Source organism: Wolffia australiana, chromosome 8 (assembly GCF_029677425.1).
Source record: "Wolffia australiana isolate 7733 chromosome 8, ASM2967742v1".
Classification (NCBI taxonomy): Eukaryota; Viridiplantae; Streptophyta; class Magnoliopsida; order Alismatales; family Araceae; genus Wolffia; species Wolffia australiana.
Genome location: NC_135842.1, coordinates 12,115,771 through 12,186,307, shown reverse-complemented (window position 1 = coordinate 12,186,307; position 70,537 = coordinate 12,115,771). Strand labels below are relative to the sequence as shown.

General features: G+C 40.2%; 2 protein-coding genes across 6 annotated transcripts in view; both read right to left on the bottom strand.

Annotated features, from left to right (window-relative positions):
- Positions 1–6,925, bottom strand: part of LOC144706872 (thioredoxin domain-containing protein 9 homolog) — a 10,240-nt gene extending 3,315 nt beyond the window's left edge. The window contains exons 1-2 of one of the 2 annotated variants that reach the window (XM_078579938.1): positions 6,778–6,925; positions 4,858–5,130 (exon numbers count right to left, since the gene is read on the bottom strand). In XM_078579938.1, the coding sequence (XP_078436064.1) occupies positions 4,858–5,130; positions 6,778–6,801 (297 nt within the window). In that variant the 5' untranslated portion in view covers positions 6,802–6,925. The remainder of the gene's footprint in view (positions 1–4,857; positions 5,131–6,777) is intronic. The other variant, XM_078579939.1, reaches the window with a different exon arrangement.
- A 3,045-nt stretch (positions 6,926–9,970) lies between these two features.
- LOC144706815 (2-oxoglutarate (2OG) and Fe(II)-dependent oxygenase superfamily protein) lies at positions 9,971–37,763 on the bottom strand. 4 transcript variants are annotated; one of them, XM_078579878.1, is made up of 15 exons: positions 37,642–37,763; positions 37,446–37,523; positions 36,163–36,246; positions 35,936–36,073; positions 35,708–35,776; positions 35,481–35,607; positions 27,914–27,986; positions 27,618–27,734; positions 26,229–26,348; positions 26,100–26,118; positions 18,817–18,889; positions 16,361–16,653; positions 10,718–10,833; positions 10,544–10,637; positions 9,971–10,141 (listed from the first exon to the last, which is right to left on the bottom strand). In XM_078579878.1, exons 1-15 carry the CDS (start codon positions 37,744–37,746, stop codon positions 10,082–10,084), a joined length of 1,566 nt encoding a protein of 521 aa, XP_078436004.1. In that variant the 5' UTR covers positions 37,747–37,763; the 3' UTR covers positions 9,971–10,081. The 4 variants fall into 4 exon arrangements, with proteins under 4 accessions (XP_078436004.1, XP_078436005.1, XP_078436006.1 ...); XM_078579879.1 differs by having other exon boundaries at positions 27,914–27,965; XM_078579880.1 differs by having other exon boundaries at positions 27,914–27,962.
- Positions 37,764–70,537: the final 32,774 nt, after the last annotated feature.

Below are 70,537 nucleotides of genomic sequence, written 5' to 3'. Positions count from 1 at the left end.
AAATTGAGAAGCAGGGCAATGGATGAGAGTGTGATAGAGGAGACACTCGAGCCGGAGAGGGAGGCGGTGGTGACCGAGGTCGACAATGCGACACGAGACAGAATTGTGGGTGTGCTCGGAGGCTTCGTGGAGACTCAAAAGGCAGAAGGGGTCTGTGTCGATCTCCAAGAAATGCATATCATGGAATGTGCGGGGACTCCGGGATGCCAAGAGGAGAGGGATTGTGGGCAAATACTTAAGGGAGTGGGGTGCCACGGTGGTGTGCTTGCAGGAGTCGATGTTGGAGTGTGGAGCAGGGGAATGGCGTGGCTTTGGAGGAAGTCTGCCGGAGGGGTTCGTGTCGGTGAATGCAATCGGGCGATCAGGGGGGGTGCTGGTTGCTTGGAACGAGGCGGTCTTAAAGAAGGAGGCGGCATGGCATGGCCAATTCACGGCGGCAGTAAGATTGACACGAAATGATCCTTTGGGGATGGCTATAGCTTCAGTTTATGGACCTGTGAACGTCAGTCTGAGGGAGGGGCTATGGTTGGAGCTGGCGGAACTTGTGGAAAAATTTCGAAGGATGCCATTGTTGATCGGGGGGGATTTTAATGTGACCCTGAGGGCAGATGATAGGCCTAATGGAGGGGGGGACGAGACCAAGGGTCGGAAGAGTTTTGGGCTTTTTTGGCGGAAGCAGGGTTGCAGGAGATGGGGCCAAGCGACTGTTGTTTCACATGGAGGAGTTCGGGGAGAGCGGCTTATAAGTCTCGGCTGGATAGGTTCTTATGCTCAGTGGAGTTGATGGAGAGGTTCCCAAGGGCAGATGTAAGAGCCCTGCCTAGGCCTATATCAGACCATGCACCGATCATGTGGTAGTCCCATGAAGGCCATGGGCGGACCACATACTTTAAATTTGACAAGTCATGGTTACGAGAAGGGGGTTTCAAAGAGGAGGTAAAGGACATATGGCGGACACATTCGGAGCAGGAGCCAGGGCCGAGCAGATTGACATCTCGCATTGATGGGCTGAGAGATCACTTGAAAAGCTACAGAAGGAGGATAAGGGAGGCGAGATGTAAAGTGAGAGTCGAGGCCCTCACAAGAATTAGAGAACTGGATGAGTTGGAGGACGGTCGGACATTAATGGGTGTGGAGATTCAGGAGCGAAAGAAGTGGAGATGTGTCGTGGCAGAGGAGGATAGGAAGGAGGAAATGGATTGGAGACAAAGATCCCGGCAGCTATGGCTAAAGGAGGGGGATGCAAACACGAGGTTTTTCCACCTTGCAGCAAATGGCCGACGTTGAGTGAATCAGATATTATCAGTGCAGGTCGGATCGCAAAGGGTTACAGGGACACAGGCAGTGGGTCGAGCAATGGCGGAGCACTTTCGTTTGATGTCACGGCAGGGGGGTCGGAACAGTTGGCGGTGGACGGGACAAGGGGCGTCTTAGTTAACGCAAGGGCAGAGAGATGGTCTGGTGCAGCCTTTGATATGGAGGAGGTTCAGGCAGCTATGGCAGGGCTGAATGGCGAAGACGCCCCAGGACTGGATGGCATACCGGTGTTTTTCTACAAGAAGTTCTGGAGTGAAGTTAAAGATGATGTGTTCGCCACATTGGGGGAGCTCAGGAACCCTCAAGCTAATATGGAAAGGATAAACAAATCCTTCTTATTCTTACTACCGAAGCGGCAAGGAGCAGAGAATGTAGGCGATTACCGGCCCATATCGTTATCCAACTCCATATATCTTATTGTGGCAAAGGTACTGGCTAATCGATTATAAGGGGTACTTGGGGACTTGGTTGGGCCATTTTAGTCTGCTTTTGTTCCGGGGAGACAGCTTGTTGACTGTGCAGTCCTGGCAGGGGAGATTATTGCTTCGTGGAAGAAGAATGGGACCAAAGGGTTCATGTGGAAGGTTGATTTTGCGAAGGCATATGATTCTTTGGATTGGCGGTTCCTATGGGCAGCGTTACGAAGGAGAGGGGGTTCCCGGAGGAATGGATCAAATGGGTGAAGCGATGCGTGATGTCTCAGTCGTTTGCCGTGTTTTGTAAATGGACGCCCAGAAGGGGGGTGGATCAGACCGCAAAGAGGACTCAGACAAGGGTGTCCACTAGCGCCGATGCTTTTTGTTCTGGCAGCTGATGTACTAGCCATAAGTACTTTTTTGGTATGTGGAAGGGGTTGTATTAAAGGTTTTCAGACGTCGAGCCAGCCATGGGGCATCCCTCTGTTACAATATGCCGATGATACACTGTTCTTCTTCGAGGGATCGGTAGAGGAGGCCAAGAATTTGGCGGCACTCTTGTGGGTGTTCGCAGCTTGTTCGGGACTGCACATCAACAGAGGAAAATCAGAATTTGTGGGTTTCGGCCTCTCGACAGAGGAGGAGACCCAGTGTGCCAGTGCGCTTGAAACGCTGGTGGGTTCACTGCCTATGAGATACCTGGGGCTACCCCTGTCTGTTGATAGCCTACAACAAGCAGACTGAAAACCATTGGTGGAGAAGGTGGAGAGACGGTTGGAGGGGTGGAAGCAAAGAGTCTTATCGCGAGGGGGGAGATTAGTGCTGCTGCGATCGGTATTATCAGCAATTCCAACATTTTATCTATCCGCGTTTAAAATCCCGGTGGGTGTTGAGAAACGCCTGAGCGGGATCATGCGGAGATTTTTTTGGAAGGGGGCAAATGCAGGGGAAGGACATGTCATGGCGCTGATTTCATGGAATGACATCTGCACGCCAACTAAACAGGGAGGACTTGGGGTGCCTGACCTAAATACACTAAATGTGGCATTATTGATGAAATGGGTTAGACGGATTGTGGGACCGGAGGATGATTTGATTAAGGAGGTGGTGAGGGACAGATACGGATCCAATTTGGATTGGGAGAAGTTGATGCGTAATGTGAGAGGGGACTCGGCTTTTGGAGAGGGCTGAGGAAGGTATGGCCAGTGGTCAAGGAGTTTTTCCGGGCCCAATTGGGGAATGGCGCCAGCTTCAGGTTTTGGACAGACAATTGGTCGTCGCATGGACGACTCTGTGATCTGTTCCCTCGCCTTTATGCCCGTCACCGGCATGCCTTGGTGGAAGAGTGTTGGGATGGATTGTGGTGTCCAACTTTTGCGGCCATCTTATCTAGTCAACGGGTGGAGGATTTCTTAAGCCTTCAACAAACTTTGAGCAACTGGAGGCCAATGGAGGGGACGACAGATGGGTGGGTATGGGCATCGGGTCCGTTCTCCAGCCGAGGTGTTTACCAGATTTTGAGACCACACCACTATGAGGACCCAATCATCTTAAGGGCATGTCGCTCAATCTGGAGGCAAAAGATTCCCTTAAAGGTTAGGGTGTTTGTATGGTTGCTCGCCAGGAAGCGGACAATGACCCATGTGAGACGGCGAAGGTTCTTTCCGGCTGAATCCTCATCATGCCTTGTGTGTACGGAAGAGGAAGAGGAGTGCGAGCATCTGTTCTTCCATTGTCGGCTTGCTCGGGCGCTATGGGCTAGCAGAGGTCACGTCGAGCTCGCAGCTATGGGCCACACTGCCGCGGCGCAAGCAGGGAACTGACAAGGAGTGGGGGCTGAGATTCGCGGTGCTTTGGGCAATATGGTCTCACCGCAATGAGGTCGTTTTCAAGGGGGCGGCAATGTCGGTGGAAAGGGCAAAAAATGATGTAGAGAGACTGGTTTTTTGTTGGTTTGGTCCTGGATGAGGTGGTGGATAGGGGCGGAAGGATGGGCTTATGCTTTTTGGCCTAGACCCGTCCACGTCCATGTGTACGGAGGGTCACCAAGTTGGGTGATCTTCTAAATTTTTCAAAAAAAAAAAAAAGAAGAGATGAGGGTAAAGACTGCAGAGTCAAATGTAAACTATGCCTATGTCTCTGGAATAAATCTGACGAGAAGAAAAAATATTATTTTAGTTTAGCATTTTATTATATCTGATGAGCCCTAGTGCAGTGCAGGATGGCATTTCATGATATCCGATGCAATACCCTGTCTCTTTAGCCAATGTGCAAATAAATAGCCAAAGAATAATCTAATGAGAAATTTAATCTCAAATCCGCAAACTTTCTGCATAGAAATTTAACATCTACAAGAGCTGCCTCTCTGACACAGCATTAAGCTTTTTATTAGAGGGAATTTGATCCAAAAACTGACAATTCACTCCCAAACATTCGAATTAGATCCCTGCTTACAGATCAAGGCACTGATTTCATAATACCGTTACGATTGCGTCGTAATACTTTTAAACAGAAATGTTAAGCTTTTAACCTAAAGTTAATTTTTTTTAAGAAAGAGAGGGGGAAGTCACCCGAGATCAGCAATCCCTCTTAATTGGTAGAAAGTTATAATTACACCCTAGAATCAAGAGGTCCCCAAACCCATTCAGCTTCCTCGAAACCAAACAGAGACTAAATTATCCACATCATCATGGTGCAGCCTTATTACCCAGAGCACAGCAAAAAGCTGTCCCCATTCCTCTTGCCCCTGGATACCGCGTTCCCCAGAGAGTCCCAGAAGGTATTCATTATTTACTTTAAGAATACGATTATCTTCAAAACTAGTGAGGCGCATTACTTAAAACAATCAAAACAATATCAAACATGCAGAATAATCAAAGCTTTGATTTTCTGATTGCTCAATCTAGTTCAAAATATTAAAAATTCTGGATCCTTTTATCAGACAAGGTCATGAGTAAAAGAGCGTGAAGATCAACCAATCAATATATATTTCTTGGATAAATGTACTATAACATCCCCAGAAGATGCACATTCAGTTCCAATAGAGCCCTAAAAACAAAGAATCACATAACATGCAATATATTCTGCGCCTTTCCCAGCAAAAGATCGTAAGAACACAATTTACCTTGCATGGCCAATTCTCCCGGAAGAAATGGCAAACGACACGCTCACTGGCTTTGACAGCAGCAAAGAAATCCTTCTCCACAATGTCCATGTACTCCCCATGACCTAGCGCAGCCCAACGGCTCTTTCTCTCCGCTGTCTTCTTCAGCTGCTGTAGTCGTCGCTCTCGCAGCGCCTCAAGGTCGTCGGCATCAAGCCTTTCTAATGTGGCAATTTCCTCATCCAATTTATCCTCCACTGCCTTTACCACTGTCAGCACTGATTGCTCAATCACCTGCGACGAACAGGAAACAAAGATCAAAGTCATAAAAAATTCAACAAGAAAAATGAGAAATCCGTGGAAGAAATATGACCCTAATGCAGAAACGAGTGGAATTGCAACCTTTTGAACGCATGTGTCCACCTCGAGACTTCTTCAGAACTCATTTAAAATGTTCGATGGAAATCAAACAATGAAAATGAGAAATCCGTGAAAGAAATGCGACGCTAATGCCGAAACGAGCGGAATTACAACTGCCAAACGCGGATGTCGACCTCAAAACTTCATCAAAAATGATGTAAAACACACAATGGGACTGCGTGAAATGAGAAACACATAAAAGAATTGGGATCCTAACGCAGAAATGAGTGGAATTGCAACCTGATGAATGCGAGCGTCTACCTCTAAACTTCTTCAAAACTCTTTCTTTTTTGAAAAATGATTTAAGGGTGTCAACCAACAAATCGATAACCAACCGAAGGTACAGGCGAAGAGAGCTAAAGCTCTCCTCTTACATGGTCTACCCCACCCTTATCTGTTTACACCTCAAGGGAACCAGGATGCCATGAGGGCCTTGAACTCAGGGTAAGCCTGTTCTTGGAGACCTTACGCCCCCTAAATATTGCCTCATCGTGGTGTAACCATATTGCCCATAGCACTATCATCGAATGGCCCCCCTCTTCCCTCCCAAGACCCCCTCTCCTCATGAACTCCCAAAAAATCACCTCCGACATTGCATTCATTGCCAGCTGCACTCGGGTGGCCACTTGAAGAATAAATGGTTGCAGTCTTCATTGCCTGTTGTGCATAAAGTGCATGCCACAGATGTATCAGGATACATCATCTTGTGGAAGATGTGTGTCACCAGTCTCTTGCGCAGTAAGAGCCATCAAAAGATCTTAACCTTTACTAGAACTTTTATGTTCAAATTGCCCGACATGTCTGGATAGTTGATTCGACCTCATTTCCCTGACACACCCTCGTGTAGGCATTCCGAACAGAAAAGGGAGCACATGTCCAAACCCATCCGTCCTGTTCTCCATGGCTTGGCCCGCACTGAATCAACGCTTGTAGCATGCCCAAGAAGTCTGACCCCCTGGTCTATCACTGCATAGTCTACCCTCGGATTCCAAGTGTTGTCCCAGCACTCCCCCACTGTGGCATCGGGGCATCAGGCAAGCGCATAGAGCCAAGGGAATGCCTCCCTCAAAAGGCCACCCAATGACCAATGATCCTTCCAAAAGTGAAATACAGAGCGGTCGCCCAGTCCAGCGGAGAAGAAGTCTCAAACTTGCGGGAAAATCTTCAAAACTCATTTAAACACTCAATGGAAATCAACCAAGTGAGAAACCGGTGAAAGAAATGCGATCCTAATGCGGAAACGAATGGAATTGCAACCTGCTGAACGCAGATGTCTACCTCTAAACTTATTCAAAACTCATTTTAATTTCTCAGCGGAAATAAACCTAGCAAAATGAGAAATCCGTGAAATAATGTGATCCCCATGCGGAAACGAGCGGAACTGCGGTCTGCCGAAACGCCGGTGTCTACCTCAAAACTTCTTCGAAACTCGTGTAAACACTCAAATGGAAATCAACAAAAAAAAAGGAGAAACCAGTGAAATAACTACGATTCTATCGATAACACGAGTGAGATCGCAACCTGTTGAACACGGGTGTCTCCCATGGCGACAGATCTGACGAGGGTAGACTGCAGAAATCACCAGGAAAGATGAAAGCTTCGCGCTTTGTCGAATTCTTGGGTGGGTATTTATATTTCCGACGAATGCTCGTGGACGGACGACGAACGGTTCGGGACGGGGAAGTAACGAGACAAGCCGGGCTTCCGTTCCGTTCCGACGGTTAGCTTGCACGAAACGGATGACGGACGGAGGCGGAGGACGAAAGGGACGGATAACGGACGGGAATTGATGTGTCATCCGTAATGGGGCTTATTGTTGTGTTACATTCCCGTCCATTGGTTTGGACAGACCTTAACAGGACGGATGATAGTTTAGTATAATTGAGCAGAATTCGATGACAGAACTTAACAGAACGGGACGAGATGGGTTTCATTCCATAATCCGATAGGGGGCTTGTTTTTCACTTACAGATGGGAAAATACAAAATTAGACTATTTGAGCAGGAGAGATGACAGATGAGAAAATACAAAATTAGACTAATTTAACAGAAGGGATGACAGATGGGAAAATACAAAATTAGACTAATTGAGTAGCGTTTGATGACAGAATGTACAGGAATGGGCCTGAACGGGCTTCTGTTCAGTCATCCCTTACAGGGCTTGTTGTTCCGTTATATTCCCGCCAGGGGGTTGGACGTATGGAAGAAGAATCAGTGATAAGATGATTAAAAAATTAGACTTATTGAGCGATTTTTGAGGATGGATCATCAAGTGACAGGACGTAACGGGTGCCATACCGTTCCCACTTTGAGGTCAGGACGGATGACTGGTGACTGATTGGATTTCATCCCATTCCGTTTGTCATCCGTCCTCGAGTCTTCATTCGGACCTTCGCTGACTAAAAAAATTGGGAATTTTTTTTAGACTAAAATTCAAATCAAAATAATTCATTGTATCTCAATTTCTCATAATCTCCATAAAACCCCAGTCCAGTTCCAATATCAACTTAAAGTTACTTTTACCATTTTTAATTGGAAAATTACTTCAATCCATAAAACTATTTTTAATCTCTATCACGAAAGTGGACTTGAAATTCAAATCTTCTCAAAAGAAAAAACTATAGTTGGATGTTTTCTTCCATTCTTTTCATCTCTCTTAACCCTGTTCATCCTTTTCATTTTCCAGATGCATTTTCAAGTTGGAATTCAGTTAAAGACGAATTAATGTATCTCAATAAAACTCATTCTAAAAGTAACAATATCTTAACTATAGTATTTTTTCTGAATTCAGTCCCAGCTAAATTACAAAAGTATACATATCTTTCTAAGGGTCTACATATCTCAATTAACCCTATCTGTCTCAATATTTCCATTCTTTCACAATGTACTGGAAGTTGGCTGATATATTCCAAATGTTTTATTCTAAAAATTGACTGATGTATTCATTAATTCTGAACCCTTATTACCAAATTGGTGGATTAATGAGGATAATGACTAATACTTGAGTTTTCTATTGACTCAAACACAGTTGGATGGGTCCAAAAAAAGTCCTAAACTATCTTTGGACGCTTGTTAACAATTTAGTGACATAAGAAAAACTCAGAAACGAAAAGTATGTTTTTCTTATGTCATTAAATTGTTTACAGAATCTTTAAATTCATCTATTTTATGTAAACATTTATTTGTACTGTAATTTTATTTTATTACATCTCAAGTTATGCTCTCTTCTCTTAACACATAAACGACAGTAAGAGAAGGGAGTAAAAACGTCATTTGAGAAGATGAAGAAGAATATGTAATATAACTTATGTAAAGTCTGCATGTATTTTTATGTGAGACACAAATGGTTCAATTAAATGATACACAAGTTTGTGATCAACAAATATAGGAACAATAATCCATTATACAGATAAATAAAACATCCTAACTCCTAGAAAATAAATATCCACATGCATGCTAAAGTTAATATAGGTCAGCATATTTTGCCCAATCTATTATTGGGTAGAAGGGCTTCTTGTGCAGGTAAAAACAGGACAATGGCAAATAGTAGTCCTGAAGTTTAATTTGGCAATACATCTTTTCATCCACCTGAAACTAATCCTTTTCAAAAATAGATGTTGCATTCGGCATTCTATTCATGGACGATGAAAGCATCTTAATTAGTGCTCTCCCCATTAAAAACATGAATGGGAATTCAAAGAATGGGATAGATTTAAAAGCATTCCATTTTCTAAGATCCGTAGAAAGAAGATCCATAGAAAAACAGAGATGAAATAATACAAGTTACATAAACATAAATCCCGCTTGAAACTTGATATTTAGATTTAAAAGCATCTATTCAATGATACCCAAAAATGAGATCAAGGAACAGTATCCCACATTCACAAATAATGAAAACAATTTTCTAAGATTAATCTTCCTAGATTTAGACAGTCATAATTTTAAGACAAAAAAAAGTATTAGCATAATATTCCCCTAATATGAATAGATGTAACGCATAATCTCTCAGAGTTATTATAGAAGAGACAATTTGACCCATCTCTCACGTGATATAATGACTTTGTGAGAAGTTATAACAAAACTGCAATCAACTAATTCAAATACATGCTTCAATGCTCTTGACACTAATGGAAGTTGTTGAACGTGTAGAACACAGATTTATCTGCAGCCCTTCTTCTAGGATGGCGGTCAAGAATGCATATGTACACCACTTGGTTAAACTCTCCATTTTGATCTCTTCCTCCCAAATATCCAGCAGTCCCCGGCATCACTCTAAGGCTCATGGATGGATGACAAACAGAACAGGACGGAATCCATTCCATTTTCTGTCTTCCGCCCTGACTTCAGAACAGAAAAGAAGCAAAACTGTGTACACCATCCCTTTCCATCATCAAACACTACTCAATTAGTTATAATTTTTAATTGTCCCAGCGTCCGGTCTCTTGTCCAACAAAAAACCTGGAAGTAATGAACAGACGCCCCTTCAGACCCATTCTCTCTGTCTCGAACTTTTTTTTGTCATCGGCTCATGAGTCTTAACTGTGATCACTTCACCAGATCTTCAGCCAGTTTGTCTTGTGACCAATCCCTACATTGGCCTGTTCTTTTATTGGTTACCTTCCCCTGCTATTGTCACTTCCCTCACCACATCCCCAGTCGATCCTTGCATTCTCATATCAACCCCTCCTCTACCCCCTTGTTAGGAACCTATATCAGGTTCCTATTATATGGTGGCTCAGACATTAAAAATGAATGTGCATCAAGTTTTTTACATGATATCCCAGAAAGTGGATATGAGCAAAGGGAAGATGATTCCTCTTGGATGTTCATTGCTGGGGTTTGGAAACGTCAACTCCCAAGTATTGGTTGAGCACATTCCTAAAAGCCTTCAATAGTAAAGGAAATACTAAATGAGAAACGTTTGATAACATAATGAAGAGCCATTTTTTTAAAGAAATAACAAAGAGCCATACTACATACATCATATTGCAGAAAATTTCCATTTCATGCATCAAAACTCAAGAAAATGAAACATGTGGCTATTTTTACAAGCAAATAGATCACTATCCTCTTCATCTGAAATTATAAGTGGTATGAACGCCTGCTTAATTGACTTCATGAGAAATAAAGATTTATTTCATTAAATCAATTCGGGGTAAAGAATAAGAGCACCCTAATCCCCTGTAAATTAATGGTATACTTACCTCTGCACCTTACATCACATATAAGTGTTGTGTCAAGACATAGATTAAATGTGATTACGAAAAGACATGTAGGATAAAAGTTACCTGGAAGGCAAAAGACTCCTTTTTATTAAGAATCGAATCCATTGCAACAAATGGGTCATCAAACACACTGTAAAATTGCTGGTAGAACTCACTCCTGTTGCAACAGATAATAAATGATGTTAGCTTTTCGGAAGAAATGATATAAATAGACAGAAATCGTAAGAAGGTTTGTACTGCTCCTCTTTCGATGATTTCAGATCTAAAATGTGAAACTTTGTTGTGAGGACTTCTGCCGCAATAGGTGAAAGAGAATGAAGAACAAGTGCCTCCAGTGTTCTGGGGAAGTTATGCTGATGCATCACCAGAAATCAGAAAACAAAAGACAAAAATCAAAACAAATCCAGATCAAATTAGTATATAAAATCATATATTAAACACTTGGTACGAACTCTCAAGTTGTTTCATGTCAATCCTACTACAAAAGCCACTCTAAAACGACAGATGTAGCACCAACAAAAATTAGAAAAAAAATACAAAGCTAAAATACCAACCGGGATCAAAGTACTGAAAAAACCCATCAACAAGTAGTATGAACTTTCAGTTAATGCCAATTCCAACTGGCTATATCCACTATTCTCAAACTATACCTGAATCTTTTACTTTGTAGCCACTATCCGATGGAAAAAGCTTCTGTTCACTTGTCAGCATAATCTTCCATAAACACGTGGATCCTTGCATAAGTAAGATTTTTTATTTCTAGAACTAAACTTTTGGGGAGAAAAAATTGGTAAAACCCCACAGTTCTAAGAGAACTGTGGCAGAACGCCAAGTGGTCCCAGTGGAAGTATCTTTAGCCGGGAAACAAACCAAATGGGCTGGGGTCCTACATCCAGAAACACTACATTTACACGAGAATCCCAGAACCAGAACTCAGTCACTAGGAGAGTTGGAAGGAGGGTCGTCACTCCAGCGGCTGGACGTACAAGGACGGATGTGGGCAGGCTAAATTTTGAAGGAGAGCTTAGATTTTTTCGATGTCTGTCGCGGGGGGCACTTCGCTTGGGAGTGTCGTGAGACGGTCATTTGTCGAGGTTGCCAAGGAGCAGGGCACCGTCAATCAACGTGCCCCCAAAGGGCAGTTAGGAGACGAGATCCATCGAGTAGACCAAAGGGGAAGGCAAGCTCAGGACGCTGTCAAGGATTGAGAGTCTATCCAGCGGTGGGAAGGGAAAGTGGGCCTGAATCCACACACCTTAGTGGTTGCCTGATAGGGAAAGTAGTCAGCGGTTCTCCGAATCTAGCGAAGATTAAACAGGATCTTTGGCATTGATTTCCTGCAACGAAGGTCGTAGAAATCTGGAATCTAGATCCAGGGTATCTATTTATTAGGGGAGCATCTATGGAAACATATATTGCAATATGTGGATGGGTACAACACCTCAATGGGGGCACAATAGTGTGGTGGCATTGAGTCCTTCCCGAAGATGGAGCTTGGGAAGAAGGTAATAAAACCCTCATACTAGAAGCACGGGAAGTCCTGTTGGGGTACCGAACATGGGAGTGGATGGAATCCACTGTGCAGTCAGTTGGACGTCTACGGTCTATCATTTCCACAGGTATAGTCTCTGGGGACCCAAACGTTGATTTACTGAAGGTGGCAACCACAACATCAAAGCAGTTGCCAAGACACATCTGATTCAAAAGCCCACATCGCAACTCTATGATTAGTTTGAGGGAGCGGCTCCCCCCGACAGCGCCAAGCGTCATGGGAAGCTCGGCGGCACAATACGGAGACCAAGGGACTTCTGCTCTTAAAGATAAGCAAGTGGAACAGGAGGCGAGATTCAGCTCACCGCCTTCGCGCAAACAAAGACCCCTATCTGCAGCACAAGAGAAGGTAACACAGGTGGAGTACTCAGGGGAGCAATCGCCCACCAATAATTAAGACAAAGGCAAAGGGCAAGATGGAGCAAAGACAGGTAGCCGATCAGAAAAGTCAGCCCAGATAGGGAATGGGTCCTGTAGTGGCGTCCACAGGCTCTGAGCGCCCAGGAGAGTAGCGTCCAAGCGTCACCAACGACGTCGCTACCAACAGAAGAAGGAAGCGGTCAGCCAGGGCTGACAGGGCCGACAACATCCGGGATCAGTTCATTGATAAGGGCAGGCATGGACAGGATGTCGCAACAGATACAGAGTAAGATGCATGACGAGGCAGCGGAGGGTAACCAGTCCCATGCAGAACAAAAGGGGGTCCCCATCCAACCTAGAAGACGACTAGGGGCACCACAGAGGTTGCGTAAACTCTCCATAGGAGATCCGATGAGTTTCGGACCGTCCTAACGGTCGTGGGGGTCTTCCAGGGCTCCGATGAAAGTTGGACGTTCATATCAGAGGTGGGTCTTCAGGAAATGGGGCCTCAAAATCGTATCTACCCATGGCACAGCACGAAATCCCCAAAAGCACTCTCGCGTTTAGACAGATTCCTCTGTTCCATGGAACTGTTGGAGTGATTTCCCCTGGCAGATGTCATCGCACTGCCACGTCCTCTGTCCGACCATACACCAATTAAGTGGCAGAGCCAAGAAGGTCGAGGCCGATCTACATACTTCAAGATGGATCACTCATGGTTGCACGAGGGGGGATTCAAAAACGAAGTAAAAGAATGGTGGGCATCTCAGGTGATACAGGGGTCAGCCACATTTAGATTGGCCTCGAAATTGGAGGGACTCGGAGCACACTTGCTAGTCACACGAAAGAGGATTCAAATGGAAAGAAACAAACGTCGCTCGGAGGCGTTGGAGTGGATCAAACACCTCAATAGCCAGGAGGACACAAGGCCTCTATCCGGAGAGGAGGCGTGCCGGAGAACAAGATTTAGAGAAACTATAGCAGCGGAGGATCTAAAAGTAGAGATGGACTAGAGACAACGATCCCGACAGCTGTGGTTGAAGGAAGGGGATGCAAATACACGGTTTTTTCATCTCGCAGCAAATGGAAGGAGGCGTTCCAACCAAATACTGAAATTACAGGTGGGACCGCACTAGCTGAACACTTTCGAATTTTTTCCCAATGGGGATCTCTTAGCAAATGGAAATGGGGTGGCAGTGGAACCACGAAAGTGAATGACAGCCAACAAGCGGAACTAACGAGACCGTTCACCGTGGAGGAAGTGAAGGCAGCCATCAAGGGACTAAATGGAGAAGGAGCACCAGGTCCAGATGGATTCCCGGTCTTCTTTTTTAGCGAGTTTTGGGATATGCTCGAAGCAGACGTTATGGGCACGATGACAGAATTTCGCCATGGCAATTATGGCATGGAGCGCTTAAATAGATCACATATTTTCCTATTAGCCAAATGCAAAGGGGCTTCTCGCATAGGTGATTTTCGTCTTATAGCGCTCTCAAACTCCATCTATCTCATATTGGCCAAAGTACTGGCGAATCGACTTCGGCAAGTGATCGCTGATTTGGTGGGACCTTTTCAATCCGCATTCATCTCGGGATGACAGTTGATCAACAGCGTGATAGTTGCAAGGGAAATCATAGCAGCTTGGCAGAGAGAGGGCAGGAAAGGCTTCATGTGGAAAGTTGACTTCGCTAAGGCATATGACACACTTGATTGGGAATTTTTGTGGGTTTAGATGAGACAGCGGAACTTTCCGAGGGAATGGATACAATGGGTGCGAAGGTGTGTGACGTCACATTCTTTTTCGGTCCTCGTGAATGGTAAACCAGAGGGAGGTTGGATCCAACCTCAAAGAGGGGTTAGACAAGGTTGCCCATTGACCCCGCTCTTGTCTATCCTCGCGGTGGATGCCGTGGCCATCTGCACGGTAAAGATATGCGCACGGGGCAAGCTAAAGGGCTTTCAATCCACAAGCTTCCCAACGGGTATTCCGCTACTTCAGTATGCAGATGGCACCACATTCTTCATAGAAGGCTTGGTGGAGGAAGCCCGAAATCTGTGAACGCTATTAGACCTCTTCGCGGACTTCTCCGGCCTACAGATCAACCATACCAAATCCGTATTTGTGGGAGTGGGCCTTAGACCGGAGGAGGAGGTTCAGTGTGCAGAAGCTCTGGGGACTCCAATTGGAACACTTCCAATGCGCTATCTAGGTTTACCCCCGAAGAGGGGGCGACTAACTGCTAAGGATTGGTCCTCTATGATCGAGAAGGTGGAAAAGCGACTCAAGGGTTGGCAGAGTCGGGTGTTATCACGAGCGGGACGTCTGATTTTGGTGAGGTCGGTACTATTGGCAATACCAATATTCTACCTCTCAGTCTTCAAGTTGCCTAAGGGGATTGGTCGTCGGCTAGACGCTCTGATGAGGCATTTCTTCTGGAATGGGCCAAGCTCGACAGCTGGCCGGGTATTGGCAAGGGTGTCATGGGAGGTGGTGTGCAGACCAGTTGAATATGACGTATTAGGAGTACCACATCTGCAATCCATGAATGTGGCACTGCTAACTAAATGGGTGGCCAAGATTATGGGCCCGGAGGAGGACATGGTCACGAAAGTGCTATGAGATATGTATGGCACGAGTTTGAATTGGGAGCTGCGATCGAGGCCAATCTGAGGGGCTCCGGCTTTTGGCAGGGATTGGGCCAAGTTTTCCAGCAAAGCCAAGTATTTATACCCAAATTGGGGGATGGAGCGTATTTTCGCTACTGGCCGGATGACTGGTCCACAGGAGGTCCGATGCAGGAAGCTTTCCCCCAACGATTCGCATTGGCTAGAAGCCCACAAGCCTTGGTGAGAGACTGTTGGGATGGCACATGGTATCCACGCTTGCAGGATGCTCTATCTAATCAGAGAGTGGAAAATCTCTTGAATATGCAATAGAAAATAGCGGGCCTAAGGCCCGTGGATGGAAAAAGGGACAGTTGGGTATGGAGGGGAGCTCAGTGGTCTGTTCAAGAGACGTATAAACAGATCCGGGGGAGTACAACAGAAGATGCAGACTTTATACACACATGTAAATGCCTATGGAAACAGAAGGTACCTTTGAAAGTCAGAATTTTTGGGTGGATGCTTATTAGGCATCGAATTATGACACATACTCTCCGAATGCGCATGATCCCAGACACGTGCGACCTTGGAGAGGAAGATTGTTCTCACCTTTTTTTTTGTGTCATTTTGCGCAGGCCATTTGGAGAGCACAGCAGTTGAGAGGAGTGGATGTGACGTCAGATGAAGCATGCTGGAAGTCCCTAAGGAGGAGGGCGGGTAGCGGACCGATGAGCTGGGGAAAGGTTCTTGAGGTGCTTTGGACGTTGTGGCTCTACCGCAACGAGGTGGTATTCAATCGGAAAGCTGCGTCGCTGGAATTGGTGCTACATGATATAGGGAGATGTATATCCTACTGGTTCGGTAGGACATAACGGGGGGACAAGAGACCCAGAGGGCCGGGCATGTACTATGTCACGATCACATATGTTAATAATATTTCCGGGTTGACCACCGAGTTCCGGGTGGTCTTCCCTCTTTTAATTCAAAAAAAGAAAAGTGATTTAAGGCGGTCACCCGATAGAGCAGTAACCACCCAACGCTACATGTGAAGACAGCTAAACTTTCCTCTTACACGGTCAACCCCTCCCTAATCTGATTACCCCTACTCCCTCCTAGGGTGGCCAATGTGATGTTGGAGGGGGTCTTTTGGGAATATTCCATTTTTTCAAGGAGAAAAAGTAGGGGATTTCCCACAATTTAGAGCTACAACGCTCAAGAACATCGATTTTTCACGGGGACAACCAAAAGCATAGGATGATACATTTTCCATATTTCAACAGAAATCTATCTGCATGACCTGAAACTTTTCTCCATTGAAAATAAAAATTTCTTCCGGCCACCTTTTGTTACATGAGAGAGACTTACCGCCATTGCTAGAAAAACCTTACGGAGCACACAGATCTTCATTTTGTAAAGAGCATGGGCAACTGGATCGTCTATGGTTGTAACAGGGCAGACATTTTTGGAGTTATCTTCTGGAGAAATGGGAGGACCCTGCATAGATTCATTGCATCCTGAAACATTCACTCCTTCATAAACTAATGAAAGAACTTCATTCAGAGCTTGGAGTTCCATGGGTTCCAAATGTTCCAGAGATAGCCCTTTATTTTCACTATCTCTTTTATCCCGGTTGTTGTCTGCTGTTGAAAGAGTTTTAACTGAAAAACACAAGCATATGCAGAAATCAGCTCATTGTCATTACCAAGGAAAACTTTGTCACCAAATAAATGAATATAAAGAAAATAAAATAAAAGATAAGCTTGTAAGCTTACCAACACTTATATTTCTTAGACCTATGACGGACCTAATAATGGCCATTGTTCAAGACTAGATTTTTCTGAACAATACCCAAAATTGTCATGGAAATCCAAAACCACCATTGTCAGTGGTCATCAAGAGCAATTTCAGAGACAGACAATTTAATCATTGTCGTCGTTATCCTAATCATAGAAAAATGATTGATGACTACTTTGCCATCATCTTGTGTCATCTGAGTGAGGTTAAGAGAAAGGGAGTCATCTGAGTGATCAGGTGCGCTCTCCACCACCCGACTTGTGGAATCCGCTAGTGTGTCAAACAACTTTTCCGAGTCTACACCTTGCGAGCCGATCCTTCTCATGAGCACGTCGACTTTTGATTTGATGGATTGGATCATCCTCTTCTCATCCCCGTACGTTTCATCTGCCTCTTCAGCATGACGAAGAAGTTCGCCCAGTGTCTCAAATGGCGGCACCTTTGATGGGGGCTCCATTCCAGCCTCCATAAATGAAAACTTGAGGGATGGAGACTGAGAGAAAATGAAGATATGGAGACTGAGAAAACTAGTGATAGAGAGATGGAGAGCAAGAAAACAGAGGGGGAGGGGAGAAGAGGTATATAAAGGCGATTTTCTGGGTTTTGAATCATTCGCATTGTCTTTCCCGCAGGCAATAACCATTGCCGATGGCATCTGGGAAGGAACCCAACTTTGGTGGGCACCCTTTCAGACCAGAGGGTAGACGAACTGCAGAAGATGCAGAAGTTTTTATTACACTTAAAACCGTTTAATAGTTCAAGCAATAGTTGGGGTTGGAAAGGCACAACCTTCTTGGTACAGGAAGCAGACAAAAAAATTCAAGCAGGCCCTACAGAGGATGAGCCTATCATCACTGCTTTGGAAGCAAAAGGTTCCCATAAAAGTAATGATTTTTTCAGATGGCTATTGATGAGGAAACACATTACGACTAGAACCTTCTGGAGCGTGATACGATGAAAAGTATCAATGTTCAATTCCAATATATTTCCCAATCTTGCCGTTCGATCAAACATACAACTCCATGATACGGTGACAATACAGATCTACGCAGATCTGGACGGCCCTCCCTCCCGTGGAGATGCTCCTTCCGAGTCTTGCAAGATCCCTGTGATAACGCCTTTCGTGATCAGCAGTCCTCCAGCTCGCTCTGTAAGCTCCACGGGCGGCCCGATGAATCGAGCTACTCCCTCCGATCAACCGTCGTCCGGGACTCCTCCTGCTGCCTCGGCCTTCCCCACAATAACCGTCGAGCTAACTCCAAGAAAAGAATATTCATGCCCTCATACCTGAACTGCCATCTTATTTATAGGGGAGTTACTTCTCCCGCTTTATTATGTCCACCCCGTGGTCAACGCAGCTAGTCAGCGAGACGTCGACCTCCTCTATTCTTGCTTCTTCTTTTGTATTTCTTGGCATAGAATCTATCAAAGTACATGTTATTAGATATACAATCGGAATGCATCACGTGTACAATGGGAGATGAAGATTGCTCTTATCGTTTCTTTTAGTGTCCATTTGCACAGGCAACGTGGAGGCGGAAAAAGCTCACAGGGATGTGCATGATTTCCATTGAGTCATGCTGGGGCTCAGTCCTAGAAAGTGTGTGCAAGGGACGTACGAATTAGGGAAGGGTCCTTGCAGTGTTATGGGCGATATGGTTGCATCACAACAAGATGGTGTACATGGGAAAGGCTGTCTCAACAAACGGCATCCTCCATGATGTGGAGAGCCTCATTACATCTTGGTTCCATAGGGAGGGATGAATGGAGAGAAGACCATCTAGGTAGTGTATTACACATTAATTTACCTATCATTAATTTCAGGCTGATCATCACTTTCAAGTGATCTTCCCTCTTTTTTAAAAAGAAAACATGTGGCAAGGTAAGATAGCTCAAACTATTTGCCCATTTAACCATAATAATTTTGCGTTCACCTTATTGAACAAGTGATTGCGGGGGGAAGCATCCTGCTTTAAATGAATGACAATAATTTTTCATGTAAACAGAAGATTGTAAGAAGAAGCTACCTTTGGAGGCCGGTTGGAAGCTTTCTGTTGTTTCTTCTGATGCATCTTCCATCCCAGAACTTATAAGGTTCCGCTAGTAAGAAAAATAAAAAGAAAATCAACATTTGGGCAGTTCTGAAGGACGCTGGATTAAGATGCCTAGTGGGAAAATTAATAAAAAGGTGAAAATATATCCCAAAGATATTTATGGCTCAAAATCCAGAAGAGAATATAACAGGGAAAGAAAGTGGTCAGAGCCCAAGGCTGTACTATTTGTGCATGAAAAATCCCAAGAAGCAAGACTAATGTATGGACATCTGTTAAACTTCCAACAATTCAAGAGAAATAAAATATTATTTGGATGAGAAAAAAGTGCGTGCAAAGTACAAGAGAGTTATGGTAAAAACTGTGGATTATTATGGTATGTGTTGGCCAATGCCTCTTCTTTATTTTTAAACCTTGTTTGCCAGTTTTTATATTTATTTAAACACTTATCTGTTATGTATTTGTTAAGCGCCATTTGGAAAGCCACCAAGAACTGACAGTATTGAAAGTGAAAAGTCGAAAGTCAAAAGACATTGAGTTACAAATGACATCTATTGTAAAAGGATAACCTCCACAGCAATACATCACTTTAAGGCAAGATCGATCTTTCCCACTCTAATTCATCTACCTCAACGAAAGAGAAGATGACATCAAATTTTGCATAAAACCCGTAACAAACCTAAATGAGCCAACTCTCCCTTAAGTCCATCAATATGATACAATAGGCACCCTCATATCAATATGTAGTCACAGGAAACGAGAAAAATAGGGATAGTAGCCACAAGAAAAAGATAAACCTACTTCTCAACAAAAGACCAGTTCATTAACCCCAAAGGGTGAAAGATGGGGAAAGGACAAAGAGAAGAAGACCAAGAACAGTGATAGACTCCAGACGTGGCTGGATCGGCTGGTCTCCCTCGTGGAGATCAACAGAATCGGTCTTCCTCCTCAGTCTTGGAGAATCTCCTCAACTGTCAACAAAACTCCAACTCTCCTTCCCGTTCTTAAGGATGCTCCCTCTTATTTAATATCATTGATCATATATAATTTTAGTAGCATAGCTAAACGAGCCTTCCCTTATGCTGTTTCCGTGTATATTTCCTGATTTGGCTTGTATCACTATATCCATTGGACATTGGAGATATATCGTTGAACTTCTCTTTGGGGTTATATTAGTGCTCCCTGGCTTATCAAAGGCACACAAAACATAAACACAATAATGATATTAGTATCCCTAACATAGCGCTAACCCTACACCTGTATCACACCAACCTCAATATTCTGGATAGTTTTTTTTTTAAACAAATAAAAAGCAGTCACCAAACGAATCGGTAACTACCCAAGAAGTACATGGGCCCTAGAGCCCGTGTGATACATGCTTAACCACTCCTCTCTCTATTCCCCCTTCGAGGGAACCATGTCACAATGAGGTTGTCGACCTCATGGGTGAGTCCATCCAGTGAGGCCTGCCTTCCCCTGAAAACCACATCGTTTCGATGTAGCCATATTCCCCAGAGCACCGTCAGTGCGCAGCCCTTTTCCTCTTTTCGTCTATTTCCATCTATTTGCATGGATTGCCAAAAGGCCTCCGCTGATGTCATATTGAGTCCCAGATGTGTCTGAGTAGCCCAAGTTGAGCGTGTAAAAGGGCATGCAAAGAACAGATGGTCACAGTCGTCTTCTCCTTGCATGCAAAAGATACAAATCATCGGTATCTCTGGGTACAACCGTTTCAGGAAGGCACGAGTCACCAGTCTCTTGTGGTACAGTAGCCAATCGAAGATCGTTACCTTTAGGGGGGCTTTTTAGGCGCCATATAGCTTGGCACGTCGATATGGTCATTTGGTCCTCATTCCCTTGGCGGATCCTTGTATAGACTTCTTTGACTGAAAAGGGGGCATTATTCCAAACTCAACTGTCCTTTGATGCTAAACATGGTCGGATATGATGCAAGGCCTGCTGCATGTCCATAAATTCAGTTACCCTTTGGTCTGACAAAGCGCCGTCAATTACCGGGTTCCAAATGTTGTCCCAATATTCACCCACTATGGCGTCAGGATTTCTGGCAAGCGCATATAACCGCGGATATGTATCACAAAGGGGGCCGCATGGCGCCCATTTGTCTACCCAAAAGCGAAATATAGCGCCATCTCCTAGCCTGGCTGAGTAAAACTCATGAACTTGGGAGAAAATTAAGCGAAGGCCTTGCCAGAATGGTGACGCCCCTTTGATTGGGGTTGTTTTAGCCTCCCAATTCAAACCCTGACCGTAGCTATCCTGCAACATCTGGATGACGAGGTCCTCACTGGGTTGCATGAGCCTTGTCACCCATTTAGTTAGTAATGCCGTGTTCATACTTGGTAAGTGCAAAACTCATAGCCCTCCTTGACTGGTGGGTCTACAGTCCATGTCCCATGCCACCAATGCCAAACGTCGCTTGTGGTCTGATTTTGCGCCTTTCCAAAAGAATCGTCTCATCAGGCTTTCTAATCTTTAACTAATGCCAATTGGCATTTTGAAAGTGGAGAGAGAAAATGGGGATTGCTGACAGCACTGACTTCAGTAGAACCAACCGGCCCCCCTAGACAGAATCTTGGCTTTCCAACCTTCTAGACGTCTTTCAACTTTCTCTGTCTCCATTTGCCAGTCTGCTTTTGGCAACCTCCCATTGGTCAATGGCAAGCTCAAATATCGCGTAGGAAGACTGTTGATTGGTGTACCTAGTGCCCCAGCACATTGCGTCTCCTCCTCCTGAGATAGCCCACTGCTCACGAAAGCTGACTTGGCTCGATTGATTTGCAGACCCGAGAAATCTGCGAACAAGTTGAGCACTGTGGAAAGATTTTTTGCTTCTTCCTCTCAGCCTTCTATAAAAAAGGTGATGTCATCTGCATACTGCAATAGCGGTATCCCCTCTGGAAAGCTAGGTGTCTGGTATCCCCTTAGGAGGCCATGTGCGCAAGCTAGATTCGTACATGTGGCGCTTGTCCGCAGCTAACACGCATAGTAGAGGTGCATGAGGGCATCGTTGTCTCACCCCCTTTTGTGATTGTATCCACCCGCCTTTCGGCCTTCCGTTCACCAACACTGAAAAGGAATGTGATGTAATGCATCTTTTCACCCACCTGATCCATTCACTAGGGAAGCCCCTCCATTTCATTGATGCCCAAAGAAAGCCCCAATCTAGTGTGTTCTACGCCTTAGCAAAATCAACCTTCCACATGAACCCTTTGGTTCCATGCCTTTTCCATGCCGTTAATAACTCTCCTGCTGCGACTACGCTATCGACCAGTTAGCGACCTGGTATGAATGCTGATTGGGAGGGTTCAACGAGATCCCAGATCACCTCTCTCAGCCTGTTCGCTAGAACCTTAGCAACGATTAAGTATATGGAGTTGGACAGGGTGATTGGTGTGAAGTCCTTAATTCTTTCCGCACTAATCTGCTTTGGCAGTAGGAACAAATATGGCTTATTTAAATTTTCCATACTACCTGACCCTTGTTGAAACTCGTCTAGCGTGGACATCACATCAGATTCACCAGCTCCCAAATCTCTTTGTAGAAGAAAACTAGCAGGCCGTCTGGGCCTGGCGCCCCTTCACTGTTGACGCCTAAAATAGCCTCATTTACTTCTTCTCCCGCAAAAGGCCGAATCAACACAGCTTGATGTGCGTGTGCTAAAGTCTGAGCTCCCTTTCCGCACCACATCCATTGGTTGCGTCTACCTTTCTTATAGAGCTCACGAAAATGATCTGCGACTGCATGACCCACTACATGTGGCCTGTCGTCGACTTGGCCTCCCACTGTTAGTTTCCCAATATATTTGGACCTGCGCCTCCCGTTTGCAACTAGATGAAAAAATCTGGTGTTAGCATCTCCGGCATGTAGCCACAGCTGTCTGGTCCTTTGTCTCCAGGCTGTCTCTAGTTTCTTATCTTCCACAGCTACCACCCCTCTCCATTTCCTTCTATTGAGAGCTTCCTCTGCTTCTAGGCACCGTGTCCTCTAAATCATCTAGTTGCTTGATTCTGCTCAAAGCCTCGTTTCTGGTCTTCTTTCTTTGCATATTTATATGCTTGCGGAACTCCACAAGATGACGTCGCAGCCCGAGGATTTTCGTACTCAACGTTTCAGTCAATGATCTGAGTTTGGGCTGTGACCTCCACTTTTCCGTCACCTTCTTTTTGAAACCAGCCTCCTGGAGCCACAATTTGTCTACATTGAAGTATGGCGGCCTCTTGATCAACTCATTTGCAATCCACACAATGGGTGTGTGGTCCGAAATCGGGCACGGAAGTGACCGCACGTCTGCTAGTGGGAACCTTTCCACGAGCTCAACTGAGCATAAAAATCTGTCAAAGCGCGACATCCTGTTTTGGCCCGACGTGCCTCACCATGTATAAATGCAATCTGTGGGCCCTATTTCTTGAAGTGATGACTCCGAACTGAAGGCCCAGAAGGCTTCCAAATCAGCGTCTATCCCTCCAGCTTCATTTGGCCGATCTCTTGCTTCTAGTGTCACATGAAAGTCCCCACCAAACAACATGGTGCACCCATGGAATGAGTTTACAAGGTCGGCAAGCTCCCTCCATAGCTCAATTCGCCGTTGGACATTTACAGGACCACATACCGAGGCTATGACCAGCTCAAAATTGTCTTGCAAGTGCTTTAGCTTCGCTGCTACAGTCAATTGCCCCTTCCACGTGGCCACTTTTGGAAACCGTGTTTCATTCCATGCTATCACCACGCTTCCAGATCGCCCAACTGCATCTACCACTAGGAACCTCTCAAGTAAGCCTCTTCCCACTACGTTCCAGTCCCTTGGTTTGCAGCTTTCCGACATAGTTTCTTGTAAGCATACCACTGATGCCCCACATTCTCGCAAGTAGCCCCCCACCACCCTCTGTCTACCTTCATCTCGAAGGCCTCGAACGTTCCATGAAATGCATCTCATGATGAACTATCTTTGGCCCCTGTCTCAATTGGTGTCAACCTTAGACCCAGGGTTGACGCTATTCTTTTAGCCCGAGGATTAGTAATACGGTCCGCTTCGCTAGCTTTACGCTGGTGGTCATTCTCTACTTCCTCACTGTTGGCCTTGTTCATGATCTCCTTACCTTTCCCTCGTGTCTCTGTTGACTCCTTCGTCACTCGTTTTGTTTTGGTGTTGTTCCTTGACATGCCCTCCGCTGCTAGCATCATACGTCCACTTTTACCAGCTTTGACCCACGCTACTAGCCCCTTTTCATGGCGGATGCCAAGCTTCTTACGTTTGTAAATGAGACCTTCCTCGCCTATTCTGCTTGTTTGTGATCGTCGGCCTTCCCTTATATCACTTATCTTGGTAACCAACTCCCTTGTCGCAGTGCCTAGAGTCTGGGGTAACATGTCTGGACTTGCTTGGCCTCCCTCCACTCTAGCTGTCGGCCCGTCGCTTTCTGTTGACGCCATGAATAATCTCACAAATTCACCTCCCTCCCTTCCTTCATCGGGTTGTGGCCCCCTTGAAGTTGGTGCATCTACATACGGGTGTCCTTGGCTTGTGATCTTTGGGTCAACATCATCACATACTCCCCCATCTGTCAGGGTCTCCTTCCTTTCTACTGTGATGTCCGGCTGGCTTCAACTTGAGGCTGCCACATCTTCCTTTGAGCTTCCTGTTGACGGCTTTTTTTCCGCGATCTCCTCCTCCTGATCTCTTGCATCAACCTTTGGTTGTCTACCCGCTGATGGCGGTGCCGATGGTGGTATTGTAACAAGCAAAATTTCGAAGGTGCCATCTGGGCCCTAAAAGTTGAGTATAGGTGGGAGCGTGGATGCGTGGGGCCCCTCTACCTCTAGCTGCACCTTGTTGGGGTCGCCTGACTTCAAACCGTCAAAGATGATATTTTTTAGAGAGCCTAAAGGTTTGACCATAGCCTGCAATGCCTCTTCCACCCTGTATCCCATGGGAATGCCTCTGGCTTCGTTGACATGTGAATGAACATGTCCCCTTGCCGCTCCGTCTCTTGGGTGGACCTTGCGCCACTTCAGCTGCGCGCCTCCTTCCACTTCCTGCTCCCATCCAATCACTGCAATATATTCTGCCATTGAGGCACCCCGGAGGAAGAAATCCCCATTCTCAAGAGACCAGACCTCTGCATTGACCAAGGTTGGGAATTTTGCAAGAAGTCCCCGTCATACCTCTACCACTGTCAGAGTTCCCTCTGAGGCTTCCCCCACAAGACAGCCCGTGTGGGCAATCTGTTGGGTTGACATATTCCTGGCTGGCCTGTGCTGATTACCCTCTGGTTAGTGTGCCGCCAGGCCTTCTTTCCCCGGGTTGATGGGCGTCGCTGTGTCCACTTCCCGTGAACCTCTAGGACAGTCGAATTGTCCGTGTCCTGTCCCCATGCATCTTCGACATACCAATGTGCCTCGGCACTCTCTTGCTCTGTGTCCGTGCTTCAGACATCTATAGCAGCAGCCTTCTCTTTCTCCCCATTTTAGTGGCCTAGTCGAGAAATATTCGCCAAGAGATCTCCAATAATCAAGATGCCGTAACTCCCTCTCCTCCAAGAATCAAAAAGTAGTTCCCCCAGAGATCTCCAAGAATTGAGAAGCCATAACTCCCTCTCCTCCAAGAACCAAGAAGAATACGCCAAGCCAATCTCCCAGAATCAAGATGCCATAGCTCCCTCTCCTCCAAGAATCAAGAAAAAATTATCAAGAGATCTCCAAGAATTGAGAAGCCGTTGCTCCCTCTCCTCCAAGAATCAAGAAATATTCCAGAAGAGATCTCCAAGAATTGAGAAGCCATAACTTCCTCTCCTCCAAGAACCAAGAAGAATTTGACGAGAGATCTCCCAGAATCAAGAAGCCATAGCTCCCTCTCCTCCAAGAATTCGAGATCTCACCAAATATATTGAATCATGTTGACCTGGCTTGCCATCTTCTGTTGCTTTCAGTTATTTATCTCTCTTTCACCCAGCCAATTCGTCTCCCTCTCTTTCCTCCTGTCTCTTGATAAGAATTACCCAGGTGATATGACACACCGAAGATTGCATCATTGGAGAAGGTGGGTGACAAGCAGAAGAAGGAGAAGAATAGGAGAGAGGAAGAGGAATCTCAATATTCTAGATAGTAGAATAGGATTCATGAAATGTATAGCAACCATGGAACCCAATAACCACATGTAAAACTGAAAGCTAGAAAAGACATCTCATGATGTTAACGGAATTTAAAATAGAAGAATGAAATGCTGTGAGGAGATTTCTCACCATCTCCTGAGACATCAGCCTTTCTATGGAGAAACGATTGAATGTCAAGTCAATACCAAAAATCAAAAAAAAAATGTGTCAGCTCGACCAAAAAAAGACTATTCTGAAAAAATCAAAGAAAAAACCCACCTATTTGAAATTATCCGCAAGTAATAAGCATCCATGTGTTGTAACATATTGCTCATCATTGGTGACTCCCACCAGAAATTCACCGCAAGAGTCAAATCATCACTGTCGACTTGGTGAAACCTGTCCCAGAATATGATCAGTGAATTAGAAGATTCAAACTCACAAATCAGATTTCTTGAACAAGAATAAAAAAAATCTAGCTGAATGAGTTGGCTTCCGAATTATTTTATTCTGCCAGAGTTTCAAAAGTTGTTGTAAGCCCAAACAGCACAAACTTAATTTATGTTAATATGAGGGTTCAATTTATTTGAATTATTTTATGTTAATGTTTTTTAAAAACCACCTTACATAGAGACTTTATTATACTCTTCATCCTTTCAAAAAGGAAGCAAGTTTTTTTCTGATATACTCTTTACTCGGAATTACAGGGCAATGAGAGAAAAAGAGCTTAGACTAGATGGTAAGATTACTACAACTACGAGGAGAAGAAGTACACACATTTTTGTGTCCCTTCTCACGTGCTAAATTCTAGTACTTATAGGCTCTGGCTTAACCCCAAAAATGACCAAAATGGCACTGGTCCTATGCGTCCCTCTTAGATATGTCATTTCATTTTCCTTTCACAAACACTAAGAAAGATTTTTCATGTTCCCATAAGAATGATTACCTAGTTTATTCCTCTTTTCCCATCAACTTGTACAGTGAGACAACTCTTCCAATAAGTCTTACCATAAAAAATATTAAGTTAATTCATTGAACTCAAAAAAATATTAGCTCAATGAAAAGTTATGACATCTTTAAGTGCTTGGAAAGGACACGTATGAAACAAAAACTTGGTTGTGAGTCAATGATGATGTTATTCCCCTAATGTATCATTTAAGTAAGAGAGAGGCACTCTGGCACATGTGCGGTCACCCAAGCACATGATGGTTTGAATTAGAAGCCAGGATGGAAGTCCAGCCTATAAATAAGTGGGATGGGGACAAAGCTTTTCTTGAATTCAAAATTGCGTCTGCTACTGGAGGGGAGCAGGGAGAACCTCAAGTCCTCATGCTATGGCTTTGGAGTTGATGGGACCTCATCCCCATGCTTACTTACTCTCGGATCTCATTTTTTCTTCTTCTCTCTTTATCCTCTACACTGCTCGTGGATTTCGTCTACTTGAGTGACTTTACCACATTTGGCGGTTTCTTAGATTTCAAATCAGAATATTACATCTCAATCATGGATCTTTGTCAATATCGTTCAGTAAACATAAGCAATATCAAGCTGAAGAGGTTCAAGTTTGGGGGGATTTATAGCTGTGCAAATGATTCAGGGATTTAATATGAGCACCGTGGAATTCATATTTTAAAAAGATCCCAAATGTTCCAGAAGCTTCTCTTTTACCATCCTTCAGGTATGAAAAGAGCATCTCCAGAATGAAGAATGGCCTTTTGTGAGAGTTCAATGTAGCCTTTTGCCCTTGGATAGCGAGAAAAATCAGGATTTTGTATGTCCAAGGAACTGAAAGAGATGCAAGAAAAAATGGTTACCACATCAAAGTTACAACAAGTGAAAAACATAACAAACCCAAAATAGGAAGTTAAATGGTCATCCGTATTGCCAGCGACAAAATTTACTGCAAACATGGCTACCAAAGAAGCAATCACCATAATCTTCTACAAGGCTAAAGAAAATAATACCTATGGTTCGAGGCTTCTCCATACACAGCCATTGGGTAAAGAGTACGTCCTGCTGAAGGTGGCCATAGCAACACTAAAAAAATTAAGGCACATTAAAATTAAATTTTGAAATAGGGAATGAGATATGCATTGTAGGAAACAGAAAACAGGAACTGATGAAGTGCTCATCAAATTTTAAACGCTTGGATAAAAAGAACAACTATTCCAAAACATATGTCACAAAACAGTCCAGGGCTCTTTCCCATCAGACTAAAAGGTTTGAATTAAGATCATGAAATCTGGACATATAGGCATACAGGCATCAAACATGCGGTCAAGAATTTAGGATACCTGTAAGGAAAAACCTTAATGAATTTCAGGATTCATAAATTTACAGCAATAACATAAAACTTCCATACGGATCCAAACTTTGACAAGGATAAGGACAGAAGGTTCAAGGAAAAGTAAACTGTCAGTTGGAGTGCCGTATAATGTTCATCCAAATCATTGAACTGAGTCAAAAACATACAAGAACTTAAGTAAATCCATACCATTCGTTCATGATATGGTAGTGTTGATGTTGGAGATAGGGGTCCCTCTCTTATATAAAAAGGAATGGGAACCTGATACAATCCCCTCTTAAGTGGTAGACCGAGAGAGCATACCTGATCAAGATCTTGAAGAATTTCCCAAAACCATTATGTTCCCCAAGATCATAATGACATACAAGGAAAGACCAAATAGAGAGATAAGAAGATGCAAAAGTGAACAGAAGGGGGAAGGAGTGGTACAGATAGATGACATGAACCTTGCCCTTTTAGCCAAGTGGGTGAACTGGAGGGGAGGATATGGCTATTGAGGTCTTGATAGACTACTAAAGACCATGGGTGGACTGGGAGCGGTGTGCCGTTTTGAGCAGAGGAGCATTTGCATTCTGGCAAGGCCTGAGGCAAGTTTTTCCTTAAGTAAGAGAATTTTTTGCAGCCAACCTGGATGAGGGACCATTGTCCACTATTGGCTGGACAACTGGTCAGCTCAGATCCCCTTGTTTGCAGAGTTCCCCCAGGTGTTTTCCCTTACAAGGATGCCCATGGAAAGGTTACGGACTCTTGGGAAGTCACGTGGAACCCATTCTTCATGGGAACTTGTCAGCACAAAGGGTGGAGGATCATCAGAAGATCCAACCGGCCGTGCAACATCTGTGACCTGAGGTCGTGGCACAAGATGTGCAGATGTGGTCAGGCATACCCTTCTTTGTCAGGGTTGCATAAGTACAGATCAGGCAAAGACAAGCTGACGGGGAACCGTCAACCATCAACGCATGCTGAGTCGTATGGAAGCTAAAGACCCTTAGTCTATGATGGGGTTGGATGTTTCACAGAAGAGGCTTGGGATTCTCTATGATATGGAGTTCCCCGAGACGGTAGTTATGGGAACAACAGGGCGCTGCGCTCTTGGCAATATGGGTGCACTGCAAAGAGGTCATATTCAAAAGATGAGAGGCGTTGCTGGTCGGCGTAATGCAGGGTGTGAAGAGCTTAGCCTCTGTTTGGTTTAGAGGAAGGTGAACAGAGGTTGTAGGGAAACCTTGGTTCAAGGAAGTATTTATACAGAAAGCAATGGGAGCAACACAATGGGACATGATACAAATCATAAAATGAGGCCACTCATCAGGGTCCTACTACTGCTATTGCCTGGCACACTGTCAGTTTCTCTTCCCCCACACGAATCCTCTACTATTGACCCTACTACTCAGATGCCACCCTTTCCATTAACTGCACCTCACCTTCTCTGGACCTTTCTACCTCTAAGGTTTATTTGAGACAGGGCAAGATTGAAGGGGATTCAACGCCTACTCAACTTCACTGTGTTGGGTCCTACTTCCTACGCTCATGGAGGTATGAATCCACTACACACCGCCTTCCTTGAATCTCTTTCAGTTCGACATCATGGATTGTTGAATTTGGTGCAACCCTACACATGAAACCCAATTCCTGCCATTTTGGCTCTTATGATTCCTCTCCCAGCAGTGATAAAGTCCATACCACCCTGGCTGATTAAGGTACCACAGCAGGTGTCAGCAATGTCCACCTCCCTCCATGTACCTCTCTCACACATCCTTCATTACCCACGGCTTATTGTCCATATTCGTGCCCTCTCTTGTCTGGTCCAGGTCTTGGGTCCCAATCTTACATTTAACCCTAATACTTTGTTATCTGATGCGATCCGACATCGTATCTACGAACATCGGCCCAGGCCCACATCCGGGGGGCCCATTAGCGGAGTCTACTTAACCCTACCGGCGGAGGAAGAGCGGCACTTTTGACTCTGGTAAGTGCCTACGCACCTCCCCAATTCGAAGGTCCCAATCTGATCTCCCTCGTTGCAGACGACCACCCCTGCACAAAGGCAGCTCACCAGGCCGATCCAGACGTCGTCAACCCTGCCGCACATCTTCCCTATTCCTCTACCTCCCTATCTTTTGCTATCTTCCTCAGACATGAGAACAGTGGGACTAGTTAAGTTCTATAATATTGGAGTTACACGGGGTCGTAACATTATCATGACAAGAAAAAATCATGAAAAGGTATCTAGGATATCTCCACATCCTTGACTCTCATGACTTTGCTGTGGAAACCATTCTTGATTCTCATGACTTCATCCACTTCTCAGTACTAATTGTGGATTCTCCATCACTGCTTTGGCTATCCTTCATTTTCTATGCTTAAGTTGAAGTTCCTTTATCTCTCTGATAAGAACCTCGACCTAGGTTCATATTGGAAGGGGAGAAGATGGCAAGGCAAGGTAGGAGTTCCCGGGACAGGAGAGTAGAAACGGGAATGATAAGCAAGGTAGAACAGAGGGGGCATCGACCAAGGACGAGCCCCCTGATGATGTGGCGAAGGGTTGATGATCGCAGGCTCAGGGATTGTCGGAGACAAGAAGAAAACCGAATGGCAAAGGGAAGGATTGCATTGGAAGGGAGTCGGTTGAAGATCAGAGAGACAATCACGGGGACAGAGGATCGCTGGACGGTCAAGGGGACAGGACCGAGACAGGTAGGACTGAGATAGTGAACCAAGAGGCCAATTTTACCTTAAGTCTTGACTGCCCTCCAAAAGGGATGGCTACAAATATTTATAGAAAAAGGAAGCAGTCTAACCTAAACATCAAATGATTAAAACACCCCTAATGGGCTAAAATGCCCAAGATACCCTAGGGAGTATAGGATCTTATCACTCTTTCATGGACTTCATCAAAAAATTTGTATGTGAACCTTGTCAGCTTGCAAAATATCATCAATTTATTGCGTGGCATCTATGGTAGGGGACTGAAATGGGACAGAATGGCAGACCCATATCATGAAGCATCCCCGTTCTGGCAAGGGCTGAGGCAGGTTTTTCCAAGAGTACAAGGTTTTTTCTTGGCAAAGTTAGGCGATGGGACAGCATTCCGATATTGGAGAGATGCATGGTTGCCATGGGGTATTTTTATTGAGATATTCCCTCAACTGTGTGCTCTTGCCCAGGATCAAGATGCCCACGTGCGTAACTGCTGGGAGGGCGTGTGGAACCCGATCATACATGGGGCCTTATCTGACCAGCGAGTGTCCGAACTCATAGATATGCAGCAATCCCTACCACAGTTACGACTAGAGGATGGAGAAAAAGACAGGTGGGAGTGGATAAATGGCCCCTTCTCAGTTCGGAAGGCTTACACGATGATCCGACAGGGGCAAGAGGAAGACAGGGCATTAGTCAGCGCATGCAGGTTCATGTGGCGCCAAAGAGTCCCATTGAAGGCGAAATTTTTTGGATGGCTGCTAGCAAGGAAAAAATTAATGACAAGAGTCTTTCGCAAAAAACTATACCCAGATACTTCGTCACAATGCGTGCTATGTATGAATGGGGAGGAAGACTGCAACCATCTTTTCTTTGAATGCTCCTTTGCTTGCACGGTTTGGGCCGGCCAGCCACTATTAAGGATGAAGGTGACATCTGAATTGGTTTTTTGGGACTCGGCATAGAATTGCGCAGGTAGAGGAAACAAGGATGGTGGCCGAGCTCAAGCGGTGTTGTGGGCCATCTGGTAACATAGAAACGAGGTGGTGTTCTATAGACTGAGTAATACATGAAGCAGAAGGATTTATAGCAGCATGGTCCTCCCAAGCGACGGGAGGTCAAAGGAGATATTGAAGATGACTGGAAGGATGGTATAGGGCCTCTATGGCTCAAATGGGAAGTTGACCGATTCATCGGGTGTTCATCCCTTGTAATAGTCCAAAAAAAATATATCATCGCATGATTCATCCCTCTTCTACTTATGCTTCCTGCAGCACCTCCCCTTCGATCTCACTAACAGTGACATTTGGGGTCTGGCTCCCATTTCTAGCACTTGGGCTGCGTAGTGGTCAGCCACTTTTGCATATAATGCTATTTGTTTCACTTGGGTCTCTTTCTTAAGCATGAATCTGATCTTTCTCAGGCTCTCCTTAATTTCTATTCTCTTGTTCAGACTCCATTTTCCACCCCTATTAGACGCTTTCACTGCTTGACACTACATCAATTCCCACCTCTCTGATCTTATCTGTATTCACCACAATATTCAAGAGACTGCCTGCACTTATATACCAAAGCGAAATGAGAAGGCAAAACAAAAATTCGAGCATATCTTTGAAACTAACTGTAGCCTCTTCATCTCCTCAACAACATTCCTTCTTGAGTCCTGTTCTCAGCCCTTGGTTTGCAACCAGACGAAAGATCTCTTGGGTTAAACCAGTCTCCTTGGGCTTGTTTTGGCCACTTTACCTCTTCCAAGAAGCTGTTTGGGTATTCTCGGTACAATGGGGATCACAGCCTGTTTTATTGTCATTGCCCATCCATGGTAAACACTAACCTGCTTATGTGCCTATATGATGTTATTCTAGCAGGGAATGACTCTTCCGTTATGTCTCAGCTGGCCAACTATCTCCCAGTGAGATCGACATCGAGCACCTAGAACCCTGGCATACTTCCTGGGCTAAGAAGGAATCTTTTTATGCCAAAGGAATCTTTTTATGTCTCAGCTGGCCTACTTATTTACTGGCATCTTTTTATGCCAAAGGAAGAACATCCATGAGCTCCTTCATGTCACTGGGAAAGAAGACTCACAGACTAGCCCTGCATTTGTTGGGGCCAATAATTAATTATCCTCAGAAATGAAAACAAGGAATCATTTGACCAAATAGTATCAGAAATTTGTTGGAAAGCTCATCCATCTCAACCATAGGCACTCTGATAATGCATATACCACGGGTGTTCTCTGCTAGTTCATGCATGCTCCATGAGAATGGCATATGCATGCGACCAACCAAGTCCTTTTCTATCTCAACGGTTATGTTGGCGAGGTGGTTTACATTTAGAAGTCTACACTGACAAATTATGCTGGGCTCCAGATTGGTTGCCATTCAACAACTGGATTTTGCACCTTCCTGGGTGGTAGTCTGATTGTGTGGCACAGGGAGAAGCAAAATTTAGTGGCCTATTCAAGTGTGGACACAGAGTGCCGGAATCTGGCCCATTGTATGTGTGGATCAAGCTTCCAGTCCAAATTTTTAGTGAAAATAAGTCTGAGATTTGAATTGTAACCCAGGACAGCAAGATCTCACCAAGCATATTGAAGTGGGCATCACTTGATTAAAGAGAAGCTGGACACCAAACAAGTCCGGACTCTGTATATTCCATCGTCACATCAGTGAACAGATGTATTCACCAAGGGTCTGTTGGCAGCACACTTTCAGGAGCTGTGTTTTTTTAAATACCTTTAGTTGTCCCCTAAGGGAAAAGCCAAGAAGAAGGATCAAGTTGAAGTTTGAATCCCAATTCCCAATCTTTCCTACAGCAAAGATGTGTACTGATGCTGATTACCTAGAGGATCTGTTACAAACCTCACAAGAATCTAAAAGAAACGACCAAGGAGGTAAAAACAGACAGGCATATATTCCTAAAGTGGAGTCTGGGCAGGAAATAGACTATATAAACAAACTCCAGTCCTCAAGCATTACACAGAGATTCAATTATTCTCAAGACGCAGGCTGGGCGAGAGATTCTCCGACCAGAAGCAAGAGAGGACGGCTGATGCGGCTGAAGATCCTCCACAACAGTCTACTTCTTCTTTTCTCCCTTCTCTTTTCTTCTCATTCCTCTGAGTGTCTACGGTCCTCTTGTATCTCCAGTTGAAGACTTCTTGGATTGGATCATTGTATATACATTCTCCTTGGGTTTTTGTTGCGAATTTTTTCCCCGGGATCCATATCAGGATCCACATTCAATCAAAGATCAACTCAGGGTAGTACCTTGTTGTGGAAGGAAAACTCATCACTGGAAGAAGTGGGAATAAAAAATGTTACACGGTAAAATATTGAAGCTGAGTTCAAAACTGTAGCACAAGGGATCTGTGAAACATTCTCGATCAAAGCCATCCTCGATGATCTCAAGATTTTACATGATGGATAAAGTTCTCAAATGTGATAGTAAGGCTGCAATTGATATCGCACACAGCCCGTGGAATGAAGCATATTGAGATTGATCAATATTTTATCCTGGAAAAAAATAATCAAAAGATTATTCAGATGACATATATTCAGTACTTTCAAGGAGCAGATGTATTCAATGCCACCTGCACACTGATGTGGAAACAGAAAGTCCTTCTCAAGTTGTGGATCTTCAGTCGGCTGTTGAGACGGCAGCAACTGGTGACACACCTTTTTTAGAAAGTACTGTTCCCAACGGCCTCAGCAGAATATTCTCACTTCTTCACATATCAGTTCACCAAGGGAGTATGGACATCTCAGCATATTTCAAGGTTGGATGTCTCTTCTGATGAGACCTTCCGGGACTCTGTCAGGGACGGCAGATACTGGCCCAAGATGGACTGGGGGAGACTCCTCGCAGTGCTATGGGCAATCTGCCTGCATCACAATGAGGTGGTGTTTAGGGGGAGGACGGTCTTAATGGATAGTGTCATCCACGATATGAATACGCTAATGTCCTACTGGTTTGTAGCGGGGTTAATGGAGGACCAAATAGCATCAGTGTGTGGATTTTTTATAAAGTGTAATAGCATCAGGTGGATCAGCAGTTTCGGGTGGTCCCCCTTATCTTATTAAAAGAAATATTCAGTACTTTCCAAGACGCAGATATCTCCAGGCTAACGTGTCAAGCATTTTTTAGGCCTTGTAACAAGACGGGCATGCTGAATAACTAAGCAACAGCCAGTTATATATTTCCTAGTCTTTCTTTCAAAATGGTGCATTGTTCATTTATATATTTCCTAGTCTTTCTTTCAAAATGCACTGTCCAGTTTTATCAATTGAACATTTTTGTAATAGCGCTCTTTTGAGATCCATAAAGTCCAATTGATCCTTAGACTGGGATATTGCATTGTGGCCTTGTGAAACGCATTCAAATTGTCTGGATCTTTTGATCTAAATTGCGACAACTCTTAGGCCTATCAGACCATAAAAAAATATACATATATACATAAAGATGTTGCAACAATTGAATATGATCATTATGACAATACATGATGAAAACATAACTAGAAATACCTTGTTTACGGCCAGAAACAACACATAAAATATTATGGTGCGGATCATAGTGAATACTTGATCTCGAACGCACGTTACTCATCCAAAGATTGATAGATACCAGTTCTTTACCATCAAGAAAGATAGGCTGCATAAATTTAAAATTAGAGTTGCATGAATCCAAAGATAACTCTCTTTAGAGCCGAAGGAAAGGAAACACAAGTAGAAATGTATGAATTTCATCTTACCATCTCAATATCATCAATCAGCTTAATTAAAACTGATTTTTTGTCATTTTCAGCAGACATAATTGGAATCTACGAGAAAAAGAATCATGTCAACAGAAAGACAGACCCATTCGTACAAATATTTTAGTCACTTGGGTCACGAGGAAGAATATCCACTGAATAATGGAAAGTTAGTGCTGAACACAAACCTTACAGAGAGAAAATGAGCTACTTTAAACATGTTACTACCTGAGCAAGATAGACATTATCATCATTTGTAGTTGATGAGACTTCTTTGAGTTCTCCCGCACCAGTTCGATCATCTTGCTCACTCAGTTGCAAATTTCGTCGACAAAGTTCAATAAACTCAGAAAATGACAACGGAGTCTGCAGTAAGTTGAACTCATCATGTTCAAGCAATTGTCTAATTACGTTCATATGCATTATCCCTTCCAAAATATTCAGCTGTGTCTTACTGGCTCATGGCCTCCAAGATATCCATAAAAGACAGATCCAGATCTAGAAAGCATAGCATCCACAGTTTCAGAACCCACTTTTCTCTGCAACATCAATCATTAACCCAATTAAATCAAGTATAACATTAGATAATGTTTGCAGTTTCTTCTTACTCAATATCAATTATTAATTGGAGAAAGGCCTGAGATATAGGCTAAACAAGAAACTAGTTTATATTGATATCAAAGTATGAATACAATCCATGAAAGAAGACATTAATGACTCCAAAGAAGAGGTGTGACGTTTTGGGAGATTAGACGGAGATTATGAGGACATCACTTTGGACTAAAACAGGGTAAGTTTTTTTCCATTATATCTACCTTAAATATACACGTGGTTACACATTGCAATACCACACACAAATAAAGGTTAATTGTGCACTCTCGCGCAGTTGTTTAAAATGAGGTAAAAAGAAAAATTGTGTTCATAACGTATGCTATGCAAAATATTCATGTCTGACCTATTATATCCGTGTACCCCTTACATTGGACAAGTTTTAGAGAAGTACCAGATCCTAAGAAAAGGTTTTCAGGCATAAAAAACATGTGCTTCTCCCCATCGTATCTTTCAAAATTACCAAACCCACGCCAGGAGTATCCTGGTCATTTTCAAGTGCGATGGCGTCCCTTTATATAGGTGTAGAACTCTCCTAAAAAGATTAGGTAAGGAGATGCATTGGAATGGAGCCATTATGGCATGTTGTACTACTGTTTTATCTCTTCCACAAAATCCTTCCCTTGATAGAGACCTAGACTAAGGTTTTTGCCAAACTCCCTTTTCCTTAACTCAGCTGTAAGCGCATTTTGATACGATTCTTATTGGTACATTTTCACTTTTATGATTATTTTTCTCAGGAGATTATCTCACGGATAAAGATTTTCAGAACGACCAAATTTTCTACTCCAAGCTGATCTCAACCTGGTTCTTTAACACTATGATAAAATGAGAGATATGATATTTAAAAAATATGAAACGCATATTTCCACTCTATTTACATCAGTTCAATAAATGTCCGGGTTTGAGGTAATAATCAAATTTAGTGTCAATCTTTCTCAGAAAAAAGTTTTTTTGGCATCAAACGAAGACGATCAAACAGGTGTGTTCATATCCTTCACAGAAACAGTCGCATAGTCATCGGAACCATAACCCAAGGAATGTAATCAATGAAAAGAGATTTCATGATATTCACTAAAACAGAGATAAACAAACAAGAACAGCATAATTCAAGGAGGTGAACAAATACCTGCAAGTAATCTAGCCCACCAGCACGGGGTTCCCACAAGGAACTAGCAGCCCAACCTTTGACAGCGCCAACGAAAAGCTGCAGCAAGCAGAGACACGCAATCAGGAGAGAAATTTTCAAGAAAACATCACAATTAATCATGAAGACGATCAATTCAATGGTGGGTAAATTGAAGAACGAAGGGGGAAGGACTTACGGCGGGAACATTGACGGACTCAATTGCGGAAAATCGTTCCTTCCCTACCAACCCATCGATTCTTTGAACCTGCACTTCTTCCGGTCTTTGCGCGGCAGCTGCCATTGAAATTCTTCAATTCTTTGAACTATACGAAGAGGAGGATTCAATTCTGACTATTTATAATGATCCATTAATTACATGTTAGAAGTATTGAGTGATACATTATTAATAAATTTGAAATGTTAAACTGATCCAAGCATGATAATCATTGACAATTTATACTCATTCAAGTATGATAAATAAAAAGTATTGATTGGTCTATTTTTTAATAAACCTGACAATTTATACTGATCGTAGCATGATAAATAAGAAGTATTGATTCATATTATTTAAGTATTGATAAATAAGATGGGTATGTCATGTTCGTATTATCATATTTTAATAAATTTTGTCAGAATTATATGAAAATACTTCTTGAATTATACTCTTGCTGAAGCATGATATATAATAAGTATTGGCTTCAGCAACATGAGCCAACAAGTCTGTGTAGCTTGAAAACATATATTGATCCAAGTATATCTTTGAGAGGTGTTCACCATTTTTTACCAAAATTCGGTACCGTATCACCATTTTTGACACAAGATCTTCTTCCAACTATGCTACAGATTTTATTTGTTTGACAAACAAACAAACCATAATACCTCAAAAATACAAAAAAATACTGAAATACTGGGTTTTGTTCTTTCCTACAATATCTAATGTACACTATCAATAGAGATTATGCCTATGCCAACAAAACCAAAACCTACTATTGAGTGAGTAATGGAGGCAAATTGCAGTGTTAATTTTAATGGTCGTTGTAATTTTAAATTGCCTACAATCAAATAAATTTATAATATGTAGAAACTTACTCAAAGATGTATAAGTGAGAGTAAGGTCATCTCCACAGGGACTGGCCTTTAGGTGTAGATTCAATAGTTGAGTTATTAGTTAATAAAGTATAGTAATAATACTACAGATAATAGGAATAAGAAGAGATAACTAATTATCAAGTAGGGAGGATATAGTCTAATAAGATAGTAGTTTAATGAGAGAAAAGAATAAGAATAAGTAGCTATATATATTGAGAAAGAATAGAAGGGGTAGAGTAGTATTTTTATATGATTTTATCTGATTTATAAAGTTTTTATAGAGTTTTCTATAGTCTATTTAGTGAAATATATGGTGATTTAGTCGAACACTTGAGAGGTGTTCGACCAAATTCCCAAGAGATGGTCAAAATTAGATAGATGTATAGAATATACTTAGTTATATTATGATCTTTATAAGTTTTTCTTTTAGTTTCTGTTGAGGAAATCGAAGATAAGAGGACCCTTCGTCGCACGCCCCTCAGATGTTCGACAAAATACCCGAGCGAGAAGGGTGAGTATTTTATGTTTTCGTTTTAGTAAGAAAAGGATAAAGGGGTATCTCTGTCAAACGATCGCTAGGTGTTTGACAGAATGCCCGAAAGAGGGTCCATAATGGGGTTATGCGTATTTTTAACTTTTGTAAAGTGGAACTTAGGCAAATAAAATATATTTATCGAAGACACTAGGTGTTCGATGAAATGCTCAAACAAAATCTCCAAATCAAAAATCAATCGAATGTCCACAATATGGTGAAATTTGCAGTTAAATTTTTCCATTAAGAACCAAACGGATGTATAAGGGATCTATCAACAAAGATAATATCTCACCGTACGCCATGATTTGGAGAACAAGGATAGCAGCGCTGGTCGTCGTCGTAGAGCTTCCATTTAGCTGCTCACCTGCTCTCCTCCTCCGTCCGAGTGCGACTCGATGATGATCTGACCTCTGAGATCTTCTCGAGAGTCCTTTGAGCCTTTAGAGGCATGTCACGGCACCTCGCCAGCTACTAGGTCACCTGCGAGAGTCCTCCGTCATCCCTTATTTTCTTGCGGCCAGAGATCTCCAAATTGGGGGACTTCGGGGCCTCTTTAACAGCTTGAGGGGGACCTCCCAGGCCGTCTGTTGGAGGGGAACGGTCATGGGGGTCATCCCCGGCCGTTGGATCCCTACTGGTCCCTCCCATCGACCAAGAATGGCCTCCGGCTGGCGACATCGACGGCCAAGGGCAAGGGTTGACCAAAATGCCCCTGGCCGTTAGAAATCCTTCATCTGACTCTGCCGCCACATCAGCGAGCCCCGTCGGCCACCCCGTCATCCCTCTATCTTCTCATTCGTCCACACGTTGGGTCCCGAGATCCGTGTCAGCCTAAAAAAAAGGAAAAAAATATGATAAATGGGGATAGATCTGATCGTCCGATCTTCCTTATGAAGAAGATCATATCCACCCTTTTTAAACTGGCCCGAAAAGACACGGGTTTTGGGCCAGTTTGGCTCGAAGCCCGGTCTTCTTTTCTTCTTATTTCCTTGAGATCGTGGCCTGAGGGCCGCAATCATATTCTCGCTCTGTGGCTCGGCCCGATATTAGAAACTTTTAGAAAACGACGCAGTATATAAATTGTCGCAGTTTATAGTAATTGAATTAAAATGAAATACATACCTCTCTTGTGCGATCGCTGTAGACCTGTGTTGGGTTCGATTTGGACTTCGCAGGCGGCTGGGCCGGCTTGAGTGTTGTACCCTCACTAGCTTGGCTGCTGGCTTGAGGCCGAACGCTTGGTCTGCTCCTCAGTTAGCCAATGGAGAACTTTGTTTTTTATCTCTTTCTTTTTCATTAAATTTTATCTATTTGTTTCTTCAAATTCAATACAGGCTTTACCCCTACACTTTCATAACCAATATACTAAATAGCACATTAGAAGACTAAACAAGTCTTAAATGTATATTTTAATTAGGAAATATTTAAAATGCATAAAAATGACCTTAAGATGCATTATTTTATCATTTACTCTATTTAGTGCATGAAGTGCAATATTTCATAAAATTAGGTAAAATACACATGAGATGGTCCCAAAATGCCCTTAAAATATGTTTAATTACATGAATTATTTTGGACTTATCAGTGAGCCAGATTCAACAAATAAGGCCATAATCTTTTATTCTCTAAGAACATATTCTTCATATCAGAAACCAAGTCTTCAAAAATAGGTATCCTTATCCTTATCCAAATACCCCACATAATTTAGGATATACTCTTTCATACAGTTTCAAAAATTTATATTATATCCTATTCAGGACGTTTAAATCAGATTACTAAGAAACTGAAATAAGGACCCAAAATATCTAGATCACTATGAAAATAATTAATGGAAGGAACCTTGTTTAAGCTCATGAATGTTCAGTTGTCCTTTTTGCCATTACATAATAGTTCAGAATTAGACAAATGTTAAAGTCTTTGTTGATATTCTTATGACAACATGGAGACTTTATGAGAACTAAGATTCTAAACAGCGAGAGAGAGAGAGACCGTTGCCCAAAATTTTGATAGATGTATATGGTCTTTCAATTTTTTAGTGATCAAACCATCATTTAGTAGCCAATGGTTGATCATATCTAGTAATTATAGATCAATATGAATCCCAATCTCCAACATAACTCTTAATAATACATTAGCTATTTGATTAATATCCTGAATTTTCCATGCTTATTGCATTAAAAATAACAAAGACGATTTTCACAATTAGATCTAGCTTTAGGTGATTAGATCTATTTTTAGAATGATATCATGATTTTTCTAGATTGTGGGTATTTTATGGATTTTTATGACATCATATTCTCAAAGGAAATAATTTGTGAGTCCCAAACATATATATTAACTTTTAATATGTGATTAAAAGTATATTTCCACAGATACCTGGCCAATCATTGCACTCATGATTTTTCTAGACAGTGGGTATTTTATGGATTTTTATGACATCATATTCTCAAAGCAAATAATTTGTGAGTCCAAACATATATATTAACTTTTAATATGCGATTAAAAGCATGTTTCCAAAGATACCCGGCCAAGACACAAAATACCATATCAATTGTGGAGGAGAAAGACAAGTTATACAAAATTAACAACCCAAACAAACCTTGATATCTGACATTCCAAAAGGCCAATTTCCTTGATCATGGGAAATTTGAGGAACTATTGTTTGTTCCTTGCCTTACATTACTTCATCATCATCACAAGTATTTACTAGCTTATATCCATTCATCTCTTCCATCAAATCATATCCAAACATATTCTCAACTTTTCTAAACCTTTCCATATCACCTTTTCCTATCATTAACCATCCTAATATTTTCTATTAGTTAATATCTTGACCTATCCGTATCTCTATGTCATGTATCATCTCATCTTTATCACGTCATTTATATACATATTATATATCTTTTCCATTCTCTCTCGACATCACTATTTTATATCTACCATCTTTCATACTAATCTTCAAGGTCTTTATAAATATTAACTATCACATTTTCACATTACCATTTGCCTTTTATGTCTACACATGATCTTATAAGTATCCCCCACTCCTCCTTATCATTATTAGTTGTGGAAATAATATTTATTATTCTTTAACTATACATATCCCAATGATTAAAACTTTATAAATTTGATTCATTAAACTCAAAAACCAAAAACATAATTAAAAGCTCTAATTTTCAGTTTTCTCACTTTTCTTTTTGATTTATTTTTCATATTGATCTTTTCATCCTTAAAATATTCCACATCCACATATATTCATAAAGGATATTTTTTATATTATTTTCCTAAATTATAAATTTATTCATAGATGTTATCAACACATCCTTACATTTTTACTTATGTAGGCTGGAAATATTTTTTTAACCATTATTCAGCCGTGACTAACAAAAAATTATCATCAAAACTGGCTACCAAAAATTTTAGAAGATTGTGAACTCTTCGACGATGAATAATGTTTTTACCCAATATTTTATTTGCTCAAACGTATATTTTAGATATGAAATTCAAAGTTTGTTCCATTGATAACACATAAACTCTATTAAATGATTTATATATTAATATAGTCTTTATATCTTTCTACGGTTGAACTGGAGTGTGCCTAACCAAAGTGAGTTGACTAAGAATTGAATAATCCATTTAACACTTGAGAGATTTTTAGCCTTCATCAAAATACTAAAGTAGGCATTTATATTAAATGTATTTCCCTTCCATCTTCAATAAACCTTTTTATGTTAAATTTTACATTATGATATTCAGTCATATTTTCAAAATGATAAACTCAAAATATAAAAAACTCTATCTGAGATCATTAATTTTGAGATATATACTATCTCACATAGTCTTTAGTTTTGCTCACTACAAGGAAGAATATAATATGGTTAATACATGATATGGAGGGTCATCTATAAATGGGATTGGGATATTATTCATTAATATTTTGAGATTAAATTTAAACGATCCCCACAAAACCAAAACAATAATTGATACATGTGAAAGCAAAATTAATAACAATATCCATCTCTTACGAAACAAAACCGATCCAAATTTTAACTCAAACGTATTATATACTGCCTCAAATTTCTTTTACCCATTTTCAAGAAGCTATAATATCATTAATTGGTGTATAATTATTGATGATTATCAATAAAACATCATATTTTCTAACCTTTTGCATGTTTTATTTTCTATGTGATAAACCTAAATTCATTTAATAGTTAAGTGAAAATAATTTTAACCTGCTTTTATGCTACCATTAACTGAATATCTTTACCATTTTTACTTATATGATATGTAATAAGGTGATACTAAAAGTTCACCTTTTTCTCTTAACTGCATCATGGAGAAATTTGACTAATTTTCTGGAAGTACTTTACCATTCAAGATAAGAATTTGATTTAATCCATAGGGTATGGTTTTATTATGATCTGATAACTACTATTATCAATAGTAGATTAGGACAAAAATTTATGCTTATTCTGAGTTCAGGGGATGAAACATTCACCTACAAAGGCACATACTCCACTAATGCTCTTCATATCTACTTTACATGATATGTGATACTTGTATACGTATGCTGAGATATTTGTATTCAAATATGATGTCATTAAAAAAAATTTAGAATATGATTAAATCCTTTCAATATTAAGGAATAACAAGATAGTATTCTCACTACCTCTCTCAGCAATGTGTGAAGTCAAATATAAAAATAACTTGTAATACATACTTCGAGGATATTGTTTAAGTACTCACAAATATTTTCTTGACTTTTAAGTCAGGAAGCTATTCACATAGACATACACATAGGCATATTCATTAATGTATCAAATTTAAAGTAATCCTCATATTTATTTGGAACTTTTTAAAAATAATTGGACCCTAGTAAAAGATCAATATAACTCTGGTCACTTGCGCTATACCTCCAAGATTATATATATTCTTTATTGGTACCTTCAATCGAAAAAATGCTGGACATCTTGTGCTTGATTTATTTGATCTGAAATTCATTGTGTAAAGGAAGATGGAATAAAAAAGGATCTGAAAACTAAACATATAAATCATCTCATCACATTTTCGTGGATCATGTATGCAATTTTCTTGGTTGCAGATGATTCTCTTTAGCCATTTAAATGGCCAACCTCCTGACATTTCCAAGTGATCCTTAGTCTGTCTCTTTGGAAAAATAGCCACCAATGTCTAAAATACTTATGTATGTGACTCTCTTGGACCATCTATCAATCCACTTAATAAATTTAATGTCCCAATAACTTTTAACCAATGACCTTGTTAATTAAATACATCAAAAAAGTAATTAACGAATCATGTTTGAGTTGTCTCATGGAAGCTTTACCATTATAGGTTGAGTTGTCATTCTCGTGGAGTGCCAAGCTACATTTGAGCTGTCTCATGGAAGCTTTACCATTATAAGCTATCATGTATGTAAAAATCTGACGATTTTAGATATGGTTAACCATTAATACACTAGTTGATCATTCTAATTACTACTGATGCGTGGCAAAATCATCAAGGACAACTTGTTTGGCAAAATCACTACCATGGGTAGATATTTTAATATATATTCTTCCTTGAGTCAATTTCTTATTATACTATAGCTGATGATCCTATCTTGATCACTCAATCATCTTTGTAAACTTCTTACTTCATACAAGCGCATATAGTTTAAAATTTTCATAATTAGGAAAAACATTTTCAATCTATGACGTGTCTTTGGTGTCTCATTCCTACGTGTGATTTATACAACCATGACGTAAATCAATTTAATTAATGTTAAGTATAATACAATTCACGGAAATATAAGGTTGAGTTCTATGAAGTATTTCCAAGAAGATCACCTTTTATTTGTCATAATCTAATCCCAGTCATACTCTTTATATGAGTGGGATTAGGTTGGTGTATTCTTTCTGGATATATTGATGTAATTGTTAATTATTCTTCACCGAATACTTAGAACACATGTTCAAAGACTAGAAGTCACCATATCGTAGTCACCATATCTTCATATTTCCCGAGTCGTTGCATGTAGTCATGAACTTCATTTATAAGCATCATAAATTATTGTGATGATTATATTTTACTGACACATATCAAATAAGATGTGGATTGTATTACTGTATTTAAAAATATAAATAATTATGAAATTAAAAACATAGGTTACAAGCATAGAATTATTACTAATAAGTTATCACTTTTCATTTTCCTTCTCATGAAGACAGATTTTGTCTATGATGTCATTACCCCTATGAATAGGCACAAAGTTCAAGATATTTTTGTTTTTAATCATTCAGGTTTTGATGCATTGAGTTTATCCATCATGGATCAATTATAAATCCTCCACACTAGTTATCTTTCTTTATGACTGAAAATAAAAATTTTACTAAGCACCTATATTTCTCACTGGAGTAGGATATAGATCAGAAATTTTCTTATTCATGTTCCCGAGCCGTACCTGTGGGGTACTCGAACCAAAACAATCAGAACTTTAAAATAGTTTTAGGATATATCAAAGTCTGGCCTGAGGAATATCATGTGTAATTCACTCCCCATTCCATCAATATCCCTCATGTCCCCATGAAGTCACTTGGAAGCGAGGGGAAATATGAATCCCCGTATTTAGGGACCACTAAAAAACCATTGATCCAAATGAAACTAACAACTTGAAGGCATTGTAGATGGAAACAAAGAAGCAAATCTCCTTTGATGGCATTAAGGTCAAGATTCAGGATCTATTATTTATTTTTTTAACCTTATCTCCTTTCCTTTTAAAGATCATGCTTCTTAAAAGTTGTATTCATCAAGAGGCATATCATTTATCAAATACATGTTGCCCTTTATCAAATGCATGTTGACCTTGATTCTCTATATTGGAACTTGTAAAATCAATGCTTCCATGTACTAGTTCTAGTTGATGAATTCATTATATCGATTAATCATTATTATTAAGCTAGTTAACTAACTAAGATGTGGCATGTATTTAGTTAAATCCTTGATTTATTAAACCCAACCGATAGGACATATTGCCAATATGTGAACTGTCAGGCTAGCCAACATGTTTTAGAAGGTAAAAATAGTTTAATCTACTCTTTCGCGGAAACCGTCAATCAATAGTTATGGTGTACAAAACATTTGATGGAATTGTATGAACTATAGGACAATTTTTATCCTTACTATCATTTAATCTCAGTAATTAGGTTCATATTCATTATTATTATGGAGAGTAGGAATTTAGTCAACTCATCCGTCAAATATATGTTTATACATTCACTAAAACTGATGGAATTATATTGACCTATAGGAAGTCACACGTCATATATTTCATTTAAATTTTAGTGACACAAATCATAATCATGTGATTTATATCGAGATGAGAATATACTTTGAATGATTACATATATTTAAATGTGTATAATAACTATTCCTAGTCATATGATATTCAAACAGGAAAACAAAATATCTTGATAGAATATTTTAATCTACTCATAATCATATGATGATGATGTTTATTCCATAAGAATTTTGGCGGAGACATTAAGGACTAGAGAGTGATAATTATATGGACTCTTGGATGGTATTATACCTAATCATCAATAATTTTGATTCATGTCACAATTTTGTATTTTGTCCTTAAATTTGAAACACCAATAAGATCTTGTATGCTAACTATGGATGATTATATGTTAACTATTGATGGATCTGATGCCACTGTTAACATAGTCACACTTCTATGATTTATTTAAGTTCATTGAAATAAATGGTGTATCATTATTATTATCCTTTGATGTTTATAGTGAAGTCCTTGAATGTGTGAAATGACTCAGTAAATTATGAGTGTATCCTGATAGAAAAATTTCTAGTCGTCATATCGGTATTTTTAATATTCATAATCTGCACATACTCAATATATGATAATGAGTTATCCAGATTGAATGATGATATCTCATCCTTCTTATGTGAAGCATATAGTTGATGTTGTAGCCATTACTGTGGAGACATTCAGGACATACTGGGTACACTTTAGAGAAAGAGCTTAGTTAAGTGTTGTGTATGAATCTCTTGATGGTATTATACCAAAATTTCAAGTAGGTTAATTTGATTTGATAGTTGTTTAAGTGGTCAATTGATCTGAGACACTAAGGATATCTTGTGTATGGACGACCATGTTGTTTAAGACAAATGAGTCTCTAACCATGGGATTCAAACATGTCTCAGCTGAGACATAAAAATCAATACAGGAAGGTGATTGGATTTTGAAAACAAGAGTGTGCACCCTACGTATAAGAAGAAACCTTTAGATGAATTAAAAATGTTGTTGTCCACCCTAGGGATTCAAACATATTATTTATCACCCCTAGATGTTATCTCCATTGACTGATCAATGGAGGTCAGCAACGGGCAAGCTCCCAGTTGATGATGCAGCATGCGAGAGTCACAAAAATGTGGTCCACATGATCAAGGGTTAAGAGAGTCTTCTTTAATCTTTAAAATCTGATTTACACCTTGATTTATTTTATGTTTATCTCAGGAAAGAAATCATGGTGGAATCCCTTTATAAGTCAACTTGACACATCTTTGGATCATGACAACACCATAGGAGATCAGGAGCTTCGGGAAAGCGTAGAAGGAAGTGTAGGAAGATGTGGATGTACATCAAAAAGGGGGAAAGTAGGGGAATCACATTGACATTAGGTGGGGGCGATCAACATCTCCATCCCTGCTCTTCAAATTAGGGCAATTTATGGTATTTTTCGACTTTCTCTGCATGAAAATTTATACATAACCATCCCTTTCACCCTGGCAGGAATTTTTATGGGTTCTACCCTTCACCTCGCTTCTCCCCTCTGCTAATCTCCATGTGATCAGGATGGCATAACAACAATTGTTGAGCGTGAACAGGACTCATCAAGATGAAGGAAGAGATACAACATGTTAGGTACTTTGTGGATATGTTTTTGTAATGCACACTTGATTGGCTCAACATCTCTCAATAGAGGAATCAAGAAAACACAGATTTGATCCATACACATGTGATTTGATCAATGGTTTTATGAATTCCATTCAGTTTTATTCAAAAACGTATGTGACACGAATCACTTTTATTTCATCTAAATAAAGGCAATAGAACACAGAAGTATCATCTAACCTTTGGCTACCCTTTTTATTATCACCTCATCCATTCTATTATTCTACTATAAGTAATTGAGTTTAATTTTCCTAATCCTAACTCAAGCATTATATCCGTCTCTAAAAGCCAATCCATGAAAAGAGATGATCTCACTCACCACAGGACACCTGATTAATTTTGACAATTAAACTTTTACTCAATTAAGACAAAGTAAATTGCCAATGATGTGGAAATTACACCCTAATTTGCCTTCATTACCACACAGCTAGTCGCGTTTCCTGATTGCCAACATGCGTGTTGCTCAGTAGCTAGCTAAGTGCCTAGCCATCACTACATCCAACAAGTAGATCATTTGACCATTTGGTTAAACTGCCAGGCATCTGAATGACCACATGGATGAAGTGTATTCATATTTTGGATCATAATACAAAAAAAACCAGTGACTTCCATTTCTATATATGAATCATACCTTAAGAAAAATGACTGATTCGCCATTAATGTTCTGGATCTAAAATTCATTAACCATTTTCATGATTCTTTGATCAATTTGACATAAATATCATTAAATATTTACACCTTTGCGCTCCAATAAAACTACTCTTCAAGAGGAAGAAGTTAGTCAACAAAAATTCATATTGAAGGCGACCAATTTATTATATGCTTGCAATCATAAAATTTGTACGGCTATAAGGGCATAATTACGGTCATATTGATATTATTTGAGTATGAAATTACATTTCATCAATTAGTTGATCTAGTGTATTAATTTTATGTGGTTTACAGGCTGAATATTTGACATCATGGAATCATGTTTATTTTGATATTAGGAATTTAACAGGTGGAACAGAAGGTTGGGCCCAATTCTTGTCCTGAGTTCATTGTTCTGAGTATTAGGGATTGAAGTGAAAAAGGGAGAAGAAAAAAAAAGATGGGTTCTGCAGCAGTCAGTGGCCAGCTAGTTAGTGTATCAATATTTGAGCTACACAGCAGTCAGCAAGCACCACGACGAGCAAGGACACATAGTGCGCCAGGGCGACAACACAAGGAGCAGAAGGCCCAAGGGCCCAGTAATCTAGGAGGTGGAATGAAGAGACCCCAATAAGACCCATTAAAGAGAATCCAATATCAAAATTAGAAACAGGCGCATAAGGATCGGGTATTTCAAATTTACAATTTAATTTTGCATGATATTTATGGTTCTGTTTCCATTCTAAAATGAAAAATATTAAACTTACCTTTTCCTTGTTTTTGAAGTTGTAAGCGGGAAAAGATGACGAAGAAAAAAAAGATGAGATCCCGACCAAATGGGCCACGATTTGAAGAACTGAGAGATAAAAGATGGCAGTTATAACACTCAAAATATTGGGATAAGTCTAGGAAATTTACATGAGCTATGCATTAAATTAATTTTAAATTCATTTTATCAAGCTTAAATTAATTAAATGATTTTATGGAGTGAAATTCTAAACCACACATTTTATGGTATTTTAATGATTTTATAGATATCATATTTTTATGATTTTTTAACAGTATTATAAATAAGATAATGATTTTCTAAGTTTTAAATTATATTTTTTTGGATTTATGTTTATTTTTATTATAATTGGAGGATTTTTAGGATTACTTACTAAAGATTGAAGGTCGTTGAGTTCAAGTCAATGTATGGGCTTTGATGAATTTACCTTGTGAAGTCAATGGAATTTGGTCAACCTATGAATTTCTATCAACCAATGAGAGTTATATTTTAAATACCAGTTTAAATCATGTCCAGAGTGTTTTTGGATGAGCTGAAAATCGAAATCATCTAATACATGTGCACATCACCTATTTTCATGGAATGCCCTGACACAATGAACTTAGGGGGTAAGGTCAATGAATCACACCAAAAATCTTGACTCCAAATTTAGATGGTGAACTGTATACCTCGTGTAAATACGTACCAAATTTTTTAGATCAGTTGAAATTATTTTTCTCATTCAAAAATATTGACCAGGATGTCACTTCTATTTATGGATAACCTTGAGCGATCGAATTCGATAATTTCTAAAGAACAAATATACATCAAATATGAATTTATTTTGAAAGAGAATTTTCTCTAATAGGAATGAAGAATCAAATTAGTTAAATTCCATGAAGTTGTGTGCATTTGTTTTTGGTTGATCAAGAGGAAGCTACAAGTTGAAAGAAGAAGAGAAAAAAGGAACATTCAAAGGAAAATAGAAGAGGCAAAGATCAGAAGTTTGAATCGCCAAAGGTGTACATTTCAATTCATATGTGTGATAGGTCTTAGAGGAAAGAGAAATTTCTTGGGTGAAGATTCAGAAAAAATAGAAGAGATTGAGAAGCAAAGAAGTGAGAATTATTTAAGAGAAAAAGAGAGGTGAAAAAGAGGTGAGAAAGTAGAAGATTGAAGAGAGAATAGAAAGAAAGGTTATTAAATAAGAGAGATATAAACCTGAAATCTAGAGATCTTTATTTTATATCATCTTGAATGCAAATATTTATGATGTGACATTTTACTGAGCATATATTATATGGCATACCTAATTATATTGAAGATAATTTATCAGCCAAATACATGTGTTTAACACTTAAATATCATTGATATCTGTTTCTGAGTTTGCTAGATTATTTGTTTAATTCCTAATAAAGTTAAGAGGATTCTGGACATTATCTAAACTATGCTAAGTAAGGAAGGAAAGTGCAACCTGTGAGAAGATGGAGGACTCCCACATCATACTAATCTAAGAAGGCTATGGACATCGAACTCTTCACTATTTTTTTTTATACCTAGTGTATTCCGTTTCGCCAAATGTTTTTTCTTGGGGGCATGAAACTTGGGTTATGGATTTAAAATACTTTGGGTTCAATATCCCTGATACAGGAGTAAGGGACTAGCCCTTGTTTAAAAGAAAATTGGCAAAATTGCAGTGCCGGTACGTCCAACCCTATGGTTGTGCCCCTAGACCGTTCCAGTCATGCCCTGGATGCCACCCAAGGGGTATTTTATTGATGAAATAGGTTGTTCACAAGCATTTCTAGGCATGGACGAGCATAAATATCCCAATTACACTTGGATTCCACTCATCCACGTCCATGTACGAGAAATGGAAAATATACATAAGTGATACCTGGCAAGGGCTCAAAGATGGTCACTCGTGCCGCCGTCTCTCTGGATCTCCCCATGGCGTTGATGATGCATGGAGTGTGGGGGACCCTCCCGGCCGTCGACAGGTGGTGTCGATAAGGTGTGTGGCAGGGACATTAGTCTGGCGAGAGAGCAAGTGCTTCTACCTCCCTCACTACATGTAAGACGCTAATCGCGGGGACAATCTCAGGGAGATGTGCACTCAGGCCAGTAGGAGAGTGGGGAACCGGCGTAGCATCTGCAATGCATGGAGTGCAGTCTTGTCTTCTGGCTGAAGATGTCAGCGTTGAGGTCCACGACAAATGAGGCTATCTGGCGAGAGGGCGAGCTCACCCGCCACCAACACTCCATGCAATCTACCACTCCCACAGCCTCTCCTTCGACAGTGTGTGACACATACAAAGAGCCAGCAAGCCAAGGCGTTCAACGCGATCGCATCCACGAGCAGCCAGAGGGAGATCCAGCCAAGAAAAGAAAAAGGAGATAGGGGTTCGTATGTATACCGTGTGGTTGGGCAAGGGCATCTGTTGCCTGATTTCCCTCGCATAGCTGGTGACGAAAAAGATTTGTGTGTGGGCGGCACCGCATGATGTCCTATCATACACGCTCAAGCACCATTGGGAGCATTTACCTATACGAAGCATGTCAACTAATACCTGTGAGTCTGATTCTACAACGATATTATGAAGGTTTCGTTCCTCGCACAAGAGTAAACCATCACGTATCACCATAGCCTTGGCTACTTTATTAGTCTGAATGCCATAAAAAGATGAAAATACAATGATAATATTCCCTATATGGTCACAGAGGATACCGCCTCCCTTGGCTGGCCCTGGGTTCCCTTTGGTTGTACCATCCACATTTAGTTTGAGGGTGCTGATTGGCGATGGATGTCAACAAACAACCTGAAGCCAAATGCCAATGGAGGCGAGGGTCACCAAAATGCCATAAGAGCGAAGGAGGTCGCATGAGAGAGCTGACCTGTGAGCGCAAAGTGGTATAAGATAATGGGCGCGTCATATCCATTGCTTGACTCGGTGCATGATATCCAAGGCATGCATGGGAGTTCTTACAAAACAAGAAGAATTACACCCTTTCCATATCTCCGATAGTAAGTAAGCTACGATGACGTGGAGAAAGGGACTCCATTTACATTGTGTTGGCAAGAAGGAGCTAGCCCTAACCTGAATAAAAAAATTATCTTTTGACCTCCTTCAAACATCCTACATGAGATAGGTATAAAATCAAATAGTTAGGAGTAACTTAAGCTATAATTTTTTAAAAGGCCTAATCCCCCCCTTAGGCATAACCTAGGATTATAAACTAACATTACCACCGCAATTCATTGAAGGACAACCAATCACTGATTTTTGTAATGGTTACTGCAGCAAATCATTGAGAAAATATACTATTGTGACATTATAAATTATAATGCCATAACGGCCCATCATTAGCTGACACCTTTTATTTTTTTAATTATGCAAGTGCTGTGGATAAACAGAAAAATGTAATTCACGTAGATCAAAAATATGTGTGCTGAGATTTAGAATACATGATAAAATTTGATGTATTCTTTGAAGTTCAGAAATTCAGTAAAGATGATGTGCAGAACGACAACAGATGATGATTAGTAGAAAATGAAGAAAATGCATGATGCGGCTCACATATCCGCTTGGCCTCATCATTCTTCAAAATTCTTCACAGAATCCTGTCTGTTAGAAAATTATTTAATAAAAGGGCGAAAAGACAAAAAGGTCATCTGGTGGTGCATTGCCACATGATATAATGATTTGGTTTTTTTTTATTTCTAACAAAAATGAAAAGTGTTTGAGTGTAATTTAATATGAAAAATATTATTTTGTCTTTTTACTCCACGAAGGGAGATGTGATAGGCTTAGAGTGTCGGTTCATAGAAGACGAGGGATTTGTCCCAATCATTAAAGAAGTTATTATTTAAGATTTTGACCACCAATAAAAAGGATAAACAATAGCGTGGATGATGATAGGAGACAAAAATGGACGATTAGGATTTCCCCAACTTGAAATCTTGATAGATAGCAATCAAAAAGGGTGATGCTGAAATTTTGAGGGTAGCTTCACTCACTTTCCATCCATGGCTTTTGAACTATAAATTGAGGTGTGGATCTTTGTAAAAATATCCTCAAACTCAGTTACTAGGTTGTGTGTTGGTTGAAAGATAGTAAGTTTCTTAGATCCACCAATATTGTTCTTGGTTTCTTGGGTGTGAACAAGAGGCAATTGAGAGGAAGTGGAGCTCACATTCACTCGCCAATCATGGTGATCCTAATAGAAGGCAGTGATCTATGGTATTCATCCTCACCTTACATTTTTTCTTTTCAGCATCATCATTAGCTTAGATCCCTTTCAGCCTCCCATTCTACCATAAATTCACATCCTTCATCCTCATGTTATACCGTAAATTCACATATTTACATTCATTTAACCTCAAAACAACAATGCCATATTAATACCGCAATTGGATTTATGAAAAAAATGTTCAAACAGATCTAGAATGATCTTTATGTCATAATATGCCATTTTTTAAGTTAGATATATAATATCAATCATCGGATCTTGTTCAAGAAGATCAGACAACGATCTTGTGTGTTTTCTCTCTATGAAGGTTGTGATTCACTTGCAATGGGGTCCACTCAAATGTTGAATGAGATTGACGGTAGAGACACACATGGACAAGGCTACTAATAGAGTAACGAAGACATGGAGATGGGTCCATCAATTCCAAATGTGTCCACGGACCCTCTTTTAGGTAAGATCAGATGTCTTGGGTGATAAACTTAAAAATTTGGGCTCTAACACATCACTGGTTTTTTAGTTCATTAAATAAAATATAAACCTATACTCGAGTAAATCTGGCTAATACTGAGTACAGGTCCTCTCCGCATCGAGTGATAATTAATAATATAATTTGGATGATTATAGTAGATAGTAGATAATAAAAATTTTGGAAGATTGGGTGAGAGAAAGGATGAATGATAATGATGAGAAGATTGCACGAAAATAAAGGGTGAGTAGTATAAGATGAATCAAAAGTAGGATTATCTTGAGAAGAACCAATGTCCTTACATTCTGCCAGGATCACCACAATTTGTGAGTAAAGGTTAAGCTCCCATGCTTTTTTGTTGCCTCCTCTCACACTCCCTAGACATCAAGAACAAGCTTGATTCATGTCAGAACTCACTATTTTTCAATCAACCCACAAGTGTAGGAAATAAGTATAAGGATGAATTTGACAAGGACCCGTGCCTCTATTTAAAGCAAAAGACATGGATGGTAATAGAGGGTGAAGACAAAGCAACCTAAAATGTTTCAGCTCAATCACCCCTCTAGATTGTCAGATATCAAGATTTGAAGTTGGAGAAATATCCGCCATCCATATTCTCTCTTCTTGCATCATTTGCATTAATGCTTCCTCATTCTTTGTTGGAGGCTAAAATACACTATCGTCATTGATTCAATCATTGGTGCAATCTCCTTGTCTCCCATGATGGGACGCTCATAAAATGTGACATATTGTTATGGAGGAAGAAGACAAATTTTCATTTTTATTTATTTTTTATTTATTTTATTTATTTACTATTGCATGATGCTGAATATGATTCAGGTCACAAAAAAGGAGATTATTCCTAAATTATTATGTCATGTGGGCATGTTACATTAGTGTCATAGTATGTTTTAACCAGCTTTGGCGGCACATGTTCGCACCAAGTGTGGTGGTGTGATCATATAAAAATATCTTTTAATTTTTTCCCTCAGTGTTTGTAATACATTTATTTCAATATTAATTATGTGCTTTGTTCATTGGTCCTTATCACTCCTGCAAATAATCCAAGGCAAGTGTCAGTAATGATTTGGCATGGTGGCATGCTGGCATTGCTCAGCTAATTATTTAAAAATTTTCAAAATGAGTTGCACAAATAATTATTACTGATGCTTCGGATTGGTCTCCATTCAATTGAATTAAATAGCGATACCTGGTAGGACAAATTTTTTAGATCAAATGATTTTGACAAATCGTTAAAATATAAAATATTCTGACTTAGAAAATTAATGTCTCCACAAAGATAATGTGAACCAATTCTTAACAAATATATTCCAAATCGGAAAAATACATTCTTTAAGAATATGATGCAAAAAAAATCCATAAAAAGACCATTAAAGCCACAACATCAGAATTTCAGTCTAGAAATATATTTAATCATTTTATGTTTGATAATACACTCATATAATTGATTCAAAGACATAAAATATGGAATTTGGATATAAATAACTTTGAAAGTATTGTGTTATGATAGAGGTAAAGCGGCCAATCCTTACTCATAACCATCATCTTTGTTAGGCATACACCATATTATGGTGAAAGAAGGGTTTTTGGATAATTAAGTAGCGACCATGAGATGTATCTGTTTCAGACCAATGCATCAATAGTCAACACAAGCCATTCCTAACTCTATAAATCCTTTTTTCTTTCATCAAGGGCATGAAAAAGGGCGATGATAAAAGACTTTTTGGAGACAGGGAGATGCATTAGGGGTGGTCACAGAGTGTTAGGCCCCTAACTAAGCAGCATTCCCTGCCCATAGGCCTGCGTGCTTATTAGGACGACATGTTTGAGTTTTAGACTCATGATATTGAAGGACTGAGTCATTATGGGTAGCGATGCCCAAACCTGATCTTTCAGGCCATCACCCCCGTACGTGGTGATACATTGCAGATGGTGTGCGTGCCAGTTCGTGCCTCAGGCGCAACGGATCAGATGAGGTCCACGCGTGTTGGGCGCACGGGCCGACATGCGTAAGCGCGTGCGTCAAGCGCTGCGTGTCAGCACCAAGTGCCACGCTCACGCCCCAACACCTCGCACGAGTACCAAGCACTGCGTCAGAGTAGGAAGCGCCGCGTGCGGGCGCGGACGCGCAAGCTGGGCAGCATGCCGCAGATGCAGCGCGCGGAGTTGTGCGGGGTGCTGTGCAGTGGCACGTAGAGCTCCCGTGGGTAGTGCTGGGAGTGGTGTGTGTGATCGTCAAGGCAGGAGTGGCATGTGTGATCACCATGCACGCGGGCGCGCGGCACCCAGCCCGGGCCACTTGTGTAGCGGCAGAGCGGGCACACTCGCGCGGAGCGGTTGCCTTGAGGCGGAGTGGCGACACTACCTTGGCGCAAGGTGCCTCGCCTCGTTCTTTGTATCACCCCTCGTCTTCCCCCATATAATTGTCCCAACGACGATGTAATCTTCTATAATATTAATGCAATGACTCTATTCCCCTACGGGGCATCGTCCCCATCATCTCCTCTAACCCCTTCTATGTGATCTTAAGCAATTACCAAGACTTCCGCCGCAAGAGATCAAGGCTGCTCAGTGTTTTGCTTAGAGCACTGAGGCCGGCACATGCCATACTTGAGCAAGAGTTGTAGCTCGGAGTTTGACCGTGTGACACAGAGTCATAGCAGCTCAAGAACTCTGTCGAGGAACTAGAGGAGATTTAGGAAAATTTAGATATGTGCGAGTATAGAGTAAAAAAAACATGGAAGGATGCCAAAGTTAAGGGGCAGGCCTGATGTTCTTGCTGATGGGGGACTAATGCGTCAACATCGAGACGGGACAAATCCAGCCTCATCGAGCCACTCACGCCGATGCTCGTGACCCCGACTTCAAGTATTCGGCGTAAAACAATTGCTCGTAAGTCCTACATTGTTTGGTTGTATTTCTTTCCTTTTGTTGAACAATCGGATTGGGCCATTGTTGCAACTGTTTCTCCTCCTAGGTTCGTCCGCTTGGCATTCATCCTCCCTATATAAAGGGATGTCATGACCAAGTGAGGTAGGATTTGCCACATTGAAAGTCGAACTTTTCTTCTTGTTGTCTTTAGAGAGAGTAGATAGCAGTTAGATCTAGAGAGGAAGTGGAGAACGTGTGCCCTCGCCATCATGTACGATGTTGACATGGAGATCACTCTGTGGATCATCTCATTGCCGACCGGCCGTCTCTCGCTTGGTGCTTGTTTTGAAGAATATCAAGAACTTGGAATTCTTGATTTGTTAGTTCTTCCAAGAATCCTAAAGAATCAACCCCACGGGCCGATCTTGAAGGATACCAATCGCCCACCGCTGCTGCCGTCGCTTCTGCCATTGCCCGACCATTGCCGAGACGATCGCCCGCCTTCACACGACGTCCCTCTACCCGTCGCGTGCTCTCGCCCTGCAGCGCGCTGCCACAGCGCCTGACGCACATCGCGCCACGCCGCACGCCGCGTGCCCTCCCATGCCACTCCCATCCATGTGCCGCACGCACGCATCGCGCCGTGCCACGCTGCGCACCGCGCACCCTCGCTCGCTCCTCCAATCTGCTTGCCACGAGCCGCCTCGCGCAGCGCCATGCCGCGCGCCGAGCCCCTCCGCTCACCATGCCCATTGCAAACCCCCTCCCTGCCGTGCGCCGTGCACCATGCCTGACGTACGCCATGCCATGCCATGCACCACACGCCATTGCACGCTGCACCCCACTGCGCGCCGCGCCCTACATCACGCTGCGCTGCAACACACATCGTGCTTCACCACACACTGCGCCCGTTCCAAGTCGTACCTGTATCAAGGCCTTCTCATATTCTACGGACGATTGCTACGAAGTCGCCCTTGTGGGAGCTGAAACGTGGGACTTGTCTCGCGCCAGGTACCATCTTGTCTTCCCTTTTCATACCAGTATCATTACTTTTTGTAGTGCCGTCTTCCCCTATCTACCAAATTATTTGAAAGATAATTGAATAGGACCGCTTGTTGAAAGGTAGGATTTTCATTGGGATAAAAGATTAAATCTCCTGATATCAAAGTGTGAACACTTTTGAGCCGTCAATTGCTTCTTACATCTTAGGTATTTGAGTGGTCTTAAGGGTCATTGAGAGTCTGTCTTGATTCCTTCTCTCCTTCGTGAATTTACTGGGTTGTTCATTTGGCCCGACGGGATACCTGCTTGCTCATTAGGGTGTTTTCTCAAACTTCATTTCATTCTCATCATTATCAGAATTGGATTAATGTCACCATAACTATGTTGTGATACGAGCCGATGATCACGGCGCTCTCGTATTACATCACCTGCCCTTGCTCTTCTTAATCAAAGAAGTTACGGTTATTTTATTACATAAACCTGGTTGATACTCTGTTGTTAGTCATTATTTAATATGTAGTTTTAGATTAAGTTGAGTTTGAAATAGACTTTTCATTAAATTTTCTTAGAAAAACTTTTTTTGTGGCATTATGTCAAATACAAATGTCTCATCTTAATTTTTTGATAATTTTTGCTTCCAAATTTTATAATATATTTCCTTTCTCAAAACATTATTCTCAGTATTATCAATACTCTCTTCTACATGTACTTATTTGACGATGTTATAGCATTCTACTCTATCTCATTTTTCTATAACGTAAATATTATTGGTATTATTTTTCCTCCTCAACTATTTTCTCATATAGCCAGACAGGTATTATTTCTCCCATTATCATCTTAGTATCTCTTCCCCTCATTCTAACTCATGATTTATATCAATCTCTAAGAACCAGTCCCTTTGGGTAAGTCCTCACTCACCAATACACGTTTATAAATGAGTTTGAAAATTAAAAAAAATTATTGGATGAACATAAATAATGTAATTAATTCCAAAAATATACTTTACGCGTATTACACTACTTCATAAGTTTAAAATATTATTCTATTTTATAATCGATCAATATTATGTTACATTAATAAATTAATGAGAAGATATTTTAAGTTGTTTAGTTATTTTTATATGGTTACATTATTTACTGACACTTGAAGTCACAAAAATATGCTGATTCATCACTTTTTTGGACCATAGTGTGATAATATTTTGAAATCATTCTTCTGACTGACTTTCTAAATAGTATGATTAATTAAGGAGTTACAAATAACCAAGTTTTATATAATAGATTAATATTAAGGTAAATAAATGAATTGATAAGAGGAAGATAAAAATGGAATCCAATAATATTACATTTATTATTTTTTGTACACTACTAGTTCTCAGTATTACTCAGTGAATGAAAAAATTCAGAATAGTTATTATTATTTAGCCAATCAAATACGGATTATATCTCTAAGTATCTTAATTTTTTACTATTTTTATTTGCTGAGTTGACGATTCAGTAATTATTTATTTTTTCTAGTGCCTAATGATTTGATATTACTTGGTTACTCTATTATTTTATTTAATGCGTTAACGTATTTCAGTATTGCTCAACGACTTAATAAAGTTTCAACATATTATTTAATGAGCTAATGAGGTGGAAATAATAAAGTATCTCTCAGCGGGATAAAAAATATAATTCTATTAGGTGATTTAACTAATTTTCTGTATAGTTCCATTTGATGAGATAATACATTTAATTTATGATGCATTGGTCAATGTTTTAAAAATTATAACCTTACATAACTTTGAAAATTTTAAATTACTTAAAGCTGCCAATGATCTTGAAAATACTTCCCAAATTAATTCTCTTAAATATTCTGGATTTACCACCTGATTGATCAATATGATCACATCCTGTGTTTGATAAGTGATACAATTCAATTCTGATTAATCAGTGATCTAATCGGGTGATTGAGTGGTGATCACATTTATGATCAGACACAAGTATCTGAATCATGTCCTGATCCTTGATCACTCGTATCATCAAATCATTGAGTTGATCAATGGGGAAGTGATTAGACAAAAATCTCATCAATCTGATAGGTTTTAGGATATGGGAGCCATATTCAATTGATTTTATTGTCAATCCATTTCCTTATTATGAAACGTTAAGTACTATACCAAAATAGATTCATCATGTCAATGTCACAAAAATACAAAAGGATGATGATGATGTAATGTGATGTGGAGAAGCCTTTTCAATTAGTGAAGATGCATATTTTCTTGACTGTGCGTGTAAAAACCATTAGACCTATGATATACATTTTTATTTTAATGATTCACTAAGAAGAGAGGTGAAGATGGGAGGAATAAAGAAGGATTCATTTGAAGGCACATGAATGGTAGAAGCAAACTTTTTCCGAGGCAAGAAGAAACTTTAGGATGTGCATTTTTTCTCAATTTTAATCATATTCCATTGATTTTTCCTCAATTTTAATCATCTATGCCTGAAAATTTAAATATGAAAGGAGGACCTACTGCCTTGTTTTGTGACAAATGAGTGAACCATTTACATGATGGAGAGTGTGGTGTTTCATGGTGGGAAAATTGTGCTGAAATCAATTTTTTTTATTCAGAGTTGTAAGTCACTGGAAGAGTATTTTAGGTGCAATACTTATTCACTTGCGATCAGAGGATTTGACCAAGACATTAGATCTAGGAGCTTTTTAGAAGTTCTAAAGCAATGATGCATGAGGAAATTAACCCAAAGGATGATGTGAAGGAGTTTGTCATCCTTTTACCACTTCTACCTAAGTTACCCTTTGTTCTCTGTCTATATATTTCATTTGAGGACTTATATCTGTTTCTTTTTTAGGAGTGGTTGATAGGGTGGTCCAAAAGAGCCAAATCATACTATAGATGTATGTTTTTTTATTGGTATTTTTGTATCCTCTCTGTCTCCCTCCTGCTCTGTAGAGTTTTATTCTCAGGTGACTGGTGCTTGAAGACCAGTTACCTCTGGAATCAAGGTTTATTCCCTTTCTATTTAAAAAGAAAGGAAGTTTTAAAAATCTTCTAACTAATTACTGAAGAACCTTCTAACTAGTTTTAATGTTTCTAAAGCTGGTTAGGTTAATGGTATACATAACCATCACCATGAATTTTCCAGTTTGACTTTGATATTAACTAGTCAACCAGACCTGAGTTGGAACAGTAACAAGAATCCAAAGAATAAACAGATAAAAAGAGGGCTCCCGGAGGACTCCCGCATGGGTGAGGGGCTGCTCTGCCTCTAATGCACTGCACCTTGCCGCGCCCAACCGCGCCACGCTGCTGCCAATGCACGGTTACTGTCCACGCTCACCGTTCCCATTCGCACGCCGCACCTTGCCACACAGTGCACCACGCCCTGCAGAGCGCCGCTGCTCGTCTGCAAGCTGCCCCTGCCCACGTGCCTTGCCGTGCGCCGCACCCTGACCGCGCGCCACCCTTGCTCGCGCTTGCTGCGCCCAGCTGTGCCCTTCAGCTCAACGCCCTGCGCCCGCCTATAATTTATTCGGAACAAAACCAGACCAGAACGGTCCCAAAATTTAGGTAAGGTTTATCTCTTTGCTGAAAATCATGACCTTGGGAATATTAAAAGATGTATCTTACAAATTTATTACTATACACATCAAAGAGTTTTACATAAGATTGAATTATAGAGTTGAGTTTGGATAAATATTGATATTAGTCAACACAAATTCGGAGAAATATAGGATATGGAATATTAATTGCGTTAAAAAAGATATTCTTAATATAAAAATTGAAGTAGAATCACGATAAAAATTGGGTAGTTGATTTTGCACTAAATTGTAATTTGATTTTAAGATAAATTATTGAGATATGTAGTGAGAAATGTGCATACCCTATCCTTACTTCCCCCCTCTCTCTCTCTCTCTCCCTATGTCCCTCTCTAGGTCTTTCTCTCTTCACACATATCTTCCAAAATGGAGACCCTCCAATAAAGTAGGAACAGCGTACAACAAACGGAGTGTTTCTTATGGGTTCTAGAGCTCAAGCATGGGAAGGAAGGGGACAGGTTGAAGAGGAGAGGGTAGGGTGAGCAAGAGTGGGAGGCAGGAAGCGTAAGCAAGAATGAATTTTAAACTTCTATGAAAAATATATAAAATATATATTGAATAATTTATATCTAGTATTGGTCTGTTTTGACCCATAGAGCTAAGTTTGCTTCACTGGGTGGTCCACCCTAAAATAATGGACCTGTAGTTAACCAACTTGATTTGATCTGATTTGTTCTTGATCTTTGATGTCCAACCCTGGTCCTCAATGCATAGACATTATCATAAAAAAATATTAAAAATAACAGGAAATTCAAAAATAATCTATGGTTTCTTTCTATGTATATGTCACTAGAGGGCTAAGCACTGAGACAACGATATCATGTTCATCCTACATCACCCTCTAGTAGGGATGTCGGGTGTTGAATCTGAAGATGTCGTGGACCTTCCCATCAACCTCCACATTGCAAGTTTGGGCTCCTTCCCAAACCCTCCTCACTATTCCCGCCTCCTCCCCCATTTCTCTACCCACATATAAATTCATCAGCAAGACATACCCCCCCCCCCCAACTTTTGTTTGGCTCCATCTCCACAACCCACCTCGCTTCCTCCTCTCTTGATATAACCTCACCCATGTCCACACAAGCTTCCACCATGCCTCACCTTCAGCTTACTCACTGCCATAATTGTCTCATCCACCTTCCTTGACCAGCCCAGCAGATGCACTGGCCCACACAAGATCCTTTTCGATGGTGCTACTGCCATAGAAAAGCACCACCACCCCTTTACCACTAGCCCTACATGTGGGCAGCCTGCCAATGCTGCCACTACCAAGGCCTCATCCCTGGCGTGGTGCCCATCTCCTCCAACAGTGACATAAATCACGCCGCCTCTCTATTGAAGAATAGTTGCTGGTTCCTTCTCTTAAGAATTATCTTACCATAGAAGATAAAAAATGCATTGAATTAAATAGAGTCTCATTAGACACTGTTAAAAACAAAAAATTAGCTATTTTTTATACAATTTTAAATACATATAATATAGGAAAACTGAGATATTGGGGTTAATTAGCAAGGAATTTAATATGATTTATAATTAATATTAAAATAATGTTGAAATTCGGTAAAACATTTTGCATAAGTAAAAATGTAATATGATTTGAACATGGATCATGGCATTGCATGCCGCGATGTCCTTGGTCTGCATGGAGGGAATGACCTGATTCACCATGGCCATCTCACCATACTACGAGTACATGGTTATCAACATAGTGGATACAACACATTTAAGGTACAACTAAGGGACCTGCAATATTATTGTTGTCAGCATCATCATCATTTTCGTAGTCTCACTCAAGCCTAAAAAATGATGTCTATATGGATCGGGGACAAACAATGTTGAATAGATTGAGATTTTGTTGTGATCACTATGTCATCATTGTGATTCTGTCATCTATTCATCAACTTTGATGTGATGTGTCATTGTGGTATAGATGTGTCAATCCCTATAGCCCTTACCGCTTTGTATCTGCTTGATAAGCCAAAAATAGGGGTAAATTTTGTGCAATTTAAATCCTTGTCGTTGTCAATTTAAGCTTATACAATAAAATTTATAAAACCCTAACTTAAGATGTATAGTGATAAGTAAAGGGTATCGTTGAGGGAAGCTAGTAAGTTAATTCAATTGATGATCCACTTGAATAATTTGACACTAATTAAAGTTAATTTAATTTTCAATGAAGATCAAATCACCCTAATTAAATGAGGAATTTAGAAAGGGGGGTAAGAGAGATGAGAGGAATAGAAGAAATATGGGCTCTAAATTGAATTATTTGATCCAAAGAAAAGGATCAAAGTAGTCAATTAGAGGGATTCAGAATGAAATTTTATGGTGTTTTGGTTGGTTTTGTAGGTTTTATAATTAATAAATAACTACACTATTAGATAGTAAAATGGGAAATTTAATCTCCTAGAAAATTAACCCCTTTTTATAAGTTTTTTTATAGTTTTCTTGAAATGCACTTGGAATAGCTAGGTAAATGTCTCAATTTCTCCTCTCAATTCTAGTCAGGGCTTGTACATGCTGCTCATGCCAAGCAATTTAGAAGTTCAGACAAAAATTAAGAAGAACGATTAAGAGATTCAACTAACAACATCCAAAATACACCAAAAATTCAAATACAAAGAAGAAAAAAGGTACCAGATAGGTTGATCCAAGCTGGAGCTCCTCTCATTTCATTAGCTCTACCAAAAACCAAGAATTTATAAAGCCAGGATGAAGCATTTTCATGACAAGAACATTAACCGCAAACATTTTTAGAAACATCAAAAGGTATGACTTTATAATTCAAGGTTGAAACTTTTTCCAGGGAAGTTAAAATCAAGATGGGATGGACCATTTATAATTACTGACATATATGATAATGGATCAGTTTTGATTTTTGATCCTAAGACAGGGAAGGAGTTCACAGTAAATGGCATGCGATTAAAGCCTTATGTGGAAGCAGAAAATTTATCACAAACCACAGCAACAATATTGTTAAACCTGATCGCAACCACCGAACAGGAAGCACCAACTTAGGATTTGGATTCTAGAACTTTTCTCTTTGTTGCATTTTCATTTCGCAAATAATGGGAACTAACCTAATTCCCTAGCTTTCATTCTTTTTTGTTTTGTTTTCAGTTTGTAGTTTTTCCAGGAATAAAGAAGAAGAAGAAGAAGAAGAAGAAGTACAATTTGCACACATAACGAGATGTCGGCTCATCATTAGTAAGTTCTTCAAAGATCACGCCTAAGCAGATTTGCAATTCTAAACTTCTGAATTATATTTATAATCCATCCCCATGCATGGAGGACATTGCATTATTTAGTGGGGGGGAGAAAATTTCATGTGCTTAGGATTGCAAACCTTTGTATGGTTTTTTGTCATATAAATTCCATTTATAATTGAAAACCCACCTTTAGGAGACCTTCTTCATCCATGAATTTGAATTACATGTGTAGGGAAGTTTGGCTTTATATGGCGGATCATGATCATGCAAAAATAAAATAAACCTTGATTTTGGATAATGTGGGAGTCAATTTTCAAATGGCTACGGTATCTAGTGGGTGTCTAGGAGATAGGAAAATCAAAGGATTGAAGCACTATGACTCAAAAAGGTAGAGAGTTGAGTGAATTGAGGACCCCCGCCGCACCACCATTCAGTGAGCCGATCCTACTTGAATGTTTTTATTTTTTCATTGAGTCAATCTTACTTTAGGGTGGAAGATAGGCATTACTCCAAGTCTTTAAGCACAGAATTTCATTTTCTTGTTTCTCCATCTACCTTGTCGTTCCACTATGCCATTCCATTTGTTATACCATATGCCATATACCTATCCACTTTCTCGAATCTTTCTCTAACCAACAGCCTTTCATGGATGGTAGCCATCTCCCAAGCCATTCTATCTCCCTTTCCATGGGATCACCTTTACCCCATCTCTATCACCATTTTTGTCTAACTTCGCTCTTCAATTTCTTATTACCTCTTCTTCTCTTCAATGATTTTACATAGTGCCCTCATTGGAGACAATGATATTTCTATTCTCTTTTCTCTTTCACAATGTTTTAGTATGTTCTTTACCCCTTACAAAAAAAAATAGAGAGAGAAAGTCCTCGAGTTCAAGCAAAATCTGAGGAATTAAAAAAAATGGGGATTTTGTGGTAGGCATTGTTTGTACATTAATTTTGTTTCAAGTTATTGAATCTAGTGAGGGCATCACACATGATTTCTTTCTTTCTATTTCTTTCTCATTCTTCCAAATCTTGGGAGAAGGCAACCTGAAATGATATATCCTTGATGAAACCTTTCATTTGAAATCCATCTCTTCCTTTTTGAGTCTTCTATCTTTCGTTTGCTCTTATTCTCTACCCATGCCATCACAACATTTGATATTCTATGCTAACTGGGAGGCGGAGAATGTCTAGCTTTTATCTTATAGTAGGAGGAAACTTACTGGAGAATTTTAACATAAAGTAGCCACTACCCGGAACAGAGTGACCTTGATATGAGAGGCGAGAGGTCCACCACTTGAAGAGTGCAGTGAGGAACCTTCTGGATCATAGTGTAATATCTGGAGAGAATTACATCTTTCTATCTCATTTCATTAGCTCTACACAAAACCAAGAGGGATGGCACCCATATTCCTGACAAGGTGGAATCCAAATTGTCGAGGGGATTTTTGTTTGAGCATGTTATTGATAATTCAAACACTTCATGCAGATGAATGAGGATTGATGGATGAAGAAGTCATCTAAAGAAATAATGGTATATTGCTAAGGGACTAGCAATGATTTAAATGGGGGGGTATGATAACTTGCAAATTAACATGACTAGTTGATAAATTTTCCATTATATTTATGTGTTTTAATGACCATATTTGCATGTTATCATATAAAAATGGAGATAAATGACTTAGACTTTGATTTTATTATTATTTCTAATTTTTATTATTTTTTTACATGGTATTTAACCTCATTTCATTGAAGAACTATTTTTTACAAGGCCTTAAATTCTTGGCTAAAGATTGGTAAGGGATTTCCTAATTTTTCTGGAATTTTTCCATATTTTTTAATAACTTTCTTACCATTATTTAGTCAAGAAATGAATTTAGAATTAAAAGAATTGATACTTATTAATTTATTTAATATTTAAATACAATTTTTATATTAAGCAGGTGGTGTCCACATCATTCACCCAAAAATTTGGGCAAATGATTGGAAGTGCCAATATTAGTCAATGATAGGCTCATTATGGCATCGCGCATAACATACTTTCGTTTTGTCTTTTTCTTTAAAAAAAAAACAGGGCGACGTGGCTTGTTTCTGTCCATTCAAAAGGAGCTTCAATCATCTAATGATTGCGCACCTTGGACGCGGACAACAGAGCGTTAGAACGCGATCCGAGAAGGCAGAAAATAATATAAAAAAATGCCGACCAATCAGAAAATGCCGTTTTTTGAGATATTTTGAAGAGAGATAAAAGATCCAACGGTTGAGATTAAGTGCCAGTAAAACCTTGATATCTTGAGATCTAGACGTCCGATTGGGCTGAAATTTTGAGGGCATGTTTGTCTTTTCCCCCTACATTCCCTATGGTTGGATCTTTATATAGAGGTCTGAAAAAGGGCGAAATTCACTTTTTGAAGCTCTCTCCATGGATTTGGCCAGGAAGGACACAAGAGTTGCTTTGGAAGTCGACAGTTCTTGATTATGCGCTCAAATTTGTAAGTTTCTGATTTGTATTTCAAACTTCTTCTTGAATGATTCTAAAACGCCAAGGCATGGGCAAAAGGTACATGCCCTAGAAGTGGTTTTGAATGAAATTAGCACTGCATTTTGATTCTGATTCAAGATCTGGTATTTAATCTTTAGTTCTATATCTATTTTGAACATTTATGAATTTTATATTTTTAATTTAGGGTCGGATTTCCCTCTTTTCACAAAATTCCTCACTTTCTCTCTCTAAATTTGATCTCTTATTTTCTCTCTAGATTTCAAATTTTATTGTTTGGAAATTTAATTCAATATATAAAAACTCTAAAAATAATAATTCATCCATAAATTCGTCCATCTTGAACTCCAATTTCAAAATCCTTTTCTTGATTATTAAATTCCCGATTTTAGTTCATAAAAATTGTCTTAAAATTTTATAATAATTGGGAAATTAATAATCCAAAGTAATCTAATCTTATATCTCGAGCTTTTTGACCGAAAGATTTGAAGTCAAAATTAAGTTTTTACTTGATTTTGATTAATAAAAAAACATTATTAAGTATAATTAAGGTTTCTTAACTACAAAATTAATTCATCCTTGAATTAATGCATTATAAATTGGATAAAATTCTTGCTTGCTGCCTCCCTATGGTTTGACCCCTTGCTTGCTCTATATTCTAAATGTAGTGATTAAGGGTATTCATGAATTTTATTGTATAAGTCTAAACGTCAAATCAACGACATATTTACACATATTTTTAGGCTTATCAATTGGCGTCGTTGCCAGGGAGGCACAGTTTGAATTTTAAATTATTCATCAGTAATATTCTGTTCTAGAGTGATAAACATTTTTTATATACATTATTGAATTGAATTTTGATTTTGCATTTATTTTAGGGATTTTTAAACGCAAAGTGGAAATTGCAATATTTTCATTTCTCTCTATCTTACATTTGATTTTTCTTGTTCATCTAAGCTGATTGTCTTTCTATTTGTGTGATTTGAATGGTAGGAGGCCCTTAAATCCCTATTTAGTGAACCTTGAGACGTTCAGGAGAAGTCCTAGCCTTGATAATATTTTTGAAAGCTCCAAAGGGGAAAATCAACAAATTTGTGAGAGAATGGAGGATAACCAAAATTGTAGAGCTGAACAAGGAATGAGAAGAATGAGTTTGAGAGAGTATTCTGATCCTGTAGAGAGTCAAAATTTACTCTAAAATTTCTGCTCCTTTACCTGAAAATGTTAACTTTGGAATCGACCCAAATATGATCAATCAATTACCTACATTTTATGGATGATTCAATGAGGAGCCTTATGAGTTTTTAGAAGAGTACAACCAGATATGTTCTGCTTATAGTTATGCAGGTGTTCCTCAGGAAATTCTCAAACTCACGCTATTTCAATTCGCATTGAAAGATAGGGCCAAAGAGTGGTTCAAAGGAGTAGGTCAAGAATTTCAATCATGGAGTGAGATGCAATCTAGTTTTTTAAAGAAATTCTATTCTTATGGAAATACCACTTCAATTAGGAACGCAATAAGAGATTTCTATCAAGGAACTGATACTCTTAGAGAAGCATGGGAAAGATTTATGTCACTTGCTAGGAAGTGCCCACATCATGGAATTTCATCTCATGAATTACTTCAATTTTTTATGGTGGATTGAATGATCAGGAACGACACCTAGTAGATATATCAAGTGGAGGAATGTTCCTTGACACTCATGCAGATGAATCTATGAAACTTATGGAAAAGTTAGTGGAAGATTGGACGTATCGACAAAGCTTTTCGTACACTAACCAAAATGCAGGTCAAAAGCATGGAGAAATCATTGACGTCAAAGCAGTTGAACCCGAGATCAAAATTGATAAATTGGAAAGAGACATGAGCAAGATTGGTAAAACAATGGAGGATATGAATAATAATTTTAAATCTTTTTTGCAGGAAACTAAGGGAAAGGTGAATGCATATGATGGCAACAAATCTTCTAACACTCCTTGTTGTTTTTGTTCTAGTGAAGAACATTATCATGAATCTTATCCTATGGTTGAACAGGTCAACATATTTGGGAGACAAGATGCAGGACATATGGATTGCAAGACCAAATTTTGCCAATCATAATTGGAGCAAAGGAGGAAACAACAACTTCACATCAAAGCAATTTGCTCCGCACCAAATTGGTGGGCAATTTGCAGAAACGTCCCTCATTAAACGTGCGCGTGTGAAAGGACGCCCCCTTAAAAATATTTATGTATATGTCCTTTTTTCTTTCTCTCTCCTCTTTTTTCTCATAAAAACCATTAAAAAATACTGCATAATTGCATTAAAACCCTGTAACTGTTTAAATAAGATCTTTACACCTACACACACAACCGAGAGCTATTTTAAGGGCATAATTGAAACTAAAATTTAAGAAAATCCCCTCTGATTTTTGAATTGCTTTAAAACTCATATTTTTCATATAAATATCCTTTTCCTATTTAAAAGTCCATTTCTTCCTCAAATAAACCCTAGAAAAATCCTATAAAATTCTAGAAAATTCAGTAATTCATCCCACACTGATTAACCTCAAAACTAAATTTTAAACATGCCATTTTCATTTAAAATAATTATTTCCAGGTCAAATAAATCCCTTAAAATTCATAAAATTAACAAAAAATCAGGGGAAAATCAGAAATCACTTGAGAATGGTATTTAAATGTAAATATATGATAAAAAAAACCCTTTTAATCTCATTAAATGCATAAAAGTGAGCCAAATTACTTGAAATAAATACCAGAATCAGGGTGTTACAGTCGCTCTCATCTAAGGGGTTGGACAAAATAAACGAAGGAATGGACAAAGGGAGGAGTTCACATTATACAACAAAAGTGGAACCAATAAAGGGCTTGTTATGAAGATGTTGAAATCATCAACCATCCATGTTGGGTTCCATAGACCTTGATAAGGATGAAGACGAGGATTCCATGCAGCGGAAGACTCATAACCTAATCAAAAGACATCATTAAAATCATTGAAACAAAGAACCTGCGAACTGATTGCATCAGTGATTCCTTTGATGCTTGAATGAGTCGCGTGGAGCTTCTCATGCGTGCAGCCTCTAGAAGTATACATCCGGTCCTCGACACCTCAAATATCCCTTCTCATTGATGAGCCGCGTTCAATCCCTATCGTCATCGTTGTGTTGTCCCAA

Bases quoted from the DNA above. Each gene is read 5' to 3' on its own strand.
- LOC144706815 (XM_078579878.1), bottom strand. From the start codon at position 37,746: ATGGCAGCTGCCGCGCAAAGACCGGAAGAAGTGCAGGTTCAAAGAATC. The intron at 35,777-35,935 runs GTAGTAACATGT...TTTTTCTCGTAG, and splicing joins ATAATGTCTATCTTGCTCAG to ATTCCAATTATGTCTGCTGA. The intron at 27,987-35,480 runs GTATTTCTAGTT...TAATTTTTTTAG, and splicing joins TGTTTCTGGCCGTAAACAAG to TGTTGCTATGGCCACCTTCA.